The 72,089-nt window shown below is 35.0% G+C and overlaps 5 protein-coding genes across 6 annotated transcripts in view; 1 reads left to right on the forward strand and 4 right to left on the reverse strand.

Annotated features, from left to right (window-relative positions):
• The window catches only part of LOC124844086 (uncharacterized), a 4,664-nt gene extending 2,442 nt beyond the window's left edge, over window positions 1–2,222 (forward strand). The window contains exons 1-3 of one of the 2 annotated variants that reach the window (XM_047320944.2): window positions 322–480; window positions 669–1,317; window positions 1,808–2,222. In XM_047320944.2, the coding sequence (XP_047176900.1) occupies window positions 691–1,317; window positions 1,808–2,020 (840 nt within the window). In that variant the 5' untranslated portion in view covers window positions 322–480; window positions 669–690 and the 3' untranslated portion in view covers window positions 2,021–2,222. Of the gene's footprint in view, window positions 1–321; window positions 481–668; window positions 1,318–1,807 lie in introns of those variants that run through there. The other variant, XM_088106277.1, reaches the window with a different exon arrangement.
• A 13,955-nt stretch (window positions 2,223–16,177) lies between these two features.
• Window positions 16,178–23,554, reverse strand: RSW3 (Glycosyl hydrolases family 31 protein). Its single transcript, XM_047320943.2, has 6 exons — window positions 21,869–23,554; window positions 20,713–20,986; window positions 20,429–20,564; window positions 18,571–18,781; window positions 18,129–18,335; window positions 16,178–16,869 (listed from the first exon to the last, which is right to left on the reverse strand). The coding sequence occupies exons 1-6, from the start codon at window positions 23,423–23,425 to the stop codon at window positions 16,501–16,503; spliced, it is 2,754 nt and encodes a 917-aa protein (XP_047176899.1). The 5' UTR covers window positions 23,426–23,554; the 3' UTR covers window positions 16,178–16,500.
• Window positions 23,555–28,570: 5,016 nt separating this feature from the next.
• Window positions 28,571–39,754, reverse strand: LOC124844084 (BTB/POZ domain protein TNFAIP protein). Its single transcript, XM_088106278.1, has 10 exons — window positions 39,315–39,754; window positions 38,746–38,843; window positions 38,586–38,628; window positions 38,009–38,091; window positions 37,866–37,930; window positions 36,490–36,545; window positions 29,684–29,743; window positions 29,448–29,480; window positions 29,094–29,159; window positions 28,571–29,005 (listed from the first exon to the last, which is right to left on the reverse strand). The coding sequence occupies exons 1-10, from the start codon at window positions 39,690–39,692 to the stop codon at window positions 28,961–28,963; spliced, it is 927 nt and encodes a 308-aa protein (XP_087962404.1). The 5' UTR covers window positions 39,693–39,754; the 3' UTR covers window positions 28,571–28,960.
• Window positions 39,755–46,406: 6,652 nt separating this feature from the next.
• Window positions 46,407–48,828, reverse strand: LOC148203504 (protein FAR1-RELATED SEQUENCE 5-like). Its single transcript, XM_088107624.1, has 2 exons — window positions 46,642–48,828; window positions 46,407–46,556 (listed from the first exon to the last, which is right to left on the reverse strand). The coding sequence occupies exons 1-2, from the start codon at window positions 48,826–48,828 to the stop codon at window positions 46,407–46,409; spliced, it is 2,337 nt and encodes a 778-aa protein (XP_087963750.1).
• A 5,181-nt stretch (window positions 48,829–54,009) lies between these two features.
• On the reverse strand, window positions 54,010–55,000 carry LOC148203505 (uncharacterized). Its single transcript, XM_088106998.1, has 3 exons — window positions 54,944–55,000; window positions 54,734–54,859; window positions 54,010–54,651 (listed from the first exon to the last, which is right to left on the reverse strand). The coding sequence occupies exons 1-3, from the start codon at window positions 54,998–55,000 to the stop codon at window positions 54,010–54,012; spliced, it is 825 nt and encodes a 274-aa protein (XP_087963124.1).
• Window positions 55,001–72,089: the final 17,089 nt, after the last annotated feature.

A 72,089-nucleotide genomic window follows, 5' to 3' on the forward strand; every position in this document is an offset into this window, starting at 1 on the left:
AATTCTAAAGTAATACCAAAATAGTAAAAAATGTCAATAGCATAGCCAACATAGTAAATAAATGTTATACTTTTGGCTATTATAATTAGTATTATTACTTCTATTTAAATTATTCTAGGAAAAAAATAGATTCTTAAGAAGAAAACAGAAAGGATAAGAAGGAAGGAAGAAAAGGGAAAGAAGAATTGTGTTGGGCAATAGCTATAACTAGAATGTAACAGGTGGAGATCAATGGAGAGTGATAAGCTAACAGAGGAACAAGTGTCGTGCATGCTGCATTCGCGTGGCATGGTTCTTTATCTCTCTTTGCACCAAATTAGGATCATAAACTCATCCTTTCCTTCGTCTCTTTCATCGCCTACGCCAACGTTTCATCATTTTCCACCAAAACTTCTACTTCTTCCTCTTCCTCTCTTCTTACACCATTTTCTCTTTTCTTACTCTCCTCTTCAACTCTTTCTCTCCTTCACCACCCTTCTTGTAAGTGTCTATCTAATATATTTCTCTTTTTCTCTCTTATCTAAACACATATATATCTGTTAGTTTCACTTCTGTACTAAATCTTTGCATTGAAGACTAATTCAAATCTACAGCAAAAACAAGAATATACGAGGTTAACTGTTCTTCTTATGGTTATGTAACGTCTTTGTTTAAATTTGTTTCTATAGGAAGTGAATAAAGAAGAAGAAAATGTCTGGTGTGTCTCCAGCAATGTCTCGTCCACCAGCAGCAACGGGAGAAGAAAGGGTGTCTTCAGCAGGCATGAAGTCTAAACGGCGAGCAGAAGAGGGTTCACATGGTGGCATGATGGGTTCACTACGCATGATAGAGCTTCAGCTTGTGGCCTTCATTTTGGTGTTCTCGGCAAGTGGGCTTATCCCACTCCTTGACCTAGTTTTCCCTGTACTTGCCTCTGCTTACATCTTGGCACTCTCATATTTTGCCTTTCCATCAAAGTCGTCATCATCATCGTCATCAGATTCATCTGGGTCGGGGACTGAGCTCTTCAAAGGGAGCAGAATGTTCCGAATGTATGTGGTTCTTGGAACCACTGTGGGGTTGTTCTTGCCATTGGCTTATGTGCTTGGAGGGTTTGCAAGAGGGGATGAGCATGCTGTGCGTTCAGCCACCCCTCACTTGTTCTTGTTGTCCTTTCAGATATTGAGTGAGAACATCATTGGAGGGTTGTCTTTGTTTTCACCACCTGTGAGGGCCATGGTTCCCTTGCTCTACACAGTCAAGAGGATCTTTGTGGATATTGATTGGATTCATGATGTCTGGCTCAACAAGACTTTGCCTGTCAATGCCAGGTTTCAGGTATTTTTCTTGCACCAAAATTATGAACTCATCCTATGACTTGGGTAGATATTAAAAGATGAAGGAAATGACTAAAATCTTAATGGAATAAAATATGATTTTACTCAGAACTTATGACTTTAAAGATCTTTACCATAAGTCATTGATCTTCCTATACATCTGGTGATTAATTATTAGACTTTAAACTTTTATTTGTTATCAGACTCACCTCAATTATCTCTATCCAAACTGAAGAGTTGTGTATGAGAGCAGGCATTCCTTTTCAAGTTATTCACTTTTCACAATTTAAACAGATAATTACTTCAAATTAGGGTGTGCATAATAACCATACAGAACCAGTTACTAAAAATAATACTAAAGAATTTTGAGTGGTGATTTGGTTTCTATGATTCATTTTTTAATAATGTTATATCATTGCTACTAGAACTTATGTCTGGTGTGCATGTATATGTGTGAAAAGAATGACTTTCAAGTGTTGCAATGCGTGTAGGACATGGCGTGGGATTTGTTCGGGAAGTTTCTGGCAGTGGCGAATCTGGTTTATTTCTCCATCAATCTATTCATGTTCTTGGTTCCTTGCTTCCTTCCAAGAGCTTTTGAGAGGTATTTCCAAGAGAAGGGAGAGATCTTCGCTAAGTCAGCAGAGGACAAGCTATCTGTGGTTCACAACAAATCCCAATTTCCAGAAAAGAAGACAGATTAAGAGCCAATTTCACTTCACTTGCAATTTTCAATACTTGACTACTTTCTTTTTCTCTTAAAAAAACGTTTATGACTGTATGATGATATGATATGATATGTGAGCCTGGGACTTCAAGTCTGGCTCCTTCTTTAGATTAAGAAACTGTGGTTTTTTTATAGATTTTATGTATCATACATGTTAATCCTAATCTGGAGATTTTCTAGACTCTTGTTCAATAATATCACTAGCCATCTTAAAATCTCAACACTTTGGATGATGTCTATCGTTATCTGACATACATTGGCGTTCTAGAAAGACCCTTTTAACACCTGTTTTTGTTGGCGGAATTGCAATAAATTATAACCACAATAGTAAGGTCTAGCAGATAAATCCATATGTTTACTTGAACTTCCACCTAAAATTTTTGAAAGAGGATACTGGAAAAATAAAACAATTTTTTTATAAAATTAAAATTAGTCTATACATGAATTAATTTATGAAAAAGCTTTTTTAAATTTATTTTTAATTTTTACATAAATTAATTTTAATTTATAAAGAATTTAATTTGTTTTTTTTTCTATTTTTTCTAAATGTTGTATAGAAATTAATCTGGAAGAGAAAATTCAACTTAATCATCGGATTTGGTCTGAGTTTTATGAATAATGTACACAGAAAATGGCAAATAGAAAGAAAATTATTGCATCCGCATTTTTGTTATGTTAAATATTAGAAAACGATATGATATATAAAAAAATGAAAAAAATAAAAAAAATATAATCAAATGTATATATTGTGAAAATATCTGCTAATCATTACTTTAATCAAATGTATATATGTGAAAATGTCTACAAATCATTATTCTAAAATTCGGAATTTGTTCCTTATTCTCAATGTTTCTTCAATTTCACTTAAGTTCAAATGAAAACTTATATTCTTTAGCTCACTCTTAAAATCTTATCCTCATTGTCATCTAGAATCAATAACATAAGTGAATATCGCTGCATTGAATTCTCTGAAAGGGTTGTCACAAACATTATTATGCAAAGATTGATAGTTACAAAGTCTAGGAATGTGTTTGGACCATTAGTATTTCCAGAACAATGAATATAAGAGATTAGGATAAAATCTTGAGAGAGTCCTTTTGGACACTCTATGGTGTTTCTACCGTAATATTTTGTTGTTGCAGCAATGTGTGTATTATCATAAAATGACATTGGTCGATTCTACTGTTAATTTATCACTATGAATGATTTAATCTTAACCCAAGTAATTTTGTTGGTTTAAATTGTATGTTTGTATACTACTCTGTAACTGGTTTATAATTGTGATGTTGGTGTGTATCTTCACAATGAGGAGGAGAAGAATATCAAGAAGATGTTGTGGGAAAAAATTCATGAAATCCACTTACATACGAAGAAGTGTCACGTCATTTTTATTTTAATTTAAGCATTTCTTATTTAAAATATTATTTCAGTGATATATAAATAAACTATTAGATATTAGATTTTAGCTTATTTGAAATTTGATTAACATAAACTATTATTTTAGCTTATGAAGTCAAGGAATTAACAAAAAAACTTATTCCCCTCCTTCAGTTTTCAAGCTCCCCAAAAATTGTAAATGTTTTTCCGTCCATGGGAAGGCTTAAGGTATGTGAATTAGATGCACTGATAAGCGTAAATCACTCACTTTGGCTGCTTCACTTAGATACTGAACTTCTCAACATATCAATGCTATTTGTTCTGATTGTGTTTGCAATTAGATAAATAAATAATTGATTAAATTAATAGATTTGTGGTTTATTAGTGCAGTTGAAAATGGTGCTTGTTTTCATGTAATAATTATTTTGCATAATATGAAGAATGGAAGACCAAAAGAAGTACTTAGTGATGTCGAAAACCTTACAACAGTTTCCTGTATTATTGAGGGACGATTTAGTATAACTTTTTTAGTGTAAAATCACCACTGTAATGAAACAATTGTGTTAATACATTATGAAAATCTTATTGTTTGTTGCATTAACTAAAATTATCCCCCTTATTACCATGAATATAGAACCCGAAAACGTTTTTTACGCCTAATGTAGCTTATCATTATATTTTTTTCATGGTTTATTATTATATTTTTCACATAAGAGAAAGGTTCATGGAATGACCCTAACGCATAAGACTTTATGGATATTTTGTCTTGTGAGCTTTTTTAATAATGAATTTTATTGGTCTTGTGGGCTTTTTTGACTCCAACCCACGTGGGTTAGAGCCGAGACCTATGAAACGGGTTAATTTGACAAGTCTAGAATTTGGTAAGAAGAATTTTATTAACTTGTTTTTCTGAAAAAAAAAAAATTATAGGAATCGTGCCTCAAAATGGCAAAATACATTGGAAGCTTATAAATTCATAGCAACCTCCTTAGCTAGGTTAGCTAAGTTGGGTCAAAGCTAAAAAATAAGCTATGGTGATGGAAAAAAAGGAAAAGATGGTGCACAATTTGGTGAATTTTAAGAAAGAAGGCTCATTGTGCTTGGATGATGATGGGGTGGTGTTTGATGGTGCTCTAAGAGATGTTAGGCCAATTCTAGAGGAAGGTTGATAGAAGAGACCGCATGAAGTGTTTTAGCCTTTGGTGACCTAAGATGAGTAGTATGACTCAAAAATAACAACTTAACATTACTAATATTCAAAGATGAGTTTATACAGGGATACCTCTATTTGTAGGCTTAAGGTGTCTCCAAACTGTAGAAGCAAAACCCTAAAAATGCTACATTGACCTAAGGTGTCTCCAATAAGAGGACGACATGCGGTCACTGCTCATGGAGAATCCTTTCCATTCTTAGAGTGAGATGTGTTCATTAATTATGAGAAAACCTCTCCAACGTGAGCATGACACATGGCCAGTATCACATGGGAGGTCCACAGACCCTTATTCATCAAGTTAGGTTAAAACTTTGACCATATTGTCAACCTAAGCTCATGGGCATCCACTTTGGGTCAACATTAGGCCTTGACCTTTGTTGACCCAATTGGTCTAAAAACCCTATACTACTTGGTCCAAAATACAAGGCCCAAACCAAATCATATACTACTTAGCCCATAATACAAAGCCCAAATAAATCCTAAACTACTTGGCCCAAAATACAAAACTCAAAATTATTCCTACTCTAGAAACTCCATGATGGCCCAAGATGAAGAGAGGGAGTATATGTTAAGACAAGATTGTCTAGAGAGATTAGACTGTCTAGCAACTCTTGTTTTAAAGTCTAACAAACAACACTCAATGAAATATTGATTATAGAATGTATTGTCTAAACATTTGTATGTACTAAAGAATGATACTGAATGAAATAAGTGTTTATCAGACATAACAGTCTATAGTCTATCCAAAGTATTGAACAAGATAAACATTTATAAAGAATAAAATACTTAAAGTAAATTATGTTTAAACACAAATAGCGTGTGATATAATAGAAACATATTCCAAGTAAACATTGAGTTAAATGTTGATGCCTAAGATTTAATATACAAATGTGTTGAACCACTAAGCGTCTAACAAAACAAATCATCTAGCATATCAGTATAACGCGCTAAATGTTATCAAATGATATATTAAATATTTGATATCTCAAACGTGTCTAAATGCATAGACATAAAAAGCATCAAAGGTTGTAGAACTCCTAATAGAGTATCTAAATATTACAGCGCCAAAACAAAAGATATAACGTCTGAACAAAATAAAGCGTCTAAAAGTTAGTTTTGCTAAAGCATAACTAAACGATGTATTATAACTTAGATAGCTTTATGAAACAAGCATATATGAAGATCATATCATCTAAGTGTAACACATCGAACGCATTGGCTTCAAATGATTCTTTTATTAAATGATACTAACATGTTCTAAAGTGTTTTAAACACGCAACGTGTGCAATGATCATCAAAATTTAAAACATTTAATGTTGTACGAAAAAGTGATTCTTTACTTGCTTGCTTTTCTCTCTTTGCTTGTTTAGGTAATGTTAATATCATGCTTTATTTAGAAGCTGTGCACAATGAACAAAAAGATGTTGAGAGATAGGAAGACATTCCTATAATATTTTCTCAAAGCTTTTAGCTTTGAAAGACTATAAGCTACCTATGAAAGAAAGCATTAATAAAGCACTATCACTATACAACGTAGACCAAAGTCTGACTAGCTACCTAATAGGCTATGAAGACTATTTGGAAGTCAACTTTGTGTCCAATGGTCATCTCTCAATGAAGGCTATATAAAGAAGATTCGCAGCAGAGAATAAATGTTAGAAAAAGAACATATACAAGAAAGATCATTGAATACTTACTATGTTGCTCTCAAAGTTCATATCGTCTAAAGTGCTTCATTCTAAGAAAAAGAAATTTACAAGTTCTCATATTTCATTGTATTGAATTTATTCTTTCTCTGAGAGTTATTTGAATTTGTACTTGTAATCAAAGTGAATTAAAGCACTTGTATTATTTAACTTTATTTAGTTAAATGTTCTATACAGTTGTTTGGGGTTGATACCAAGAGTGGTTAAACTCAGAGTAGTCAGGATTGACTAGGGGAACTGGGAGTGGTTGATAATACTTGATGTATACAAGGAGTGTTTTGTACTCGCTTGTAATCTTTAAAGAAGATTAGTGGAACCCCTTAAAAGGTCTTAAGGAAGAGTGGAAGTAGCTTATGTTGAGTGAATTGGTATAAAAATACTTGTGTGATACTACTTCCCTTGTTTAAAACGTTTTCCTAAAGTGTATTATTAAAAACACACATGTCTAACAACTAATGCAAACCATCTAACCCTTACAATAACAACTATTGCAAAATAATTTAAAACACTATTCAACCCCCTCCCCCCCCCCCCCCCCCCCCCCCCTTTCTAGTGTTTTCCTGCATTTCAATTTAGGCCAATGTTCTATAGATGACTTTAACTCTTCTTGAAAGTGTTTGATCATGGCTAGGGGGTATGCCATCATCCTTTCCCTCTTGAAAAGGATTTTCCCTCAAATCTTCAAGTTGGTTTATGGCAACATCCTCTTCTTCTTGGAGATGTTTGTTTCTTCTTCCCCTAGGGTCAAATACCCTTCTACTTATAACGCAAGATAGTACAGGTGTTAGTAGAATAAGTATATGAAGAATGTAGCTCCCAAGAATTATACACCTTTGATCAAATGAATAATCAAGGTCTTGGTTTTGGGGAGTATTTTCTTTAAACCTTTTATTTGCCTCGTGTTGAATGTATGTGCTTTTAGGACGACTTCTCATTCCAACACAAGGTTTTATTTGGTGTTGTCTTTCCATGCTTCTTGAGGAAGATAGTAAGAAGACCTATGTTATTTTTTCAGACAACCTTTTGGCCCTTACATAATGACTCTTTTGTTAGGTCACTCTTTAGACTTATGTTGATTACCTTGCCACTTAGAACATTGATTGTTAGAAGTGTCTTTGTTTTTCTTTTTATCTTTTTTTTTTCTATTTTCTTATTTGTTCTTGGTCCTTAAGACGGTGTGAAAGGATGAACTAAAAACTTTCTTTTATTATGAGTGATGGTTATTTCATTGGTATGGCCATTATGTATGGATTCTTTGTCAAATAGTCAAGGCCTTCCCAACAAAATATGACAAGCATCCATTGGTACTATGTCACGTAGCACATTATCCTCGTAATTACCTATGGATAGCTTAACCATCACTTGTGGATTAAGTACCATTTCCTCTTCATCATTAACCCATTAAAGTTGGTAAGATTCAATATGGGGTAAGATAGTTAATGCTAATTTCTCAACCAACCTAATGCTACAACAATTGTAACATGATCCACTATTCATAATAAGAGAACGTGTATTTTCTAAAACTTTGCATCTTGTGTGAAATATGTTCTCTTTTTGTTTTAGTTCTTGAGAACTAGTATGTCGCATAGCACATTATCCTCATAATTACCTATGGATAGCTTAACAATCACTTGTGTGGATTAAGTATCATTTCCTCTTCATCCTTAACCCATTGAAGTTGGTAAGGTTGAGGATAGGGTAAGATAGTTAATGGTAATTTCTCAACCAACCTAGTGTTAAAACAATTGCAACACGATCCACTATCCATAATAAGAAAACGTGTATTTTCTAAAGTTTTGCATCTTATGTGAAAGATGTTCTTTTTCTATGTTAGTTCTTGAGAACTAGGTTGATTGTGGAGAGTTCTTCTTATCATAAGAAGTCTCCTTCACAAGGATGGGCATTTTTTATAATGGTTGAATTTACCATTATTTGATACTTAATTTTGATACTAAAAACACCCTTTTTGACTTAGAAACTAGCTTGGAATCATAGTTTTGATGAATAAGAGAGTTGAAGGTGAATTTAATGGTTTTGTGCTAGAGTTCCTTGTTTTCAATAGGAATTGAGATGATTTGGAAGAAGAGTTGAAGTAGTAAGGAGTTGGAACTCAGGAAGAAATGAAAAACCATCAGAAAGAAGGATCGCAGCAGCGTTGAGTGCCACTTTAGGGGCCCTCAACGCCAGAGTACACTGTCTCACGCTTGGCTGCCCTTTTCTGGAGCCCTCAGCGCATGATACCCCTGGCTCGCGCCTGGGCACCCTTTTCAGGGGTGCTGAGCGCAACTTCCTCGAGTCGCACCACGCCTGCTTGCCTTCTGAGCTGACCCTGAGCGTCAGTTCTGACCCGTACACCGCTTGGGCGACCTAAGTGGGGCGCTGGCGCTAGTCTCGTGGGCTTAGACCAGTTTTCTGTTATTTTTATATTCTATTTAAGGACTTAGAGGTCCTAGGCTTTGTATCTTTGGACGGAATAGGCACAGAAACACACTCTTTAATCCCTCGGAGGCGGATTTGGATGCGGAAGCTCCTATCTTCAATTTCTAGGGTTTTATCTTTCATTCTTTTTCCATTATTCATCTAGTTTCACCATGTCAATGGTGAACTAAACTCTATTTATTGTTGGGGAATGATGTAACCTTTGTAAACTCTCATGTATTGAATTGATTCTTGATTATATATGCTTCTTTAATTAATTGTTAGGATAATTCTTCTTCGCATAATGCTTGCTTTGTTTAACTCATTCTTTAGCATGATGTTATGATTTGCATGAGTACCGGAAGGTATCTTACAATTCATGATCTGGAGAATTATTCCCAGAAGCAGTATTGCTCAAGAATGGGGGTATGAGTTCTGGTTGTCTTAAGCTTCTAGTTCTTCAAAATTAATTATTAGGAATGATAGGAATCATATGAACTAATAATTAAGGATAGACTTTCTTCACCGAGAAATCGGGTTTTAAGTAGTTTAGATAGTGACATTGACATTAATGAAGAAGTAGAATTCGTATATACATGAGAGTAAACTAGGTGAAATCTAACCCCGACAACATATTTATTCCATAATATCAAATTCGTTCATCTTTGCACTTTTGTCCAATTGATCAAATTGCATGCATACTTTTCAGTATTTGCATTCTAAACCCAAAAGAGTTTGTTTTCAAGTCTTATTTAATCAAGAAATCACATAACTGTTTAGGCCGTGAGTCTCTAGGGAAACGATACTTGGTCTTACCATGTTTATTACTTGATATGATTTGGTACATTTGTCAGAGTCTTAACAATTTTCTCCCTTAGGTGCCTTCCTATCCTCATTCTCATTATTACGTTCTTCATCTTAGCTACTGTAGACGTCAATATCCCTTAATATTAGTGTTGTCAAAATGGGTTAGAACCCATAGGCCAACCCAACCCACCATAGCTAAGGGTCGGGTTGGGTCGGGTTGGGTTTGAAAAAATGTAATTTTTTATACTGGCCAATTTTCAACTCGACCCACTTAGAACTCAGCTCACATGGGTTGTACCCATGGTGAGCTAGGTTGGCTCACCAACTCACCTAGTTTAATTTAATTATTTATTACTTTGTGATTCAATATTATTAGTTAACACTTTTTTATTGTATTGTGAATGGGATAAAGAAGATGTTTCAAGAGAGGAAAATATTATAAATTTATCTATGCAAGACTCTAGTCTTATAAATGGATAAGTGAAACAAAAATTATCAATATTGTCAACACCCAATTTTATCCGGGTAAATAAAATTCATCACAAATAAATTTTTTTTGGAATAGTGACACTGTACATTTGAATAGTAACGTTGAATAGTAAAAACTAACCATTTATAGTCATTGTAAAAACTAGCCGTTTGTAGCCATTATTAGTCGTTGTAGAAACTAGCCGTTATTAGCCGTTGTAGAAAGTAGTCGTTTATAGCCGTTATAAGAAAGTAGTCGTTTATAGCCGTTGGAGAATATAGCCGTTAAATTTGTCTTTTAAAAACCAATAAATGGAATGTTAGGTTTCATTTTGGAGGGGGACTTAGGAAGATTTCTCTTCCCTTACACCACAACACATCTCTTCTCCATATCATTAAACTTCCATTTTCACTTGCATATCACGGGTCTATCTTCGCTTTCTCCATCCAGGTTCTTATTCATTCCCTTTTTCTTTAGTTTGACTTATTTTGTTTAAGTTTGTTTTTGTTTAAGTTTCACGTTTCCATAATTATTTAACTATTTTTTTATTCTACTTTTTCATTCATAATCCCTTTTGTTTTTTGTAAAAACCTTAAAGATATATTGATTATCATGTCAAGTCTCGGATTTGCTTGATAATTGAATTTTTCATAATAACAATTTTGATTGTCATGTTAAGTCTCGGACTTGCTTGATAATTACGTTTTTCATAATCATTTTGATTATCATGTCAAGTCTCGGATTTGTTTGATAATTAAATAAAAAATTAAAGAAAATAGTTTCTTGTAAATAAGTGTAAACATTTTATGATTCTTTTGTCCTCTTAATTTTTCTCAATTATATCAATTATGTTAAAAATCATAAAAAATACAAATCTCTTCAAAAATCGCAAAAATAATTTTCTCTTCCACTTGTTTTCTATCTAGCTCATTGTTCATGTTATGTCACCTTCTTTTTTTTATAATTCAAAAATATCCAAAAAAAGGATAAAATCATCAAAAGAAAAAAATTAAATCTTTTCAAATAGGCAAAAACTACGTGATCCTTGATTCTCCATCAAAAGTGGAGATATGTAGCATCAAGGTCAATCCTTCTCAGGATCACCTCCAAAAAATGTAAAATTATCCATAATCATCCCAAACAAATTTCCGAATATTTTCACAAACCATTATTCAAATACATTTTCCAAAAGAACTACGTACCCCTGATTTCTGACATGAGAATACGTAAGAGTAAGGTCAATCATTGTCGGACTTCCTAAAAATAAAAAATATTATTTTGTTTCTTGTGTTGTCTTGTATTGTATTTTTTTTTTTTGGAAAAATAACCATTTTAAAACCCACATCATCTTTGCATATTTAATTAAAGGTACTGCCTTTGGGCAGGCGTTGTAGGGTGCTCATACATTCCCTACATGTAACTGACTCCCGAACTCAAAACTCTGATTTTTGTAGACTGTGCTTTATTTTATGGTTTTTCCGTAGTTTTCCAGAATAAACTATGGTGGCGACTCCAAACTTTGATTTTCAAACTTCTTATTATTTTTTTAAAAGAGTCTCGCCAATCTTCCCCATCGCGATCCCGGTCGCGACAAATATTAGAAACTTAATTATTCACATTTAGAGCTTCTTTTTGAATTACATTTGAGTTGTATGTTACTTTTTTTATTTTGAATTGTCTTTGAAGTTTAACATCATTTTAGAGTGAAATTTATTTAGATTTGAATTACAAAATAATTGCAGTTTTTTTATTTAAAAAAAACTTGTAATTAAGTGAGCTAGTGAGTCAACCTGTTTAACCCACCAACCCATGGTGGGTCAGATCGGGTTTGAATTTTTTCGGCTCGCTAATAAGTGAGTTGGGTTGGGTTGACTCACTAAGTGGTCAACCCGTTGTGGGTTAGGTCGGGTGGCCCGTTTTGACATTACTACTTAAGATCATGGTCTTTTTGTTGGGGCATTGTAATAAAATGTGACCTCTACCAAGACATTTGAAACACATAATTTCACTAGTTCGACTGTGAGATAATGTTCCCATCCTTGGTCTCTCATTTTCTTTCTCTTATCTTCTTTCTTTCCCTAGATTCCATCTTCGTATTCTTCTTCTTCTTCTTGTTCTTCATATTCCTTTTCTTCTTCTACTACTTCTTATTTGTCTTCTTGTTTTTCTGATTCTTTTTCTTCTTCTAATTCTTCTTGTTCTTTTGTTTCTTATTCTCTTGTAGTCTTTCTTAACACTAGATTTAGAATGGAGAACTTTCAAACCTTTTCTCAAGAGTTATTGCTCTACCTTTATGAAAATTTGTACCAAGTCATTTAAGTCTTGGTGGGACAACAATTCCACTATATCTCTAATCTCAAGATTGAGACCACTAAGAAACCTAGAGATGATAGTCTCTTCCTCCTCTCTAATTCCCGTCTTCATAATGTAGAGCTCCATTTTTGGCCTATATTCCTCTACACTCATATCTTTTTGTTAGAGCCTTTGGAGTTTATCCATTAGCTCCCTATGATAGTATGAGGAAATGTGTTTACTTTTCATGACCCTTTTCAAGTCATTCAAATAGGTGACTTGAGGGAAATTAGAGAGTCTTCTCTTTCTCCCTAGGGAAGTCCACCAATACATGGTTTTCCCTTGGAAGCTTAAGGTAGTTAAGGAGACCTTTCTCTCTTCACTTACTTGATGGCATTTAAAAAGTTGTCTACTTTCATTTCCCAATCTAACTAAGCTTCTACATCTTTCTTCCCATGGAAGTGGGGGAGGTCTACCCTAACTTCTCTTGGTTGGCTCTCTCTTTCACGCTCATTTATTAGCACTCTATGTGGAGGAGGTTCATAGTAATGATTAACAAGCCTATTATCCTCCTCATAGGAGTTTTTGAACTTCTCTTTGAATATGACCCCTACTCTTACTTTTCCTCATTTCTTCTTGGACTTTTTCTTATTTATCATTGAAAACTCTAAGCTCTTCTTCCAAAGTAGAAAGATATTGTTCTCTTTCAACTCTCTGTTTTTCTTTCAAAAGTGTTTCTTGGTTTTGTCAAATTTTTAGTGATTTTAATTCTTCGATCAAATGTTTTAAAGTTGGTTAGGGTTTTTCAATAAAATCACTACCAATTTGGTAAAAGGTGTTTTAGACATTCTTAAAGTTTTCAAAAAGATGTTATGCACAAACAATTACTTAGTAATTCAAAAGAAATTCCTTAAGAGACTTAAGGGAACAAAAGAGACTTAAGTCCACTTCCAAGAAAGAGAGATTAATCACAATGGATTGCTTAATAACCAAGTGTTTCTTAGCCAAAGTTTACCTCAAGTTCTCTTATACCAAATTTCTCAAAGGGAATCAAACTTGAAATACAAGTAGACACACACTAAACTACAAACAATTAAGGAGAGCAATTAAACTAAATTATGCGGCCTAATGGTAAAGTTAGAAGGAACTTTAGATCCTCTAGACTTACTAACTAAAATTGAAATTTAATAGGGTTTAAAGGTTCTTGTTAGGAGATGGGATTGAGCACCAAAGACTCCCCCAATACATCTAACAAGATTGTGAATACATAAGAAAAACGAAAGCAATTACAACTCAAAAATACAAACAATTTATAGGCCTTCCTCCCAAATGTTTTATCTATTTTCTTCTTGTCTCCTTCCAAGACCTTAAACTCCCACTAGGTCTTCACTACCTAGGATGTTACCTCAAGATGTTGGCTCACCACAAAAAGATAACCTATACCATGAAGATAACACCAAAATCAAGTACAGTCCAGGAAAAAGGAAGAAAAGGTCTCAAAACAAACAACACTTCCAAAAGGTATTTATATATGACAAAACTAAGAAAATCAAAAAAGAAAAGCAAGATATTAAATGGTGAGAAAATTAGGTTAAGCACATAAAGAGATGACCTAAAGAAAGGCACTAGAATAAATGCACAAAACCAAAAATAACTAGAGTAAAAATTGGTGTTTCTTGTCTTTGACAACCTTGAGGGGCATTAAGGTCACTCTTTTAACATTATTGGTCAATACTTTGAGCTTCTGGAAAGTGCATTAAAATGCATAAAACAGAAAGAAAAATTGTAGCTAACAAAAATTACCAAACAAACTAGTGGTAGTGGTCAAATGCACATAATTTTCATCACTTTTTATAGGCTCTTTTGGTACCTTTTTGTAGCATTTTCTTTAAATCTTTTAGAACTTGTTTTTCTACTTTTTTTAATTGCAAAAAAAGACCATTACATACCAAAAACAAAGTTTATATTTTGATGTGAAAGCTCAATTGAACAAGAAACACAAAATAGAAATAAACCTACTAGAATCAAAAGATGGAATATGAAACTCAAGCAAGCATAATGAAAACCTAACTCTCTGAACTTGCTAATGAACTAATGACACGTATGAACTCAAATATGCAAAATAAAAACATTCAAAGAGACATTATGGTGAAGTTTTTAACATGAACATATATTGTTTCAAATTTAAACTAAGAAGTAGAAACATAAAAAGGACTAGACATGACTTGAACATAAAAATAACTCAAACATATGATATGATCAAATGAAAAATATAAAGAGAAGACTCAACAAAAGCTAAGAACATACAAACATGTTATCCAACACATTTAGGAGAATTTAGAAGGCACAAAATAGTATCCTAAACTACCAAAACAAAACCTGGAAAACGTTGATCACAACATTCTAAAACTCTAACCTTTGTTGATTGTTTGCTCATAACTTTCTCCACAAAACTCCAAATGAGATGATTCTTTTTTTTAAGAAATATACTCAAATGGCTTTAATTTGAATATAGACATATATTTTTTTTACCTCTGAGTTAGATGCAGTTTAATTTTGAAAATCATCAATATTTATTACCAAAACTGGTTTGTGTGTAAGGGAACTTGATTTTGACAATTTCAATATAACTACAACAAGACAAGGTTAGGAAAATACAAGGCAAACAACAATAAACTAAGCTTTGATTACCAAATGATAGCAACCTCCTTAACTAGGTTTGGTCAAAACTAGAAAAGAAACTATGACGATAAGGAAAAGGGAAAGATGGTGCAGAATTTGGTGGGTTTTGGGGAAGAAGGCTTACAACCTTGGTGCTTGGATTGTGATGAGGTGGTGTTTGATGGTGTTCTAAGAAAGGTTAGGCCAACTTTAGAGGAAGTGGCTAAAGAAAACCACATGTGATGCTCTAACCTTTGGTAACCTAAGACGAGTAAGATAGCATAAAAATGACAATGTAACATTACTCAAATTCAAAGCTGAATTTACATGGGGAAAGACACCTCTATTTATAGACTTTAAGTGTCTCCAAATTATAGAAGCAGAACCATAAAAACGCTACCTTGACTTAACTTAGAAACAAAGGCAAAAATCTTTTCCAATATGAGAAGGACATGTGGTCATTACCTATGAAGAATCATCTTCGTTCCTAGAGTGAGATGTGACGACTAACTATGAGAAAACATCTCCCATGTGAGCATGAGACAAGGCCACTCTCACATGGGAGGTCTCACACACCCTTGTCCACTAAACTATGTTAAAACTTTGACCACATGGTCAACATAACCTAAGCTCATGGGCATCCACTTTGGATCAACATTAAAACTTGACCTTTGTTAACCCAAAGGGTCTAAAAGTCCTACTTGACCCATAATACAGAATCCAAATAAATTATAAACTACTTGACTCAAAATACAATGTATAAAATTATTCCTACTTTGAAAACTCCGTGATAACTCGAGAAAATCTAAATCTATCTTCCATAGATAACTTCAACCGTTCTTGAAAGTGTTTGATTATGACTAAAGTATATATCATTATAAACAAAAGACCAACAACTCATGTGTGTTCCTTTCGTATTTTACGATAGAGCATGGAATACTAGTTACTTAGCGGAGTGTGACGTGTGCATTTTTTGTTATAAGGAATGAGGTCCTCAGGAGTGGGTGATGTTTTTGGAGGATCATCCTGTCTGATACAACATATCAGGAAAGGAGTGAATGATGTTTCTGGAGGATCATACTTTCTGATACAACATATCAGGAAACCCTACACAGTCTCCGAGATTAATTCCTTTTATTTATTAAAATAGACGGTTAACTATTAAAAAATGGTTACTTGGATGTTGCAGCCTGTATTAACAAGTTATTGCATTAATCACAAACTTTTTCCAAAACAACCGGACCATTCCAGATGACAAATTTATCGTTATCAAAATAACTCCTGAAGACAATGGAATGGCAACTTCCAAAGATTAATCTTTCGAGTTATCAAGTCCTGCATTAAATAAGCCGCTCAAACTGAGTGGGTGCACATACATTGGTCAACTAGTGGTTTTCTGTCTCCTTGCCCCAACAACTATGCTCTTGAACTTCATATCAACTCAGCTACAGACAAAATCTCGTTTTGCACTATCCGTAGCATGGAACATTAAATGCTTCCCTCAACCAGAATTGTTAAATAACTGTTATAGTCCAGTCTTCTGCAACACGGACATTAGGTTTGCGTACAGTCACAACAGCTGGTGCGCGTGGCCTTAGAAACCAGAGGGGGCCAAGTTCAATATCGATCTTTTGGTTTGATGGCTCAATGAGTGCACTTTTTGAGCCAGAAGCTTGTCCCAGCAGGATAATCCTCTCAATGAAAGCATCTGATGAATAATACCTATTGCTACCGGAAGCAGGTGCCAGGTCTATAGAAATGAGTTTCCCATTCGAGAAAATAAAACGTCTATGGATATAGGCCCCTTGCAGAAATTTAAAGCTGCTGCCATCATCAATGTAGAGTTCACCTTCAGCTTCTTGGGAACTATTCAGAGCTATAACCTGTCCATAAAAAATTCATAAAAATTACCAAGTAAACAAGTTGTCTACTTTCGATTATTGTCCATAATTTTCCGGACAGCACAGCTTTACCGACTTGCTGTCTCAACCTCATGTACGCCATTTTTTGGTTGAAATGCAAACAAATAAGCAATCAAGTTACTCAAATAGTCAAATATCCACATGGTTTTTACACACATGTCAGCGGACAAATGAGATTCAGATCTTTTCTTGGATGTTATTTATACACAAGCAGACATGCAATTACTCTTGCAAGGCATAAAGTCATTCAGTTTTTTGGTGTTATACACATCCTCATAATAGAATAAATTAGACAAAAACACAAGTGCACACGTACGCATTCAACATTTTTGTTCAAATCATAGAGAAGTGAGAAAAATGAATATTAAAATGCATTAAATTTTCTTAAGATGTGCCTCAATGTTCAAAGATGGCCTGATTCCAAGTACCATGAGGGGCTGACTGGCAATGGAATGTCAAAGTGAGCCAACCCGGCTCATTTTTTGGTAAACTAGAAATTTTGAAATCTGACTCAACCACCATAAGTTGGTAGGTTAATTAGGTTGACTCATTTAAGTATATTTTGCTCTCCCAAATTGCTTTATATATTTTATTGTAATTCAATCGAAGTGAATTGACTCGACCCAATTATGTATTGTAGTATACTTGGGGTATTCACTCGTTTCACTAAACATTACTTACAATTAAGAAGTCATATTATAAAGATACTAAGTAAAAATCAAAGTATTAACTTATATAATTGGACAAACAAATAATTCAAATACTAATGAACGTTTTAGCTTTTAAAAAAACAAAAGTGTCAACCTGCATAATCAAAAGTAATAAATAATTTTAATGAAAAAATTATAAAGGGCTGTTGAAGATGAGTTACAAGTCAATTCACCTCCAACCCAACTTAAACTTGTTTAACCTGTAAGTAAAATGAGTTCAATCCAATTTAGCCCACATTAAAAAGAAAAAACTATTTTTTCCAACTCGAGCCAAACTAGAGCCTCTGGTGAGCCAAGTTGGCTCTTGAGTTCTAGTCCATTTTGACACCCTAACTAGCATAAACTTTATTGTGATATATGTATATGTATGACAGCAAAGGGTTTTGAATGGAAAGACAATAAACCACAACCGAGTAAATAACAGAAAAGGCAAGAATGATGTCCCATGAGATACTTCTGGCAATAAGAATATTCACAAAAGAACTTCAGTACATCAACAAGAATATATACCAGAGTGTAGGGATCATTTGCCATCTGAGTGGAACTTCGCCGAAACCGGTCTTTCCTTGCAACAATGGTCCCAGCTCTTTGAAAAGCTGGAATGCTCTCCTCGGTAACCTCCAACTTGTATGTCACCCCTCCCTTATACACAGTTCCAGTTCTTAGGTCATACCAGGATTCTTTTCCAGGCAAATAGACCGAAGCATGCTTAGCTCGCTGCCAGCAACAAGCCATTCTCAAACTTAAGTCAAAGATCACAAGAATAGAAGGAAATAACTTGCAAAGAAAAACATAAATATATATACATATACATACATACATATATATATATATATATATATATGTATGTATATATGTATATATGTTTGTATACATGTATGTATATATGTATGTATATATATGTATGTATGTATGTATATATATATGTATGTATGGAAATTGATTAAATCACCTCAGTATAGATCCCTTGCACTAAAAGGCTACTCCCAACCATGAAAGCTTCATCATTGGTAAAAGTAGCTTCATCAGATGGGAATTCCATCCACAGTGGACGAACCACAGGAACACCAGTAGTGTTAGCTTCTCTGAATAATGTGTAAAAGTATGGGAGAAGGGCATAACGAACATGTATAGCATCTTTAATCAATTCTGTATTTCGTTCTCTGCAATATCATAAAGATAATCAATTTACAATGTTGACAAACAGATACCTACACAATTCCAGCCACATATGATAGTCAAGGCACACAATAGATACATATAGTGCATATACATCGAATTCAATTTTTATAAATTCAAACATTAACGCCACTCATTAACCATGTGCATGTGGGGGAGAGATGTAGACACATGGAAGTTATTTGTTGATTTCAGTGATCATGTGCCCCTGTGATACGAATTAGCAATCACAATATTACAATATAGACATACAGTTCAGCTCCACTTCATTTACATCTAAGATTTGCATGGTATTAAATGGGCAACAATTAAACAACAGGGGTGGAAGATTACATTCAAGAATTTGAAGTGAAAAACAACAATAGGGGTGAATTTTGTTATGCTAGTGATGGTTTGCCTAGCATTAATACGCGACATGATGGTTTATGGGACATGGATATTCTTTATATCCATAAAGATATTGGCATTCTTGAGGAGGGTGGGTTTGATTTCTTGGCACCAACAGGTGACGGAAATGCATGGAGAGTTTTACTTGAGAGTTGGGCAACAGTAACATGGACTGGGAGTGGGGAAAAATCCATCCAAGAATTCAAGATATTGGTGTCACAAGCAAATAAAACACCAAAAGATCAATTGCATGGATATTTCTTTGAAGGCTGCAATCTAACATTAAATAGATTGCCACAACAGGATCCAAAGGACTTGATTAGAGATATGCAAATTGCTCTAGATGTGGGAGAAAGGTCAGCAATGAAGAATCACACCCTTTGTAGTGAAGAAAAAACCAAAACAAAAGTGAGATTTAAAATAGAAAAATATATTATGATGGAGGAGGAAGGGGATGTAACAATAAAGAGAGTTGAAGGTGTAAAAATATATTATGATTGAACTTAGATGTGATAATGATTGTAACATCAATGACATTGGAATTTTGGGATTCCAAATTACTGGGTTCAGATCCTGGTATACAAAAACCACTCTCATATCGACCACCACCCAAGCCTCCAAATCCAAAATTGCAGACAGTAACCAGTGGATTTCCTTCCGATGATAAGACAATATCACACTACCATGGGATCAAGATTCATTGTTCCAACCTTGAGGACAAGGTTGTTTTTGCAGCCACGTGTAATGATAGGATATGGAAGATTTATGGTAGAAGGAAAAATAAAAGGAAGTGGTGGAAAAGGTTATCAGAAAATATAAGAATAAAGGAAGAATTGAATAAAGGAAGGGATGGAAAAATAAGTGGAGGCAGTGCTGTCAGTTGGGAGTTGGTCTATATAATTAGACCAATCAGTTCCTTGAGGGGAGGATGATAATTTTGTAGATTGAGCTTTAGCTCTTTGTGAAGGGGAAACCCTTGGAGGAGAGAGTGCTCTCCTATTTTGTGTTCTTTTCAGTCTTTTCAATAAAAAATATTACTCTTCTTTCTCTTTTCAATTCTGGGTTCCTAACAACATCCTTCTCTTGAGAGGATGTTTCACTGGTTTTTAGAGGCATCAGCTCTTGAAACAAAGAAATGAACAGTAAAAGAATTACTTTTTAATTGTTAGGCTGAAAGGAGTACCCAAAAAACCTGTAATATCTTAAATTTGGGACAAAGAAATCTTGAAGTAAATCAATAGTACCCAAACAACCACGGTTCTCGTCTTTTTGTGTCATGATGGGCATGGGCCCTAAAGAAAGGATAGTAAGCTCCTAGCTGATACCAACGAACCAACAACTCAGGTTCAGGATTCCCAAAAAATCCACCAACATCAGCACCTGTGTATGTACAAGAGATAAGAATAAGATATATGAACAAAAGGGGGAAATTTTTCTAACTCATACAAATAAATATATTGACTGGCTATGAATATGCAAAGAAAAGAATAATGAAATAAAAATACATTGTGAGAAGGACAATACCCACCAGAGAATGACATCCCAGTAAGACCAAGGGTCAAAATCATAGGAATAGAAACTCTTAAGTGATCCCATTCCGCAGTGTTATCCCCAGTCCAAACTGCTCCATACCTTTGACTTCCAGCAAATAATGCTCTTGATAAAACAAATGGCCTGTCGTTCCCATCACCACGCTTCACTAGACCATCAGCTGTTGCCATGTGGAAGTAATATCCATAGGCATTATGCACCTCTCGATGTTCCACGCCTCCGAAGTGTAAAGCATCTCTAGGCATTGTTACCTATATACAATGTGTAATCATATCTTCAGTTTCACTATCTCTAGGTGAGAAAACTTTTTAAAAAGAAAAAATCCTTGAGGGGCTTATTAGCACAACGAACATTTGATCACTTGGAACCCATAAATCCTGACTCTACTTCACATGTCAAAAAAACCTTAAATGCATATAAATAGACATCATGAGAAACGACTACTCATAAGTACAGACATAGGATAAAAGCAACGAGAGAAACGATTACTATACAATTGCAGCACACTCTCAGGATCTCCAACATGTTTGGACAGTTCTTCCCTATTTTTTTTCAGAACTATTAACAATATTTGTTTGGTTTCACTCGGACTCAGCAAATTTTGGAATCTCCCTTATATCATGAGATTAAGTGATAGAATCTTATCTTAGTTGGGATTTTTATTTGTATTCATCATACTCTCCTTGTCCTCTTTCTCCCGAAGTAAACTTTTATACAACAGCCAACCTATCATTTAGCACCACAACACACTAATGGACATTAACCATGATGGCGTGACTGATAAGTTGGCTGATCATGATATTTTATTGTGTTAAAGATACTATATATACGTTTTTTTCTTGTGTTAAAGATAATACTTATTTTATAATAACTAATCCTAAATTGTGAGGCCTGATTATTAGAAGTCAATATTGTGCTAAATTATTACAAACCTTGTATCATTTTAGAAGCTCATGAGATCATAATGCTGCTCATTCAAAATTATAATCTAAACCGATGGTGAAAGGGAATACCTTCAAGCACTCAATTTTTATTCAACCTCAAAAAACATTGAAAATGCATACTCTAACTTCCTTATCTTAACTCTAAACAAGTGAAAAAAGAGAAATGAATGTTGGAATGAATTAGCGTACCTCTGGACCATTGAAAACAGAAGGTTCATTCATGTCGTTCCATATGTAGAGCGACGGCGTAGAACCAACATAATTCTGGTATGAGAACTTATCCGCCCACCAGGACCTAATTTCCGGGTTCAAAGTATCAGGATACGACGAGGAGCCCGGCCAGCACCAACCATCAAAATCTTTGCCACTGGAATCCTTAACATAATATCCCTTCTTCAACGCCTCTTTATGCAAATAAAAATCATCGTCCCGCTTAATGTGAGGATCAACAATGGTAACCATGTGCCTCCCTTTATCAGCCAACTTCTTCTGCATCTCCTCAGGGTGCGGGAAAAGAGTCCTATCCCAAGTGAAATACCTCTTCCCATTAGTGTGCTCAATATCAAGCCACAAAACATCATAAGGAATGTCCAACTCATCAAACTTAGAATCCACCTGCTCAACATCCTCCTCATCACGGTAATTCCACCGGCACTGATGATAGGCAATTGAAAACATCTGGGGCATCGCCGGAGTTCCGGTGACCGCCGTGTACTGTTGCAAAACATCCTTAGGGCTTGGACCAATGAAAAAGAAGGTGTCCACAACACCAGCTTCACTCATCCAAAACGTGTCAATTCTGTGAGAAGGAAGCGCGATATGAGACTCAGCAGACTCAGCTTCCCAGCCAGGGGCAAGAACGTCGATTTGCATCTCCGCAGCGTTGAGCCAGAAAAACCCTGAACTACCCCTGGTTTTGCCGTGAGAAACCATGAAGGGGATTGAACCGTAGAGGCCGAAAGGGGAATCGTGGATGTACTCGAAGACATCGAGGTTGAAGAGACGGTAGGGTTCCGATTCTTCGACGTTTGGGCCTCTGGTGGGCCTTAGGGCGAGAGTGGTGGCGCGTTCAGGGATACCATATACGAAATCGGCGCCGTAGAAAGATACATCGAAGGAGATTGATTGGGGACCGTAGGGTCTACGGTCGGTGTGGGAGCGGAAATTTTCTTCCCAATTGTCGTCTTCGGATTTTTCTTTCAGCTGCTCGAAGTCGAAGAGGCCGTGGGAGTTGAGGGAGATGACGCGTTCGCCGGAGTTATCGTCGCGGACGAAGAGTTCGAAGGGGTCGTGGCGGATGACAGCGGTGTGGCCGTCGGAGAGGTATACGGAGGAGGCGAGGCCGTTATCTTCCTCCGAAAGGCGCGGAAGCCAGAGCTTGGAGGAGGTGAATTCCGGAACGACGACGTCGGGGACCTCAAAGCGTTTCTTGGGAGGGGAGAGGGAGGGGTCTTCATCGATCTTGAGACGGAGGATGCCGTGTTGGTGGACGGAGAGAGTGAGGATCAAGGGTTTGGCTTGGGGTTCGGATTTGGGGGTGAGTTTGGCGGTGAGGTCACCGTCGGAGATGGTGACGTCGGTGGCGATGAGGGAGGAGGAGCCGGGGATACGGGATCGGGCTCGCTTGCAGAATGGGGTTTGGTGGCAGGTTCGGAATTCCTCTTTCTTCCATGAGAGAACGAAGGTTAGGTGGGAGCAGAGAAAGAGAAAGAGGAGAAAAAGGAAACGCAGCGTTTTGATCCTCATCTTCGATGCAGAAATGGTTATGGTTGTGGCAGTTTTCTTTAGCAGAGGCTCGGCATGTCCCTCACGCTTCTTCAGTATGATCACTTGAGTTCTTCAGCTATTACTTACTGCATTCCTACAATTTCTCTCAATTTTCAAAATAACTATTTTACTATTTGTAAAACTGTCTTCTCATTACATATTTTGTAATAAATTTTTCAAACTTTTTGGAATAAGACTTTCATAATAAAACTTATAAAATATATTTTCTTAAACATCAAAAATACATTTTGGAATAAGTTATTTGGAATAAAAATAATAGACTTTTCAAAAAATATATATATTCTTTTTAGAATAAAATTTTGTTAACATTTCGACATGAAAAACGTTTCAAAAATTTGAAAAACATGATTTTTTTCCTCTTTTCTTTTCCCTTTGTGCAATTCTTCTTTTATTTCTTTACAACATTCTCTCTCTCTTCCTTCCACCTCCCTCTCTCCATTCTCCCTTCCCTATCTGCAAGCTACGACTTTCTCTCTCTGGCAACAGTGTCCGTCCAGGGTTGAATGTCTATGTTTGGGACTTGGATTAGATGCTTGTACTACTCAACTCGCTGAAATCATCATATGCAAAAGCTTTTGATGGTTTGAAGGATGTGCAAATGGGAGTTGAAATCGAGATGATGTGAGAAATTTACAATAAGCCACAAACATTACAATAAACCATTTCTTGATGGAATAAGAGGAGTTGATGCATTTCGGGTTGAAGTATCTATGTTGCAAATTGAACATTACAATAAGCCATTTCTTGATGGAAGAAAAAAGGTTGATGCATTTCACCTTCATCTTTCCAAAATATATTTTTTAAAATACAATTTCAAATGCACATTTCTTCTGAAGATATTTATAAATCCAAAATTATTTTTCAAAATATACACGTATTTTTTAAAATACATTATGGATTATATAATTAGAAAATATTTTTTAAAATATATTTTTGAATGCATCTAAATGTATATTCAAAATATGTTTCCAAATTTAAAAATATCTTTTAAAATGTAATTTTCTTAAATTCATTTAAGATTGTCCAATCTAAAAAAAATATTTTGGTTTGAAAATATACATGATTTTTTTAATACATTATGGAATTATAGAAGGTAGATAAAACACAATGCGGTGATTTTTAATATATAATATATATATATATATATATATATATATATATATATATATATATATATATATATATTATTACTCAAAGATAATAGAAGAAAAAGACATCAAGATTTAGATCAATTAATACCACAATATGCTTAAAGATATTAAAATAAAAAACTATGGTCTTACCTTATGAGTTCATATCAAAATTTCTGAATGAAAAATTTTTATAATCTTGGATTAAGCACAAATAAAAGTTGAAACATATGCATAAATGTTACTCCAAACCTTATCACACACGTCATCAGCATTAGAGATACCAATTGAAAGGAGTGTGTTCTTGTGAGGGCAAGACATTCTCGACTAAGTCAAATATGGTAAAAGACAAATTAATTCCAAAAAAAGGTTTGAGAAAAACTTGACCACAAGAAAAAAAAATTTAAAAATTCTCGTCCCAGTGGATTTAATCCAAACTTAAAAAAAAAAGGAAATTACTTTTTTGTGGAAAATAAAACCATCATGAACCTTAGTTTAGACATAGAGTTAGAAATGATAATTCTCTTTAAGAAAAATATAGTTGAAGGAGAAGATACAATTCTAGTGGTATTAGGCAAATTTATGTAAACAAAAGTGCATTTACCTCCTACACTAATGTAAGGGGATGAAGAATAACACATTTATCTTGTTGATTCAAAGACAACTCTTCTCCTAAGAAAAGAAAAAGTTCTTCTAAAGCTCACACATGGGAAGACTCAGCCTTAAGCGATGTGCTACATGTGCCAACAATCAATGTTAATCTAATCTTCATAGCATTATTGAAAAAAGTTGGGGCTAAAAGTGTCATTTGAATTTGATAAGATTGTTATGAATAAAATAATGTGATTATAAGGAAGGGATATTATGATCAATTATTTTTGTACTTAACATTTCTAAAATTAATAATGAATTTGGATCTAGATCTTCTACTTATATTGTTGATTCATATAGTGTATGCATGCTAGATTAGAACATGTAAGTTTCTCGTAGGTTATGAAATTATAACGACTAGGATTAATTAATATACATGATAAATGTAAGACTCGAAAAAAAAATGCAATGTATATATAAGAATTGTATTTGGATTATGTTGTAATTAATAAAAGAGATGTGTTTCCACAAAATACCATGTGGTTTGCTTGGTAAGAGCTTCTTATTGTGGGTTATGAAAGAAGTGTTTTCACAAAATATCATGTGGTTTGCTTGGTAAGAGCTTCTTGTTGTCGGTTACGGGTCACGTGTTCAAATGTTAAGTGGTGCATATAATGTTTTATTTGCTTTATGAATGCTTAACCTTGGTCATTGCTCTCCTTCCAAAGTTATATAAGCACACCTAACTCTCATTTGTAACACACCTTTGATCATTAAATGATAATTGTGGGATTTGTAATCTTCTTTGAGATAACATCTATCTCTTAGTTCCAAATTTTCAGATCTTATCTTGATTTTGTTTTTGCAAACAAGTGGTGATCTCCCACTCATCTTGGAAGCTCCCAGTAACTGGCGTGAACTCACCATTTTCATAAGTCTTATATTTCTCTTCTCTTCCATTTTTAGTCTTTCAATTTTTTTTCCTTTCTATCAATTTTATTAGCTTCTTTGTACTTAGGCATGCTATCTCTTATCATGTGGTATCTAGAATGTAGGTGATTGTTTAGAAATGTATGCTTAGGTATCAAATTTTTTTTCTATATTTTTTCACTCAATCATTAGTATAATTTCTATTCCAACTTGTATTAGTAGATCATGTCCACTTTATTACCCCTAAATCTAATAGTTATAATTTGGTTCAACTCTATGTAAGAGTATTATTTACTGTTTTAAGTAACTTTTAAACAACAATTAAATCAACCTTCCCTTTGTATCTTTCCCTCCTTATGTGATTTATTTATAACAATTGTACAATTGTTTTAAGGATAACGTCTCTTAAAAGAATTAATGGAGTACTTTCATTTCTATTTCATTACATGTTTCAACATCTCTTAAAAATTGAAAGTTTAGAAAACGTTTTCTTCTTCCAACCATTTTAAGTGTTACTTAAGAACTAAATTGTAAAAAAATGGCATGTTTCAAAACCAACCATATCTCCAATAACAATTTCATTTCATGTTATCATTATTGAAGAGGTTATTTAATAATAGCATAAGAAAAGGCTTAATATCACTGTTGGTCCCTATTTTCGTCAACTTTGTTCGATGTTTCGAATGTTCAATGTAGTCCTTAATTTCGTAATTTATATTCAATTTAATCCTTTTTTCTGACGATGTTTAAATCGTTAACGACAAAATGTCCACAACACCAATCAGTGAATTACATGACAGTTATTGGCTAACATGGCTAGGACCAGAATTGACTAAGGATGGTCGCGCCAATAAGGGCTTGACATGTGACAACCCCTTTCTTCACCTAAAAATTAGGGTTTTAGATTTGCATATGCAGATTGGGGAAAAGCTTGCTCTAGTGTCGTCACGCAAGAATAGGGTTCTCCTTCACGACGGATATGGTGAACTTTGTGATAGTTGGTTTGCTTCTAGGTTTTTCTCCTGGAGGTGAATGAAGAAGGCGCTTTGGAGAAGCTTGCGGAGAGGTGCTAGTGAAAGATGATTGCGTGATTCAGCTTTGCGTTTCTGCGATTTGGGTTTTTCTCGCGAGAGGTTGGTGATAATGGTGGTGCATCTTCACCGTTGCGGCACGAATCGCGCTTCTGGTTTGAAGTAGATTTCTGGTTCTCTGGATTTTAATCTTCTATGTTTCAGGTTGATGGTGGCTGGTGCGAGGAACACGCAATTCGGTTTCGCGATGCTTGTGACGGAGCGTTTGGAATAGCGGTGCAACTAGTGCGTGATATTCGCGAAAGGTTTCTGGGTAGGGTGTCGAAATGTCTGATGATGGAGGTGCGAAGATGGTGGTTGGTCGTGAGTGTGGCAGTAGCAGCTAAGGTTAGGTGGTGGCTAGGATTTTTGTGTAGGGAGAAATTAGGATTTCTGAAGGTAGGAGATGATTATGACATGTCAAGAGTGATCATGTAATTTACTTATTAGTGCTGTGGACATTTTGTGGTTAATAATTTAAACATCGTTAGCCAAAAATACAAAATTGAACATAAAATTACGATATAAGAAACTACATTGAACATTCAACAAATGAGTTATACATTAAACAAAATTGGAAAAAATAGAGACCAATGATATTAAACCTAAACAAAATTATAATCTTATGTTATGCGTTTGTTTAACGTGCTTATTTTAAAAATAAGCATTTTCTACTGAATTTGATATACAAATCTTATTTGCTTCTAAAATTATTATTTTTAAAAATAATTATTATTTACAAAATTAAGTTTAAACAAACCTATATTTAGTCTACAAAGCTTGATCGTAAAAGAAATTTATATTTTGTTTAAAAATAGTTATATTGAATTAAAACAACTTTGGGAATTATATTCCAACAATATTTTTATATATATTTTTTTCTCCACTGAGGACATTTAAGAAAAAATATCGGCTTATCTCCTTCGATTTATCATTTTTGTCTTCACTTGTAGTTTACAATTTACTATACTTTTAAAAGAAATCATTTCAATTTAAAAGTAATGTTGTGTCAACGACAATTATTTATAATTCTAAAATATAATTAATATATTTAAAAATATTTATTTATTACAAATTTAATCACAATATATTTTGATATGTTTAAAATATATACACTATAACGTTTACCACATATATCTTTTTAACCAGAAATAATCATGGAATCAGACTTTCACCAAGCTTTAGCTTTATTTTGGACACTTACATTAAATGGATTTTTTTTTCCATGCTGCAATAGACCGCAATCCAAATGAAGACAAATAATCCATTTTTCCACCAAGAAAATATAAAGTCAACTGTAAAAAAAAGGGAAGTCAAGAATATTTCAATCATGTTTACGTGGTTTGAAAATAAAAGAAAATGCGCAACAGCTCCACTACTACTTGCACTTAACTTTATATGCATTACCATTTCATGACTATTAGAAGCACTAGATACTGTAAACTTATAAATTGTTGTTCAATCATACTTGTCATGATAAAAAAATTACATTTACAAATATCAAAATTAAACTCCAAATAATAAGGAGGAACCATACATACAAAATTGATCAAGCAGACAAAGGAGCCGTTCTATCCCCAGATATTTGTTGACATGCAAACAGACCAAGCTGGGACAATTCAGAGGACAAAATGTGTTTCATGTTGGATAACATTTTATATCCGGTTAAGTTACGAATAGCAGCTTCTTTCTTCAACACGCAAACGAACCCGCTAAAAGCAAAACATTGGTGGGAGTGTGGGACAGCTCTATTGCAGAAAGTAAATATGGGGTTATCTTTCACCCAACATTCCATCGAGGAGCGCAGCTTCTTCCTCCTGCGTGTAAGACAAGGCAAACCACGTAAATGAAGAGCCTAAACTTAACCATAAAAAGAATATCACTTGAAAGAATAAAACCACACACCACCAAGGCATTAAATTCAGTCTCTTCATCTATAGCGCTGGTGATAGCAGGATCCTCAAGCAGTTCCTGTTCACAGAAGTTAAGATTAGCAATTTCTCGTGATCTTGAAATCAGAAATTTTATTTCCCTTCCCCTAAACTTGGGCACTGATATCGATGAGCGTATTAGGCATCCCTTCATATAGGATACAACAGTGCAAAGCAAACAAGAACCGTTATACTAAACGGACAATCTGAAGTTATTAGTAAGTTTTAATTGTTTGCGAAAAACCATATTGCCAAATTAATTGCGACACATGGGATCTGAGAAAGGAAATAGACCAAATTCTGTAGCGAGCGTCAAGTGCCAACTTACATCGTCAGCAATTTGCAAAATTCCATTCTGATCCTGCAGTGAAAGGTTAAATTAATTATGTGTGGGAACTAAGAGTACTTTGATAGTAAGTTCACATTGGTATTTTGGAACAGTTTCCGCTCAAATCAACTATAGAATTAGTTTGATCATAGAAAGAACGTGACTGGAAAATGAAATGTGGCAATCGTTCAACAGAGGAAATAGTTGGTTTTAAGAAACTTGACAACGAAGCTTACCTTCACCGCAACAAAAAGAAGTGGATCAGATGGTGTATATATCATGTAATATCCTTCTTCCTGCAGCAAATTGATATAAATAAGCATGATTGGTGTATACATCACGTTAGCCTTTTTAAACCCATACTTTCTACATTAGGTCAGTGCCAGAGCCTAGAGGTTACTTTAGTAGAATATCAAGAAGCACCTTAACTATAGATGTATAATAAAAATAAAAGTCATAAACAATATGAATTAATAGCAGAAAGAAAAGCTAAGGTTACTAGACCGCACAACAATCCACTGGCTATAAGATGATTTATAATTTCTTGCTGCTGTCAAGTGCGAACTATATATATATATATATATATATATATATAGGTATGAATTTGAGGGTACCGTAGAAATAGTTGACAACAATATTATTGGGTGCGGCAGAGATACCAGGCAACAAGTTTACTCACCAACATTATCTTCAAGACAACAATCAATATATATATATTAGTGCTATTGGAAAGTATCCCCTATTTGGCGGCTATATGTTTGCTATTAAAAATTAGGAATTCATGTGAAAGTTTTCTGATTTATTTTCATCATTTTCCTGAAATTAGAGACGTTAATTCATGTTAAAATCATTCAGGCTAAGAATTTCCTAAGCAATTCAAAAATACTTTATTCCTCTTCAATTATTACAATATTAGAAAGAAAATCATTTAAAATAAGATTGAAACCGTATCTCCTATTTGAGATTTAAAATATTCTTCCCACCATATCATTTTATTTGTAACTTTTGAATAACTCTGCCTCAAATTATTTGCCACTTGCTAACATCAGGAAGGAAGTACTATTAATTACTTTTTCTCAATAATACCATCAAGAAATAAATACAACACTAGATGTATAGTTAGACTCCCTTCACTCCTATTACCTGATTCATTAGTGGTTAAGAAATAAGTTAGTTGATGACATCAATAAATTTTTCATAAATTTATATTTTTTCCAAAACCTCTCATATCAATAATGTTTCGGTTTGTGGGGTCGAGGTTAACAGTTCTCCAAACTCCGTTCATCCAACTCCTTACACAAGTCACCGTTTGTTCTTCTCTTCATTCAGTCGTACTAGGAGGTTACCTGCAGAAAGTACTCTGGTGCCAAAATCAGCCAAGATTCGATAGTCTAACAATAAATGCGTATTAAATGTAACCAACCTACCGCAATACCTCAAACTTGTATTTATAGATTTCAGAATGGGCTTCAGATTAGCGTCAACCTAATTACGGTCCTACTAATAATGATCATTCTTTGGTTTAAGATAATCATAATCAGTCTTAATTCTTGTTTAAGATTGACCGCTCGGTTCATGTTACCCAGCCGACCAGTTCGCTAGGTGTTCCTAACTGATGGGATTGTCCAGTTCTAAGCTAACTGGACAGTCATACAGTACACAAACCCCCCAAGCCCGAGCATATCTTGATATGCGAAGGGGTTTGCAGTTGGAGGGGTTTCGTACATTTTGGAGATGGTGGAGTTATTCTATGACCGATCGATTGCAAACGGTTAATTGCATGGGAAGTTACCCCAAGGACATGTGAGTTAAGGGAAGTTATAATCGATAGGAGTAGGACACATGGCTTGCTGGGATTCGTGCATCCCTTGAAACGAAAGGTCATGAGACGTGAACCGTCAGATCTTCCTTGTTTCAATGATTAGGATCCATCTGTTGTCTTCTCCTGCAACTCGTGCATCATCTTAGGCGGCCTATCGCACAGGCTATCCACGAACGGTCCTACCCTTAGGATCGTTGAAAGGTTGTTAAGGATGAACTCTTGGCTCATATCCCTCACTTGCCGAGCGGTTTTGTTGTAGCTGTTAGAATATTTACCCTATTTATCATGATTATATTATGTCTAGGGTTACCCTATTTATCATGATTATATTGTGTCTAAGAATATCTTATTTATCATGATTATATTGTGTCTAGGTTACCCTATTTATCATGATTATATTGTGTCTAGGTTACCTTATCATGATTATATATCATGTATTCTTGTATCAATTTATTTTTAAAAATAGAAGATTGTGAGAGGGATCAATTAAGCCCTCTAGAATTATTTTACAGTTTAATTCTAAAGTTGGTATCAGAGCAGGTTGTCTGAGTCTCTTCCTACTGTATCTTTGTTACCACCGGTGGCCCGTGGCTGCCGCCGGCGGCCATAAAAATTTCATCTTTTATGAAATACCTCAATGAGCAGTCTTGTTCTAGTTTCTGTTTAGTCTCCAAACCCTAGTTGTTATCCGCAACTTGCCGCTGTCTAGTGCTGTTTGCCGCTGTCTAGTGTTGTTTGCCACTGTCCGGTGTTGTTTGTCTGTATTCCGGTGTCGTTTGCCGCCGTCCAGCGCCGTTTGTCGTTGTCCAATTGGCACTGTTTTGCCACTGTGAGGAGCTGTCCACATAAGTTTGTCACCATCAACCTCTGTTCCCTGCCATTCCGACGCGGTCCGCCACTATCCGTCGACGGCTACCGCCACAGTTTAGTCTTGCGACCAATGAATCTGGATCAGCTCCTTGAGCGACGGTTAACCCCGCCTGTGTCGAGGGCTAGTTCTTATCCAAGTTTCGTCACGCACAACTTCTCTTCGATAAGCTTCTAGCATGTGATTGTCATGCACGTCGAAATTACACTACGACATTGTCATTCGTCTCGTCACAACTCCTGAGTGCGTGTTGGTACTTGTTTCTTAGTTTCGATGTCTGTAACTCAGACCTAGGGTTTTATTCTTTGGTATTTTTGGAACCCTAAGTCCTTTAGATCTCTGTTTCATCATTGTTTGACTCGCCGAATCATGTTGAGTCCATATACGTCCTTGGTTCCTGATTTCAAAGTCAACAAATCGCTGTTGACGCCACTTTGTCACTTTTTTCTTCAATCATTGTTGGTTACTTTCTCCTTGGGCTCGAGGCTAGTTTGTTTAGCCCGTACTTCTTGTGATACAGTGCTAAGTATCACCATTTGGGAGTAGTTTAGCACAGAACCTTTGGACCTCCAACCTGTCATTGGCCTTTAATGTCATCATAAGTCTCAATCTTTGTTCCTTGAATCTGTCATCCTTACGGTTTTCAACACAATCCAACCATGGTTCCTAATGGTGCTTTGATGAATAAAGGAAATCATTATGACCTTCCACCTTCACAGTTTCCGTCGTTCGCCGTGAGGGGAAGTATCTTTCAACCACTATAGGCCCCATCAGTTACTGATGGCAATTTAATCCCTGTAGTTTGTCACTTTTAGCCACTAGAGGCCCCATCCTTACTTGATGGCAATTTAGTCCCTGCAGTATGTTTTTGTCCATTGCAGGCTCCATCCTTACTTGATGGCAATTTAGTCCCTGCAGGCTCCATCAATCAGTGATGGCAATTTAGTCCCTCCAGGCCCCATCAGGCCCGAACAGAGTATGGATAGTGGAGAAGCAATTCACTGTGTTAGGTGACAGAGTATTGAACCACGCCAATGTCTCCCCCTTCAAGACAAAGAGAAGGCTCTACACCAAATTGGATCGCTCATTGAGTAGAATGCTATGGTGTTGACGAACGATCGTAGATGCTCGACGAGGTCAGTTGACCCATCATACTTCTCAAACAATGGAGGCGTTGACCCCTCGGGCATCGCTGCCTCCATGACAACAGTTGTAAAAGGTAGCAGGCCCTCCGCCTATATTGTTTACACTGTGAGAGCTCCCCTACTCGCCCCCTATACTTGCCTCCTGGACCGTCCTGGTCAGTTCATCAACCTATTTGTTCACATTCAACGGTCCAGCAACGACCGGCACAAAATTTTAAGCGGTCTGCTCCTAATGCACAACTACATTCTCAACCCTTAGTGTCGCTATCTCGGCCTCATGTCTTCTTTACATCTTCTACATTTGCCTCTGCATCTCCTTGATTAGCTCCAGGGTGTCTCATTCGCTTGTCTCTCCAGTCGGGCCCATATTCCTTGTGGTCACCATTGAGTTTTCTTCAACTTCCTCGGGCCCCACGGTGGGTGCCAAAATGTTTCGGTTTGTGAGGTCGAGGTTAACAGTTCTCCAAATTTCGTTCATCCAACTACTTACCACAGGTCATCATTCGTCCTTCTCTACATTCGGTCATACTGGGAGGTTAGTGTTGTAATTAGAGGAAATATCTTCTTAATTAAAGAAGATATCTATAGAATCTTCCTAATTAGAGAAAATTGATGTGTAATCTTCTAGATTATTTTGTTTCACTATTTTCCTATTTTAGAAGATTAGATTGTTACAAATAGAGCAAAGGAGAATGTAAGTCTAACTCAACCCCCACAAAACCGGCTTGTAGGGTGAGGTTTGCACCCACTTATATATTATAAATTGGCCTTATCTTTAGTCGATGTGGGACTTCCAACAGTTAGCAAAGATTCGACAGTCTAGCAATAAATGCGTATTAAATGTAACCAACCTACCGCAATACCTTAAACCTGTATTTATAGAATTTAGAATGGGCTTCGAATTAACGCTGACCTAATTACAACCCAACTACTACTGATCATGCTTTGGTTTAAGATAATTATTGTCAGTCTTAATTCTTGTTTAAGGTTGATCGCTCGGTTCATGTTAACCAACCAACCAGTTCGCTTGGTGTTCTTGACTAATGGGACTGTCTGGTCCTAAGCTGACCAAACGGTCATATAGTACAATTAATATTTTTCTCTTTTCTACTCTATACATTCCATTCTATGTGACAACTAAGGTTTTGACACAGTGATGACTTGGGCCTAAGCCCATAACTTATTCAAAGACCAATTACTAGAAGAATGACAAAGAAGGCTTCCGCAAAGCTATTTTTAGCATCTCAAATTGGTAGTTACTCATTCAACCTAAGTCCATGGAGATTGGAAAGCACCTTAAGCATCTAACCTACCAGCGCCCAACGCCCATGCTTGGCGCCCACGGCAACGTGTAATAGATTGAAGAAGCACGTGTTTTTGGTGAAGCAAGCAGCTGATTCACATGGCCAAAATAAATGGCACTTAATCCAATAATTTAGGCTGATGATCAGCTGTGTAATAGCTCGAACATGGGTGTTGAAATCTCTATAAAATCAACATCCATCACTTGTAATCCGTCACTTTGATGATAATGGTATTGAACCCCTTGTTGAGAATACTCCAGGTCTTCAATCTTCTTCAGAGTCACAGCCAGAGAGAGCTTCTAAGCCTTCTAAGCCTTCTCTAGATAGGATTCCTTTCTAGGCTTTAATCTGCACCAAATCACATCAGTCATTCACCATGCATTTCATCGAACACTTGAGGTGCATTCGCTCATTCCGTTGCCATTCACTCTTCTCATCTCTATGCAACTCCAATGAGCAAGGATCAACCTCCAATCATCCATGGAGGACATCATCACACAGGTACTAGGGAACTCAATTAATATTATGAATTTGATAGAAACGTCGCGTAACTTCCATATATACCCTTTACCCTAAAGCTACCTACTTGTTTAGGCTTAATAGGTTTTTTGCGCCCAATGTTTGAGGGGTTTATTCAATGTGGTTCCTCAATTTTATCTTCAATTTATTCCTCATTTTATTTAAAAAGAATCAATGTTGTCTTTTTCGTTAAATTAGTGTTGACACTGCTTGAAAGGTGATCGCGTGTTAATAACTTTGGGCTTCTCGAACCCTTCACTCTCTTTTGCTCACCACACCTCCATGGCCCCCTTTGGAGAGAGTAGAAAAAGTGCAGTTAGGAAAAACCGAGAGAGTGAAGGATTGGAAAAGTCCAAACTCACTGACACATGGTCACCTTACAAACGGTGTCAATGTCGATTTAACGAAAGAGACCACCTTGACTTATTTTAAATAAAATGGGGATTGAACTTTGGAAAAAATAATTGAGGGATCCCATTAAATCAATCCCTCAAATATTAGAACTAAAAAACCTATTAAGCCTTCTCGTTTACAAGGGGATTAATTTGATAGAAAACATTATGTAACTTAGCGATATACCTTTTATACTATAATTACTTACTCATTTACTCTTATTGCACAATAATCCTATTACGTTAGTTCTCGTTTACAAGGGGATTAAACTAACTTCACATAGATCAAGGAAATCAGTTATCTACATCAAATTTTACTAATATCTTATTAATTTTCGTAAAATATTCTTCTCATAAAACAAAGAGTACATATTATGATGGTGTAACCAAGGGTCAAACATTAATAAAAACATATTTTAGAGAAAGTAATACTAAGACAAAAAAAGTGTGATTTTTATCCTTTTTAATGACAATTGAGACAGTACTGTAGATATTGATTAAAGACAGTCCTGAAAAATAAAACTTAATGTCTCGTTGATTTAGTAAAACAACTACTAATGTGAAACACGATATTTCTCTCTAAAATGTCATATAGGGTTGAAGGAGGAAGCAATTATTTGTGTGTACCGACAATACGACAAGGTACAAACATACTTCAATGAGAGGCATATTTCTTTTCAACAAAGAAGCATTATGGTGTGGCCTTTTAACAAACTAACACATTTGTTTGTTCATCTTCATAACTATGTTATATTTCTTATTTTCAAGTGTAAGTTAGCAGGACTCTGATTAAAAAATGGAATATTTTAAGTAGACAAAATTCATTCAGAAAGTTAGTCATTATTGTATGTGTACTAGAGAATAATAAAAGTCTCAACATTTCAAATAGCTTAAACTTGTCAAAACGTCCTAATTCCAGAAAAAGAAAACAGGGAAGTTTTGCTTCTGTTAAAGATAAACATATTTATGCAATTAAAGGTATATAAAATTACCACACTGAAGTTTACAATTTCTACACCTTCAGTTGGCAAGCTGTCTCCCTTATCATCTGCAAAAATAGGAAACATCTTCCATTAATTTTAGACATGCAACTCAAATGTTTTGTTATCACTTCATCATTCTCGGATTATCATAAGCTGATCAAGTTGGGCAATAAATTGATAGCATCTGCCTAGATATTAACCTTTTATTTAATCTATTTGATAAGATCAAAGATCACAATTGGGGGAAATGGAAAATGGTAGTGGTGCATGTAAAGGATGTTTCTTCTCCATATCAAAATCAGAAACACAATAGTAGACGAAGTGAAAGAATGAGTGTACAAGACATGCCATAATTCTTACGGATAAAAAGGTGCGTAAGAAAGACATAGTTTCACCAAACAAAAATTCTTGACCCAACTTACACATGAAGACTGAATACGAGACATAAACAATTAATCTTCAAAAGCTTTAAATTGTCAGTATTACAATGTATTACGAATTTGGTGTTTATAAAACTAGTCAGACAACTGCGGAAGTAAATGGGTAGATAGAATTAACTAACTGACAATATCTAAAAGTAATGGTTGTAAGAAAATCAAAATGTCACAGAAACAGACAGGAAAACATATATGTGATTCATAAATGCTGAGCAACTCCATTTATTATTTATGCTTGTATGCTAGCAAATTCACTTTTATATAAAGGAAGATTAACTTCCCTGAAAACAGTTAACCAAAAATTATGATGGATTTATGAAAGGAATGGAACAAAGAGAAAGGTGGCTTTTAAACCAAAGAGAAATGTACAAACAGCAAGACCAAACATCAACATGGACTTATCACCATAAATTCCAAAGTTTTAACACTAGAGAACACATCCTTCTGAGGAATCTTATAAATCCAGAGAGAGACTACAGAGATCTTAGCAAGCACTAATGCACGATCAGTGCATGAAAATGTGGGTATATGGTACCACACCTATTTATGCTGTGTGCTCTCTAACAGCTGCAGTAACCGCTCCTATGTGTTATAGATGTCAGTACTTATTATGCACCTCCACAAGTGTGAATTCATCACTGTGATTATTGCACCTTATTCATCTGTTAGAAGACTCTAGAACACCATCAGTTAGGCTGGATCCCTTGGGTTTGTGGGCCTAATTTCATGACCTCAATGCATGGCATGATAGTTAATTTTCCTCAACCATTCTAATGCTTTTGGCCATACACTAAAGATAGTTTAAACTTCATGATGTAATAGTACCCTATAAGCTATATAGAATCTGTGAGATTAACAGCCATGTTGTGCTGGAATATTTTCTCGATTATCTAAATATAAGAAATTACTATTGTCATAAAAACAAAAAAAGAAAAAAGAATTTCTTGCCTGTATGAAAGTCAAATATGTCCTCTTCCGAATAACAAAATCCACCACGGGCTGTATAACAGTATCTAATATGGACAGACAAAAAATTTAGTGATCAACCACAAATCTATGACATTTTGAATCATAATAAAAGACAGACATACCCACTATTAACCAGATACAAATGTATCTTGGCAAGTGCATAAGTAGCAGCGGGCAGAATAGATTCAAGCTCCTCATCACTGACCTAAAGCTCAGATAAAGTAAGAATTGGAATGACGAATTCAAACATAAAGAAAACCTTTTCTCATCAAGCAGGGTCAGTTACATGGATGGACCAACTAAAGGGATGCCGTAGTGTTTTCTCAAAAAAAGTTCAAAACACAATTAAATAAACTACTAATTTCATAAAGATTTGATAAAGCTTTAGGTTAGATGTCAATTGCCTAATTTAGCCCTCCCCATTTATCTAGGTGAGAGACTATATATAATGTAATGATTGGCGATAACACAAAGGCAGGTTAGAATGCTTCATCAAGAAATAAAAACAAAATATATTTTCCCTCGATAATAAGTAATAAGGTTTTATTATTGAAGATGGGTGAATATTTTAAATTAGTTCAAGAGTTCGACAATGAGACCATATCAACATCAAAACTGATTGTTAACCTCATTTTGAAGTTACTGTGAACAGATCACGAATATATAAACGAAGTGGGACAATGCAGAATGGAAACTTACATCCGACCATCCATTAGGTGTATGCTTCACTATCTGGACAGGCCTGCAGTTAAAATTCCACAATATAGTCAATAAATAATTAAAAGACTGGTCAACAAAATCCCAGATTACCAGCATTGATTAAAGGGCATGGATTCACTATTTAGAAACCTTAACTTACATGTCAGCAGGGCAGAGCAACAAACAGTCGTCTCCTTGAGAACTCGTGAACTCTCTCCTTACAACGCACTCTAAGGAAAGGTTATTAGCCGGGTCAACCTGTCACCATGTCATTCACAATTTGTCACACTCCCAAAACCTAAGAACGTTTGATTGCATATTCTATTAATAAGTTATGTTATTCCATATTGTTTTGAGAAATGTGAATATTTAGAATGTATAATATATATCCCTAAGCACACATTTCTCATATTTTTGTTTGACATATAATTAGACCATAACGGTCGTTCTAGTTATAATAATTTTTTTTTAAAATTTTAACGATAATTAAATAGCATTTCAACTTAATATTAACATATTATTAAAATCTTACCATTTGATGAAATAACAAAGAATTAACCCTAACATTCCAATTTATAACAATGTCAACAGCCTTCCTATCAAATCTCAGAGACCAAAATTGCACAATGACAGGAAATAATTGTCCATAACCACAACAACAGATACTTTGAATGCAAAACCACATGTTCTATACAAATTACATTTTAATTGAATACAAAAGAAACTCACTAGAGTGGCAAGTCGGTCCGTGGAAGCGCTGAGAACTTTGCCTCGTTCGTCGACGACGAATCCCGCCGGTGGTTTGGGAAGTGACGTCGGAAGTGGCGGCAGTGGAGCAAGATTGTAAACGGAGTTGGAATCAGTAGTTATAGCTTTGCTCTTAGTATTCTTTTTCTTTTTGTTGTTGTTTTTTGAGTTTCTGTTGTTAGAAGAACGCTTCTTCGGTGGAACGGTGGAAGACTCCGAGGCTCTGCAGATAACAGGACGGAGCGTAGGGTTGGGAAGCGAAAACGAGGGAAAACCAACTTTGTTGAGCTTCGATGGAAGAAGAAAGGGCAATTCAAGCCTTAGGGAGGAAGGAAGAGCGTTGAAGGTTGTTGTCGCCATTTCTTCTGTAAATATCTGCAAGCCAAGGTGTTGGGAGGCAAAACAAGAGATAAAGGAAAACCGTAACAAAGAAAAAGATGAGTAAATTAATAATATATAATCATAATAAGCTATTTCTTATAAATAAAATAGATATATGATTTGTAGTTTAATTTTTTTTTATTTTAATTGGTAAATGATCTCAAGTTCATTTTTTTTCTGTATCCGTTCATCTATGCTTTTATTTTTCATGTTTAATATATTTTATACATTCGAAAAAAAAATTGATGAAAAAAACATTGTAATTGTAAAATATGAAATTAAAATAATGTTAAAATTAAGTTTCAATTCTTATAAAGTACTATTAATATACACCAAATTGCTTTGATCTATATACGAAAAAAAAAATACTTTTATCCTATTCATTTTGAAAGTATCAAAACTATTAGCCAATTTTTTTCTCGAGAGAAAAGTAATTTACTTTTAAATATCAATAAAAAAAGAAATATAAGTTAAAAAATTCTGTATAACTAAAATTATTTTATGAATCAATCAATTTGTAAATATTTTTATATTATTTTTTTCAAAAAAAAATCGTTTATAGATTATTTAGTTCTCTTATAAATACTTTTAAATAAAGGGTTAAATATGTTTTTAGTCCCTAAACTATTGGCCGTTTTTGGTTTTCGTCCCTCTTCCAAAGTAAGGTACAATTTGGTCCTCATCCTTTAGAAAAACGTTCGTTTTAGTCCTCAAAATTTTGTTTTTAGTCCTCGTTTTAGTCCTCCAAACGTTTGTTTTTTCGACTAAAACGAACGTTTTTTAAAGATTGAGGACTAAATTATACCTTACTTTGGAAGAGGGACGAAAACCAGAAACCGTCAATAGTTTAGGAACTAAAAACATATTTAACCCTTAAATAAAGGTATCCAAATAAGGTTTTTCTTTTAAAAATAAGTATTTAGTAGGAACTAATTTTTAGTATAACATTTTTCATATGTAACTTCCACATGAAAATATGAAAAATTCCAAACGAAAGTGATTCATGACTAGAATTTTTAATTTAATTAAAGGTTTAGAATAAGGACCGCGTTATTCTAACAACGCTATTTTGACACAATTTTGACAACGCCACGTGTCGAATTGTGATAGGTTGAAAATGAAAAATTTTATTTTTTTAAAACCGTGTAACTGGAAGGACGTGACTTATTATTAAGTGGGATTCCGAAAATACCCCTGTCCGTTTTGGTTGGAACGAACGTTTGGTGCGTCTTCTTCGTTTTCTTTCTGTGAAACCGTGTGCTGTTCGTGGTGTTGCCGGTGGCTCCCTCCATTTCGTAAAGGTTGTCTTTTTGGTTGATGTTATAGTGCGCAATGGAACGTTTCGGTGACCATTGTCCGACGACGAAGGTAAGTGCTTTGTCGTTCCCTTTCGTTACATGGTTATTTTGGTTTGGGTTTAGATTTCGGGTTGGTATACTTTTGTTTTGGTTTTTGGGTTTAGTAGTTGTGCTTATTTTACTTTGGTTGATGCAGTTGACCGTTCGTCACTCTTTTTCGACAAAGTATATATGTACTTTGAACGAACGCTTGACAGAGGAGCATCAGTCATTGATTGCAAAGACTCCGTTTTCGTGGTTTTTAGATTTGAATGTAAATCTTGAACTAGGTAGAAATATATTGAGTGAGTTATTGGGTAAGTGGGACGACTCGAGTAGTGGTTTTTTTGTTGGAAATAAACTTGTGAATATAAATGAAAATGATTTTTATTTAGGGTTGGGATTGAGTACAGATGGTGAAAATATTAACTTGAAGGAGGAAATGGGAAACATTGAATGTGTGAAATACCTAGGGAAAGGAACAAAGGATTTGAATTCGATATACAAATTTCTAATGCGAAAACACAAGAAAAAAATCCCTTGTTCTAATTTTTGTAGCCTTTACCTATTGGTAGGGATATGTGAGATTTTATTTCCAAAACGTAGCGGAAAAGTGTTTCCCGTAATGTTTAATATTGTTGACAACTTAAGTGGTTTGGGTAGTTATTGTTGGGGTAGTCTAGTTTATCGTTTTTTGTTACGTAGTTTGTGCAAAGCTTCAGATGGCTTGAAGAAAGGCAAAGGTACAACAAACGTTTACGTGGATGGTTGTGTTTACATGCTGCAGGTAATTATTCGTTGTTGATGTAATATGTATATAGTTTGTTTATTCTTCTGTGATTTAGAACAATCTAAGATGATTTAGTTTTGTTAGGTATGGTTTTTTGAGCATTTTGTTCCACCCGAAGGTCCAATTGATAAATTTCCAAGAATATTGCATTGGATGAATAGAAGTGTTGGAGACAAATTCGTAAAACGTTGTATGGAAACAGGTTTAGTATGTCGTTTGTTATCCCAAGTTTTGTTATGTTTTTATATATTGAGTTAAGTTGTGTAGTGTGAAATATATGGTTAAATTTCAGGTTGTTGTTGATGAAGATGTTGATGTGGCTGCTTCAACCAAGGATAAGAAGGTATACAGACCAACACTAACAAGGAAGGATGGCCAAGCAAGACCAAATAAGATACAAAAAAGAAATCGAAGAGAAAGTTTTATGCGTGCCTTAGAGGAACAAGAATATCTAATTGAAGAACTTAAAAGGAGGGTTGCAGGTTTGGAGGCACAATTGGCTGAAGAGAAGGCAAAACGACAAAATAAAGATCAGGGTGGAGAAAGTGTGCCTCGTACAGAACCATCCATGAACACTGGTTTTGTATCCCCAACTGACATTGACACAAATCAACAACCTTTGAAGACGTATGTTAGGGTTGGGTCGCGCAGGCGTTACAAGGGAAGAGCACTTAGGACTCCATACACCGGAACCGTAGTGCTTAGAATAAAAATGAGTGATATTTGTATTCAGTTTATTAATGTAAACAAAGTGTAAGGATTGATATGTGTATTTGATGAATGTAAATACATTAAGAAAACAAAGTGTATTGTATTGGATATAGTTCACTGAAATAAAAATTGATATTTTGGTTTGGTCACATATTTGTATTTTGAATACCATATATTGCTGTTTCAGTGGTCTTACAGTGTAGTAGGTGATGTTAGGTGACCCCAAGCAGTGGGGAAGAACCCATTCTGAGTGGGGAAACAAGTTGGGGAAGGGCTGAGTGATGCCGCTTCAAAATACACTGCTGTAATCGTTTACACCACCCTTGTAAACGATTACGCGAGAGAAATTCGAGTTTTGTACATAAAGTTCAACTCAGGTAGTCAGTCAGGATAACGTGGGTGACCAGTGAGCAAACCAGTATTTTTGAGTGACATCTGCACATGTGTCTGTGAAGGTGGAGGTGTTTGAGTGTGGGTAGATGGTGGGGGGTGATGTCAGGTGACCCCAAGATGTGGGGAAGAACCCAATCTGAGTGGGGGGAGCAATGTGTGCAAGGGCTGAGTGATGCTGCTTCAAAATACACTGCTGTAATCGTTTACACCCCCCTTGTAAACGATTACGCGAGAGAAAAACCATATTTGTACATAAAGTTCAACGCAGGTAGTCAGTCAAGATAACGTGGGTGACCAGTGAGCAAACCAATATTTTTCAGTGAAATCTGCTCATGTGTCTGTGAAGGTGGAGGTGTTTGAGTGTTGGTAGATGGTGGGGGGTGATGTTGGCTGACCCCAAGCAGTGTGGAAGAACCCAATCTGAGTAGGGGGAGCAATGTGTGCAAAGGCTGAGTGATGCTGCTTCAAAATACACTGCTGTAATCGTTTACACCCCCCTTGTAAACGATTACGCGAGAGAAAAACCATATTTGTACATAAAGTTCAACGCAGGTAGTCAGTCAGGATAACATGGGTGACCAGTGAGCAAACCAGTATTTTTCAGTGAAATCTACACATGTGTCTGTGAAGGTGGAGGTGTTTGAGTGTTGGTAGATGGTGGAGGGTGATGTTAGCTGACCCCAAGCAGTGTGGAAGAACCCAATCTAAGTGGGGGGAGCAATGTGTGCAAGGGCTGAGTGATGCTGCTCAAAATACACTGCTGTAATCGTTTACACCCCCCTTGTAAACGATTACGCGAGAGAAAAACCATATTTGTACATAAAGTTCAACGCAGGTAGTCAGTGAGGATAACGTGGGTGACCAGTGAGCAAACCAGTATTTTTCAGTGAAATCTGCTTATGTGTCTGTGAAGGTGGAGGTGTTTGAGTGTTGGTAGATGGTGGGGGGTGATGTTAGCTGACCCCAAGCAGTGTGGAAGAACTCAATCTGAGTGGGGGGAGCAATGTGTGCAAGGGCTGAGTGATGCTGCTCAAAATACACTGCTGTAATCGTTTACACCCCCCTTGTAAACGATTACGCGAGAGCAAAACCATATTTGTACATAAAGTTCAACGCAGGTAGTCAGTGAGGATAACGTGGGTGACCAGTGAGCAAATCAGTATTTTTCAGTGAAATCTGCACATGTGTCTGTGAAGGTGGAGGTGTTTGAGTGTTGGTAGATGGTGGGGGGTGATGTTAGCTGACCCCAAGCAGTGTGGAAGAACCCAATCTGAGTGGGGAAACAAGTTGGGGAAGGGCTGAGTGATGTTGCTTCAAAATACACTGCTGTAATCGTTTACACCACCCTTGTAAACGATTACGCGAGCGAAATTCGTGTTTTGTACAAAAACTGCAACTGAGGTAGTCAGTCAGGATAACGTGGGTGACCAGTCACAAAACCAGTATTTTTCAGTGACATATGCACATGTGTCTGTGAAGGTGGAGGTGTTTGAGTGTTGGTACATGGTGGGGGTGATGTCAGGTGACCCCAAGCAGTGGGGAAGAACCCATTCTGAGTGGGGAAACAAGTTGGGGAAGGGCTGAGTGATGCTGCTTCAAAATACACTGCTGTAATCGTTTACACCCTTCTTGTAAACGATTACGCGAGAGAAATTCGTGTTTTGTACAGAAACTTCAACTGAGGTAGTGAGTGAGGATAACATGGGTGACCAGTGAGGAAACCCGTATTTTTCAGTGACCATTTGAGGCAGAAGTGCACCTGTATATGGATGGGGAGGTATTATTTGGTAAGTGTTGTTGATGTTTTACTGACAATTTGTATATTTTATGATAAATTAAACATTACAAATTAAATGACGAAGATTGACAATAAGGAACTTCATTAAATTAAAGACTTCAAATTATGAAAATAGGTACTGTCATACATAGTTTTTTTCGAATGCAGAAAATAAAGCCTAAACATCCAATTCTAAGTGTTAGGATTGTTTTGAGAAGCACTTTTGAACTGTTGCAGTTGTTCTTCAATGTTCCCAACGCACGATTGCAATGCATCAAACCTTGTAGTGATGACCATGTCCATGTTTTGAAATCTGTTTTCAAAGGCATCGAATCGAGTTTCAAACGCATCAAATCTTGTACCAACGAAGGTCTGAAGTTGTTCTATGCGGTTGATGACATTATTTAGTGTTGTAGATGAACTGCCTTGTTCATCATCTGAGCCCTGTTGATGTTGACCTTGGTGTACAGGGGGATGGGGGGCGTTGGCTTTGGGAACCCATTCTCCATCATCATTTTGCACATAATCAAATGATGATACAACTTCACTACCCATTTTTTGCTTGAACTTAACTTCTGAAATGGGATCAGTGTCAGTAGGCACTTCAAAGTGTTCCATGAAGATGGTTATCAAATGTGGATATGGCAACTTCGCGTTCTCCCTTAACGCTCTTTTCATCTTATATCTAATAAGATGTCCCCAATTAATTTGAATGGAATTTAAAAATGCCCATAGGAGCATAATATCCTCTTCGGATGCCTGACCAATATTGGTTGCACGAGGAATTAAAACTCGAGTCAGAACATAATGAAGTATCCTTGGTTGAACCTTCATGTGGCCAGCTAGTATTCTGGATTGTATGACTGCATCATCTCTACACACTAGTTGCCTTGCAGTAACAGAATCGTATTGTTCTTTCCACTCATCTACAAGTTTTCCTTCATAACAAACACCATCAGGGGGGAGATCAGTCAGTTGTTGAAAAAGATTAGGGCTAACCCTAATTTTGACACCTTTAACCTCGCTTCGAATAACCCCAGTATCTGATATTAACATGTTGCTGTAGAACACTCTCACTAATTCTGGGTGGTAATGTCTTCTTAAAGACACAAATTTAGTGAGCTCAGCTTCGGCCAAGATGTCATAGAACTGAAAGTTTTTTCCTTCAAAGTAACCGTCCTCTAGATACTTACTTTCCAAGATTTCACGATTGACGAAATGGGAGTCATATTTGTGCTTTTGCTCATCTGACGAGAAGAGGTCATTGGTAGGCGTTGGAGGTGATGACGATGGTGACGGGGTAGGACTGCGGCGGCGTCGACGTCCACCAAAGGAAGAAGATGCCTTTTGTTTCTTGGTTGCACGATCAGCCATTGAATTGTGTTTAGGGTTTTGCAGTCACAGTATTGAGGATTTGTAACAGTATTGGAGGAAAGACGTGCTAGGGCGGTTATAATCACGATTGCAATTCACACACGTTCTGTATGTAGTGATGTAAATGGGTACTTATGTGTTATCACCAGGGTTATGTAATCGATTACGACTGCGTAGTAATCGATTACAGTACTGTATCTTGCTGTCTTTATATGGTTTCCAAACATTGAACACATGGATTTCATTCACCAGCATTATGAATTACAAAAACTTAATAAATTCACAAATAAACATTGAACAAGTTGTATTCATCAACTAATGTTATCGAAATTGTTATGTACAGCTGACAACAATGACATAAATCCTAAATGACCCATTTCGGTATCTTGTGATAGTTGGATAGAGTCCGCGTGAAATTGAACATGGTCATCACGTTCAGAAACATTACATGCTGTTGTCCCCTGCAAAAACAAAATTATTAATTAGAACTATATTCATACAACTTAAAGTATTTTATCAATATTTTGAACGAAATTAATGACTGACCATATGAAGGGTGGGTGGTGTTGAAGTCTTCCTGCCTGAAGCGGACTTTCTTCTTTGGGTTCTTTTCTCAACGGTGGACTTCAACCTGTTTGTGCGTGGACGTCCTTTTCGCTTAACAGCTGCAGGACTGTGAATAACCACATCAGATGTTCCAACTGGAGTATGTGGAATTGACGTGCATGCACCAGTATCGTATCTTAGTTCGCCTGCATCACTGATGATGTTATTTGTCATCGATGAACTGAAACCAAATTTTTGACCAAGACAATGAATTTCTTTTTCCAATTCAGAAGTAGCAACCTCAGACTCACACGCAACTTCTGCAATTTCATAAAAATGTTTGCACAACATCTTGTATCTTTGCATGCGTGGGTCATTACTGGAAGTACTATACGATGCTGTTATTAGTGTGTGTCTTCTTCGGATATTTTTGCTCCAACGCTGCAAAACGTATTCTGAGGGAACACTGTATACATCTTCTTGACCAAATACCAATAGGGAATGACGACATATAATGCCTCTAAACTGAAACAGTTGGCAAGAGCAAGTGGTTGACTGTGTGAGGGGATCAAATTGAACTTTGTAAAATTTATCAGGTAAAGGATTACCTTCCCACATTCGTTCCTCTTTTATAGTGTAAGTGTTCCACAAGTCGTCCTTTAAGGTGTCTTTGATGAAACAATTCATCCTTGAACGGAACTCTGTTTGGACCTCCTCAAACTTTGCATGTGTGTATTGAACTTGAAATTGTCTCTCAATCGGTGACTGAGAGCCACATGCAATAGTGGTGTTCATGGACGAGAAGTCCGCTTCTATTTCCTTTTGGGCCTTTACTCTAACAGCATTGTCGTATTGAACCACAAATTGTTGAAGTGTGGTTGTGGAATTAATAAATCCATCAAAAAAAGCATTTATTCCCTCACTTCTCTGAGTGGTAGACATGCCTGCCCAAAATTTATTTTTCAAATAACACGGAACCCATTTATGTCTGTCTTGGTACAAATTACATAGCCATTCATTTTCCTGGATTCCATGTTTTGTAAGTAGTTCCTCCCAACCCTTTTTAAATTCTGTTGGACAACCACAATCATATATAAGCGCATGTAGTTCGCTTTTGATAGCGGCATTATTTCTATAGCCGTGGAATTTTTCAGGGAACTTCTTCAGGATGTGCCATAAACACCACCTGTGCCTCGTATTAGGAAACACTTGTTCAATAGCGTTGGCCATTGCCCTGCATTGGTCAGTTATAATGCCTTCAGGACTCTTATTACGCATGCATCTAAGCCAACATTGGAACAACCATACAAATGAGTCAGTGTCTTCCGAAGACAACAATCCACAACCAAGTAAAATGGAGTGTCCATGATGGTTAACTCCCACAAAAGGTGCAAATGGCATGTCGTACTTATTTGTTAAGTAAGTTGTGTCAAACGAAACAACATCACCAAATTCTTCACATGCAGCACGACTTCTTGCATCAGCCCAAAACACACTACATATTTTACTCCCTTCATCGAGTGCAATGTCATAGAAGAACTCGTTATTTGTATCTTTCATTGAAGAAAAGTATCGTAGGAGTGCCTGACCATCACCATCCTTACATAAAGATCTTCTGTGTTGGACAATGTAGTTTCTCGCGTCCCGCTCGACGAAGTCCATGTTTTCATAGCCCCTGGCATCGTTGACAATGCTAAGGAAACTCTTATTTAACCTAACTCCAGCATCATGGTTCACCTCCAACGTGTGTTTTGCTTGCATGCTTAACTTTCTATTCGCTGCAAAAAGGTTGGAGTTATTCGGGCAAATATCATGGTTGTGGTCCAGAACAACGGTTCTTATAAACCACTTGTCGTCCTTCTTTGCAATGGTTATCCCAGCAGGACATTGGTTAGTTTGACTTGGAAGTGTTTTGACCACAGGTTTGACGGAAGACACATATTTCCCTTCCCTTGAACAAACTAATCTCAAGTAGTAAACGTTGTTGTCTTTATCTTTTTTAGAAGTTCTAGTCCGCACGGCAAACCCACATCTAATGGCGTAGTTTGTGTAAAAGGTTCTAGCTTCAATCATTGATTCAAAACACATTTGCACTGTTGGAACCATATCCAATAAACTTTCATTACGGTCATCAACATTGTCAGTACAATCATTGACTTCATCCACATTCATTGTGTGCTTCGACATTACACCCAGCTTTAAAGATGAAGCACATCGTTTTCAGTCATAAAACTTACGAAATTTACCACTGTGTAGTGAAAAATAAAATGTACATAAACCCATTTGGAAAAACTTAAGTAATATGTACCGTGTTGGAATGGTGGTGCCCTTTAATGAAGGTCAAATGTTCCTAACCAACATCCTCTTCAACATTTACGTCCACCATAAATGAACTTCTGTGGTTCTCACCAAACTTCCCAAGCTGCCTCTATCCGTTGTCTTTAATGAAGAAGAAAGTAAGTTTTGTGGAGCTCCTTGGTTAATGGAGGGAAAAGTTAACTTTGGACGTTGATGTACGTGTTTGGTACGCCAAAGTTGATGGTTGGGCAGCTGAAGCACTAATTTGGTAACCCACGCAAACCATGCATTCAATGTTTGTCAGCATAAAGTTTCTCTCTCTCTTAACCCACAATCAATGCTTTTCACTTTGAAAGATTTCCTATCAAATCAAACATATCTCCACATTTAATGGTACTTCATTTCATCAAGTTACTTTGAAGTAACATCTCATCATTCACCTTGCCTTCTTAACGTGGTCTTTCTATTTGCACTGAAAATTTCAGCTTAATCATGGATGCATGGAAAGACCTTGTTTATGACGATGATGTCCTTGAATCGTTTTTGAAAAAATGTGATGCGTCGGCATTGCTTATACCTGGTCCTGCAGGTAACATCCAAGCAGCTTTCCTGAATAGAACGGGAACAGAACAACCCAAATCCACACAAGAATTTGCTGCTGATGTTGCTCAGGCTACTTATGAACGAGATTTCAACTCCAATGCTTGGAAATGGGCACAGATGTTTATTGAACATCACGGTACGGTACAGTCAATGAAATACACGGTTTAAACATAATTATTACTTTCACTAGTTCTAATATGTTTTCATATATTTTTTGTTATTGGAGGTCTGGTCACGGATGGCAAATTCGAAAACGTCAACTCCCTCCAAGACGCAAAATCACTAGAGGTCCTTCCATTTGTTGCTTGCATATTGAAAGATTGCAAGCCAAATGGGTTGGGAGATATGCAGTTGACTGTTAAGGTATTATTGCCTTTCCTATATTGTACAACAGTACATGTTATGGTAGATTCATAACTTATTATATGTTTGAAGGACCCAACTGCCACGATGAAGGCTTCCTTGCACAAGAAAGTTCTTGAAGATCCTCAATTTGCAGACAATATCGGAGTTGGTTCTGTTATGCTACTCAATCTTGTAACCCTTCCATTTTGTACTTAAATTGCATAATTATCTTGTTTGTCTTTCAATGTTCCTATCACTAATTTGGTGTGTACATTTAGGTCCACCCTTTCGCTACATGTCCGCAAAACTACTACCTCAATATTACGCATCGCTCTATAGTGAAGGTTTTTCCAGGTAATGTTTGTCCTCCAACAATTGACCTCGTTAAGGACACCCCAAAACCTGTCATTCGACTCCCTATGTGGGCAGAGAAGAAACTCAATGTGGATGACATCCTCTGCAAATTTGTACCTCCAGCTGACCAACCATCAACGTCCAAACAACCAGACAACCAGTAGTGGGCTTTGGATAACTGTCATATTAATATTTGAAGATGATTATAACTATGTAATGGATAACTGTAATATTCAAAACCTGCAATGTATTGTTGTTGTGAATCATGTGTACCTTAACAACTATTAATCTTGTTTTATGATGTGGTTGATTGTGTTATACAAATGTTTTGAAGTTAATTCTGTTATAAAATGCTCACTGGTCACCCACGTTATCCTGACTAACTACCTGCGTTGAACTTTATGTACAAATATGGATTTTCTCCCGCGTAATCGTTTACAAGGGGGTGTAAACGATTACAGCAGTGTATTTTGAAGCAGCATCACTCAGCCCTTCCCCAACTTGTTTCCCCACTCAGAATGGGTTCTTCCCCACTGCTTTGGGTCACCTAACATCACCCCCCACCATCTACCAACACTCAAACACCTCCACCTTCACAGACACATGTGCAGATGTCACTCAAAAATACTGGTTTGCTCACTGGTCACCCACGTTATCCTGACTGACTACCTGCGTTGAACTTTATGTACAAATATGAAATTTCTCTCGCGTAATCGTTTACCAGGGGGGTGTAAACGATTACAGCAGTGTATTTTGAAGCAGCATCAATCAGCCCTTGCACACATTGCTCCCCCCACTCAGATTGGGTTCTTCCCCACATCTTGGGGTCACCTAACATCACCCCCCACCATCTACCCACACTCAAACACCTCCACCTTCACAGACACATGTGCAGATGTCACTCAAAAATACTGGTTTGCTCACTGGTCACCCACGTTATCCTTACTGACTACCTGAGTTGAACTTTATGTACATATATGGATTTTCTCTCGCGTAACCGTTTACAACGGGGGTGTAAACGATTACAGCAGTGTATTTTGAAGCAGCATCACTCAGCCCTTCTCCAACGTGTTTCCCCACTCAGAATGGGTTCTTCCCCACTGCTTGGGGTCACCTAACATCACCCCCACCATCTACCAACACTCAAACACCTCCACCTTCACAGACACATGTGCAGATGTCACTCAAGAATACTGGTTTGCTCACTGGTCACCCACGTTATCCTGACTGACTACCTCAGTTGACGTTTCTGTATAAAACACGAATTTCTCTCGCGTAATCGTTTGCAAGGGGGGTGTAAACGATTACAGCAGTGTATTTTGAGCAGCATCACTCAGCCCTTGCACACATTGCTCCCCCCACTCAGATTGGGTTCTTCCACACTGCTTGGGGTCAGCTAACATCACCCCCCACCATGTACCAACACTGAAACACCTCCACCTTCACAGACACATGTGCAGATTTCACTGAGAATTACTGGTTTGCTCACTGGTCACCCACGTTATCCTGACTGACTACCTCAGTTGAAGTTTCTGTACAAAACTCGAATTTCTCTCGCGTAATCGTTTACAAGGGGGTGTAAACGATTACAGCAGTGTATTTTGAAGCAGCATCACTCAGCGCTTCCCCAACTTGTTTCCCCACTCAGATTGGGTTCTTCCACACTGCTTGGGGTCACCTAACATCACCCCCCACCATCTACCAACACTCAAACACCTCCACCTTCACAGACACATGTGCAGATTTCACTCAAAAATACTGGTTTGCTATCCTGACTGACTACCTGAGTTGAACTTTATGTACAAAACTCGAATTTCTCTCGCGTAATCGTTTACAAGGGTGGTGTAAACGATTACAGCAGTGTATTTTGAAGCAGCATCACTCAGCCCTTCCCCAACTTGTTTCCCCACTCAGAATGGGTTCTTCCCCACTACTTGGGGTCACCTAACATCACCCCCACCATCTACCAACACTCAAACACCTCCACCTTCACAGACACATGTGCAGATGTCACATAAAAATACTGGTTTTGTCACTGGTCACTCACGTTATCCTGACTGACTACCTGAGTTGAACTTTATGTACAAATATGAATTTTCTCTCGCGTAATCGTTTACAAGGGGGGTGTAAACGATTACAGGAGCCTCTTTTGTGTACAAAACACACAGTATTGTCCCGTAACTCTTTACTAACCCACTGTAAACGATTATAATTTCCTTTTTTCACCACCCGAACTCAGAACTTCGTCAACTCCCTTGCAATAACCACCCTTAATTTCACTTATTAAACCTTCGCTTACTATTCAAATACTTATTACAAAGGTGCGTGATTTTTTCAATAAAACATTTATTCATTAAAACAAACACAACGTCAAAACAATTGAATTCAAATTCCAACCAATAATCTTATTACATAAACAATGTCTACATTATCAACTTCCATTATATAAACATGTTGTGTTACAAGAACAAATTTTTCCATGGGTAACCAATCCTAAAAAATGCCATATAGCTCTAGGGCTTCCATTTGTCTTATGTTCTCGTTGTCCAGGATCCAGTCACATACATACTTCTTTCTGATCCCAAGCAGGTCCTCCTGAAACCAACAATTTCCCCATTACAAACCAACACATGTGATAATCTTAACAAACACAATTGCTACTTACGGTTGTATATTGGGGCATGCTTTTTCCGTTCTATTTGTCATCTCCATCCCAAATTTCCATTGCTTTCAACATTATCACTCCACAATCATGCCTTAAATAATATAGCCACCACATTAAATTAATGATCAACATTTATTGAACACAACACAATATAATACAGTAGTACAATTGAAAAAACATACAGGTTTGGTTGGGATGAGATATTTGCTTGTTTAACAGTTAAAGGAGCAATACTACCTTTCGGTCTATTCATCAACAGGCAAAAAAACCGTGCCATATTTTCAGCCTAGAAGTAAACAATTACAAAAAAAGCTTCAACAATACAGTGTAATCTAACAATCACAGGGTCATCAACAATGAAAACTGTAGAATCTTACAACAGCTGTGTCTATCCTTTTCCGGTCTCTGATCCCCTTACCCAATGAGTCAATCACAAATATCTCTAATGAACTCAATTTCACTGAATAACACCACCAGTGATCATCGTGGACAAATGGCATAAACAACTACAAACAGTCAAAAAAATATAAATAAGACATTTCCGATCCAAAACTACATAAATATTGCACATTAAAGGTTACTCACAAAGTCAGCTGTGCCAAAGTCTCCAAGTCCAAAATGATCGCAACGCAGATAACTGTTATAGTTATGAAGCGTGAATACATGACGATTTTGGGGACGTTTCCTATAATCTGTAAGAATATGGTGCTGTGGACAATTTCAAAATCATCAATCAAAAATCAATCAAAAAAACTTTATTCATCTTCATCAAAAATACAATATCAAATTTTAGTTACCGAGTATAGTGGACTAAAATGAATCCTCTTAACAACACCGCACAACCTTTTCTCAAAGTACATAAACATGGTACAAGCAAATAACACCACCTACACAATAAAAAAATTCCACTTTACTAACATAAACTACAACATCAAACACAAAGAAATGTAAGAATACTAACCATGTTATCAACGTATTTCATCGGGGCCAAAGTGTAAAATGAAGTCGTGCTCAAGGTTTGCCCAATTATCTCGCTTACAACCCTAAACATATAAATATTAGTCAATCACATTGAAAACATATTGGCCAACCACAACTACAGTTCACACCAAATACCTGTATATAGTGATCTCTCTGACGCTTACTGCTCTATACAATTGGTCTACATCAACAGTGGTCCTTGGATCCCCAGCAAAACTGCGCAATGGGGGGATAACCAATGGGACGACCTCAGGTTGGACTTCATCACCATCATCGTCGATTTCAATACAAACAATTTTTTCATCACTTCTTGAAACTATCTCATCTTCATATGAGGTTTTATCCTCCCCTCTTGCTTCCGTATCTGCACCTAGAGGGTCATCAACTGCATTACCATCACCACCAACTTCAGGCTCTTGGTCACCCCCAACTTCAGGTGCTTCATCAACTCCGCCACCAACTTCTTCATCACTACCACATGCATCTTTTTCGGTAAAGATTGGAGTTTCACAAATCTCAATTAACTCCCTAGTAAGAACTCCAATCTTGGCATTCAATGCTCTGAGTTCTTCATTGTTTTTCCTCAATCTCTCCTCGGCACCTACTTCCCATGTGCCGTCATCAGAGCTTTCGTCATCATCTTCCTCAACCTTGGATCCTTCAGCGCTGCATCCTTCACTCATCCCTCCCTCATCCATGTCGAAAGCTGCACGGATTTTCGGCCGATGACGATCCTCCTTACTTACATACCACTCCAGATTTAACTGCACCATTATCACACAACATATTTTCACAAATAAGACAATCAATTTTTACATAAATAATCACAAAAGTCAAAGCACTTACATCTCCGGTCTTAAATATATGTTCAATTTTTTCAGTGCTTGCTTTATATGGGAACCATCGCATTATGCACGGGAAAAACCTGTGTGAAGCATGACCATGCAAAGAAAGTCTTTCAACCGCCCAAGCCTACAATATCATAATATTATTTCATCAAACCTAATTGACAATGTTCTTCACTACATAAAAATAATCAACTATAAATCATGTTACCTGCAACACTGCCACATTGCCACTAAGAGTGAGTGACTGCGCGATATCTCCTGTCATAATTTTCTTCTTACATTTATTTAAATTCTGTACAATATGATTATGTACACCGGTGCACCAATCGTATAGACACAAACTGTCTAAGTCATCTAACACTGCAAAAGGCATGTTACAAACACGCCTTGATTTCCTAGGAAAATAAAAAACAACCAAACAAACTAATATATATAACCTACATACTACATCAACATCAATGTCATTATCATGCACAATTACATTAAACATGTCCGTCAAATCCTTCAAACTGATACTTTTTGATTTGAACATTTCACCAACCATTCCAACAACTACTTCATCAAACGGAATCTCTAAACCACCTCTTTCTAAACCTAGGCTCATTAACACATCAATAACTGAAAAGGGCACCAATTGTTGACTCACTCTAAAACTATTATCATGCCCGGCCCACCTACAAACCATAACCTTCAGTAATTTCAAATTCACCTCCACAGGGTTATTAATATTCAAACACCACATAAATGGAGTCATCCTAATGCGCTCCACATGACACTTTTGTAGTAAACGATTCATTTCAATAATGATCGATGAGTCCATCGAGATAAGAAGTCGCCACTACAAAAAAATGATTATAACTTGATTAAAAACTACAATTCATACGATAATAAATAATCTATAATAAATTAATTATAATTTTTCTTACACTTCGGTTTTTCCCTTCCATTGAAACTGCCCTAACAAAATAACAATCCACACTCATTATATCATTAAGGTTAATGAAACAGCAAAAACGATATGTAAAACAGAATGTCAGGGCTTGGCCAATTTAACTTACCACAGTAACGACAATGGTCCACGGCCTGCACACAAAACTAACCACACACAGCAGTAACCACACACAAAACTGCACCCGCCTTCCAACCACAAAGCGAGAGAATAACAAAAGGTCAAGCTGGAGGACGGAGCCGAGTACGGAGACACAAAAAACAACGAACTTTTAAGATGGAGGAGAGAGCGAGGACAGAGACACAGACGAGAACGAACGTTTGAGATGGAGGAGAGAGGAGAAGAAGGAATGGTGCGAACGTTACGCCAAAATTAAACCGCCAAACGCAAAATGAAAAATTTACAAATCTTCTTCCAAAAATACCCCTCCGCCTCATGTTCTCTTCCTCATTTTCTTTCACTTTATTCGGCCAATAGGAAGACGACACCTGGCGTTGTTAGATTGTTGTCAAAATTCCGTTGTCAACATAACATTTTCCTTAGAATAATATGCTTTCAAGGTTAAGCGATAACTTTATAGTGAATGGTTAATTTTATTTATTTGATGAACCTAAGAAGTCGTTAATAATATATATATATATATATATATATATATATATATATATATATATATATATATATATATATATATATATATATTCTTAAGTTTGGACGTTGTGTTTTATTAGTGAAAAATGTATGATGTAGTTATTATATTTCATTATTTTTTTAATGAAGAAATTAAGATAATGAAAAGGTAATTCTTAGAGAAAAAAGAAATCAACATATGATTTCTATTCAGTGTTAAAAGTATCATGTTTTATATGAAATATGGTGTTTTAAATAAATAACGAATCATATAAAATACAAATATTTCATTTGTCAAATGATACAATAATGTCCACTTTTATTTTTATGTTTGATATAACATAGATATGCTCACTTTGCAGTCAAAAACAACTTGAACTCTAGCCAAAAACTACTTTAAGAAAGCAATAAAATATGAAACACAAAGTTACCTAGCTCACTTTGCACTTTGTAGTCAAGGCAACTTTGTGACTTCAGAAAGAAATAGAAAACAGAACTCAAAATCCGGAAACGATATGCAACTAAGAAAAATGTATTTTTAACAATTGTTTTTGACAACTTTTTTACAATCGCTTATGTGGTAGCTCATTATTGGTCCATTTCAAATATGCGGACCAATAAAATAGTGACACATAGTCTATTGTCAAAAAATTGTTAAAAAAAGTTGTTAATGTATCACGATCCTTTTTGTAAAGCTAGAATTCTAGCCTTGTATATGCTTAGCTATCTAAGAAACCAACAAAAATTACAAATTATTTTAGGTCACTTTGATTATCTAAAACTAGTCAACCTATGTACAAATTATTTTAACAACTTAAACTACCTTAGGATATAATATAGGCAACAAGCCAACAATTTAACCCATAAGCAACTAAAAATTAGAATTAAACTAAATGTATAGCTAAAAAAACACTTTATGAACACAAGTTTTGTAAAATCAAGGAAATTTACTCGAGAAACAAAATTTGTCCTAAAAACAAGTAATTGGACACTAAACGCAATCCAAAGATATGCAATCAGCTTAGAAAAACTAGACCAAATTGAGATTCTTCATAGTTCTAATAAGCATGAAAAATAAGTAATTATCACACTTATCAATAGTCTTATTTTTTCTCGTAACTACTTCATTAGATTGAAGTGAATATTATGAAAATACTTTATTAATAATACCTTCTTTAACACAATAATCATTAAATAAAACATATTTATTACTGCTATATCTAATCATTTTAATTTTCCTATTTAATTCATTTTTTACTTATGTTTTATAAGTTAAAAAGATATCAAACAATTCATTCTTATGTTTAAGTAAGTATACTTTGGTGAATACAAAATAATCATCTATAAAAGTTACAAAATAATTTTTATTACCTCTAGATATGGTTTATTTTAAGTTAGCAAGATCAATGTGAATTAAACCTAAAGGTTCAATTTGACATTCTAAATAATGACATATTCTCTTTGTTGTTTTATTGTATACACATATATCATATTTCTACTTTGTTTTTCATGCATGTTAATTAACCTTAATTGTTGGAATTTAATAACATACAAATAATTTACATATCCTAATCTAGCATGTCACACATCATAAAAATCAACAATATAAGCAAAAGAACTAAATGGAAATTCATTACCAACTTTAAAAATGTTAGCTACAAAGAGACATTGATCGCAATATCGCTTTACAAAGGCATTATTCTATTATAAGAATCTTATCAGACTCAAATCACACTTTAACCTCCAATATTTCCTAATAGTGTTATAGAGACTAAATAAATGTAATGGATAATACATGCAACACATCATTTAATATTAGAGTCTTTTTAGACATGATCTTTACAATAAATTTTCCTTTTCATAGAATAGGGGTTGTTTTAGAATCATTGACATATGTTTGTTTTTATCCATCCCCCACATTAGTTTAGAGGATAAATGAAATTTTGTCTGCACAAATGTGCCTAGTAGCTCTAAAGTTTACCATTTATTTGCTCACATCAAAACAACCACAACAATTTGGATGAGAAAACAAGGGAAATAATTTTGACATTCAATTTTGGGAAGAATTTGACGTCACACTCAAGATATATGAGAAAGAGAGTGATAAATTATGGGATTGACCACTATAGGTGAGGGAAGAGGACTCAAGCCTTGGTCCTATCAAAAGGAGAATCACTCAACAAAGATCACAAAATCTATCAACAAGAAGCTTGGATGCCAAAACCTATCATTGGGGAGCAAATAAGATTAAAATCAATCCATTTAAGTCACCCATGGTTGCCTAACGACCTGTTCATGAGGCCCAACGAGAGACATGAAGTACCTGAAAAACACTAGAAGGGGGAGTTGAATAGTGTCAATAGAGAAACTTTTTGCAACCTTCCTGATATAGCATCTTCATCGAGTACAAGATTTTTCAAGTAATTGTTAAATGCTCGACCTTGCAAATGATTATAAACAATAATTTCTTTCTACATATTATTCAGAATATTCACTATAATGTTTGTAAGAACTAACTTTTTAAAGAACAATTGTTTAGTATGGGAAGCTCTTGTGTTTAAAATTAAAAAGCAACTGCAGGTTTTATAAGAGAAGCATTTAGAAAATAATAAACAATAAATGTATAAATATTCTTATATTGGTTCACTCCAACTAAGCTATGTCCAATCTCCTATATTCTTAAAGGGTTCCACTATAATCTTCAACAAGATTACAACTGAGTATTCTTACTATTCCTCGAATCCCTAGACACTCTTGGTATCTCCCGATACGCTGTCTAGTTGAGTTTCACTCACTCCTAATATTCCCAGTCAGCAAATAACTCCTACTACCTTAGACGGGTGTAGTTTCACCACTCCTACTACTAGATAATCTTGGTATCCTTTGATACATTGCCCAGATTTCCTTAACTCATCTTAGTTTCACAACAAGTGTTTTAATTCTCTTTAGAACTGAAATCAACTGATTTTTTACAAGTCGTTTAGACTATTACTCTCGTAGAGATATGTGTTCAATACAATACAGTCTATAAACTTGCTAGGTGTTTATTTCATTTCTCTTTTCTCTCTACTTACAAGAGTAAGCAAATATTACAATGAAGCTTGATAATATTGCTTGACTTTTCTTTTTCTCTTCTCAGATATTGTCTTTTTACCTGAGCTTCTATGTGCTTCTCTTTTAAACGCTTTTTGTAGGATGATATTTTCGCTATAAGCTATCCTCTTGATTCTTCCTTTAAATGATCATTTATTTAATGACCTTTTCAAAAGGTCTCCGTTAGACTGAGCTCTTAGCCTTGAATCTTGTGTCTTCTCTATCTTGCGTGTGAAGCAGTCGCTGGTTAAAGTCAATTTGTCAAAGTAGACTTGCTTTTTTAGTACTTTGCTCGGAGTAGGTTGTACTATCTTTCATACACATATTCTTATGAAGAGAACATTTCATGAATGTCTTCTTTGTCTCTAACGTCCACTTTTTATATATTTTAAATAAAGCATGTGGATGTGTGTAGTAGGTTATCTGCATAGAATATAGTAGATTGTGCATGCAGTAGATATGTCTTATCTCTTATCACTTTTGTTGTTTTTAAATGTTGGGCATTTAATGACATATAATGCTTGTTCATAACAACAAAGTGTTTTTTACATTTTCTACCGTTGAGGTAGCGTTTAACATTTAAGCTTTTTCTTTAAGATATCATACATTGAGTAAGAACTTCATAGTTGGACAAAGTAAGGATTTTAGCTCATGGTATCGTCTAGTCTGTTGTAAACGTTTTTTGGGATATTTCCTTTTTAAAGCTAGAGCATTTAACACTTTTCATCTTCTATATGTTTTAGGATCTTTTTTTAAGGCTTTTAGAGGGTTTAATCAAAGACATTGTCTCGATATCTTTTCACTTCTTGAGCATTCAACTAATTACCATTGGGTACAATATAACTTACGCGTTTAGCATAACTCTCTTAGACGTTTTGACTTGTAAGTCGTTTAGCATTGTGTCTGGAAGCTTTAACCTAGTTTTTTTCGTTTCATATAACCCTAACTGTTTTCCTAAGGCTTTTCTCTCTTGATGGATGATTGGGAATTTTGTTCCTACCACTTTTGTTTCTGCCTAGCCTATAATTCTAGTTTAAGCATTTTATGATTCTTGTCTCGTTTATTAAACTTAAAAACATAAGACCATTTAGACATGTAAGTCTTATAGATGATTTTGTCTTAACAAGGCACACGTCCAACGACTTCTTTCCTTCAGGTTTTCAATTAAGCGCTTAGCGGCAGCTGCTTTTCGTCCAGCGAGAAAGTCCTGCTTCAGCAACTTCACGTGAAGCTCATTTTCCCTATGAATTAGGCATTGAACACATGCGTATTTACGTGGAATTTGATCCACAACTTGAGCCTTATGATCAAGACATATCCAGCACTATGAAGAGGATTGAATCAGCCTACAAATTCACCCGTTCCCCCTCTTTGTAAAACACTTTTGAGATTAATGAAGAGAACCTCTCTTGTGATCACTCTAAAGCATTTTCCCTTCTTGAAAATCATCGTGAGAAAGTCTGAGAGTTTCCTCTAGTCTCTCTCCCTAGTTAAGCATCCAGTCCTAGCTCAAGCTACACCAAACCACACCATACGCACCATATTCTGTGAGTACCTTCATATTTCCATTCATTCTATTGTCCATAGTCTCCAATATGTTCTTCATCATCCATACATTGGCTTAAGTATTCTGCTGTGTTCAATCTTTAATCTGTGGAGAGTCACGAGTTTGTTGTTATTGCTTAAGAGTACACCTGTTGTTGCAATTTCCAGTAGAACAACCTAGGGCATATTCCATCAATAGGTTACCCTAATAAGATCAAATTTGACTTCTTATAACTCAAAACTCACAAAGAGAAAATTCATTTTTTTTCATATATCAAAATTCATATATCTCTCATTCCATTACAAGTACATAATTTTTATAGGAAAATTTATGCAAGGCTCTTTAAATTCCACATAAATTCCTACTGGCACTTATTTCCCACTATAGTTAACTCTTTGATAAAGGACTATCCCTTGATCCTATAGAAAAAGAACTTGAGGAAGAGTCATTATAATTCAAAGGACATATGACAAGGTTAAGGAGAAAACAATTGGAAGAATAAATCTCCTTGAGCAAAAAGTTGCATCCTATAGCCTATTTTAGTGAAAAGTTGAAGGGGTAATGGGAAATATTCCACTTGTGACAAGGAGCTATATGCCTTAGTGAGAGCCTTGCACACCTGACAACATTATTTTCTTCCATTAAAAACATTTTTAGAGCCCAAACAAGCTCAATAAGAGACATGCCAAATGAGTAAAATTTATTGAACAATTTCCTTAAGTTATTAAGCATAAATAAGGCAAGGCAAATATCATAGGTGATGCCTTTGAATATATAGGAAAATACTAGAGCAGAGGATGAATAATGTTTTTGAAAACATTTTGCAAAGCAATGTCTAATGATTTATAAAAGATATAAAGATATAATTTGTATGAGATGTTTAGAAGTTGGATTTTATGGAGTGCTTAGATGGAAAACGTTTCAAAGAGCAAAAATAGTAAACCAAAGATTTTATACTAGTTCGTTCAACCTAAGGTACATACAGTTCTCGCTTAAAAATTCTTGAGGGATTCCATTGATATTTAAAAAGATTACATGAGTTTTACCTCTTCATGTTTACAACGAGTATTCTCATCACTCCTAGTTCACCTAGTTAACACGACTAGTCCGAGTTTAACTACTCCTGGTTTATAAGTATTCTAACCACTCCTGGTTTATAAGTATTCTAACCACTTCTGGTTCAACCCTAGACAACATGTCTAGACTATTTAACTTAACTGAGCTAAACACCAAGAGTATTAATTCTCTTCAGAATTTACAACACAAATAATGTTATGAGCAAAGGTATAGATGATAACTCTTAAAGAGAGGATATAAACAATACAAAGAATCTGTGATTTGTTAAGGTTTTTCTCTTCTAAACAAATATTCAACTTTAGACGATATATGATCACAATAAACTTGTTTTGAGCGTTGACGAATTTACTATTTTATCCTTCTTTACTTCTCTTCAAGCTTTTTTCTATATATAGGTTTTCTTGAAAGATGATCAAGTTGACTTCAAGAGAGTAGGTAACCTTCAGGTAGGAAGTCAGACTTTAGTCTACTTTGTATAGGTTTAGAGCTTTATCATAGCCTTTAGCGAAATCAAGCTTGTACAATGTGACAGAGTAGAAGGCTTCAAGGAAAACATTCCCACAATATCTTTTTCTTGGGTACAGTGATTCTGATCATATCTTCGTGCTTTAGTGATCTGTAAAAATATCAAGAACAAGGTATGTAAGCATCGAAATACTTCATCGTACATGCATTAAATATTTTGAACGTTGATAAGTGTTAAGCCATATTGCTTGTTCAAAACATTTTATGATTTGCCATATCATTAATAAATACATCGTTTGGTAAAGCATACAACATGTGTGATCATCAAATGGTGTAAAAAGTCATAACTGTAGCGTTTAGTGGTCATGACGTTTTTGCTTGAGTTAATATTATATTGAGTAAAACTTTCTTTTAGCTTGAGTGTTATAAAAGAGATAGACTTTTACGTTCATGAAACGTTAGCTTGTTAATCATATCGTCTATTAAAAAGATATACGTTTTCTTTTCTTAGACATTGTTCATAAACTTAGTTCATCAAATAGTGCAGTCTAGAAAATGTTATTCATAATCTTGATTTCGTCTAAAACAGATGTTACAAAATATTTTTCTCTTAGACACTATTTTTTTAAAATAACTTTTCATACATAGCGATATTTTGTTTAATGCTTTTTGTTAAACTTCAAAATCCGAGTTGCTTAAACGGTCTATTCTCTAAACAATATTGTCTTAACAACCTTTTCTATGAGACATGCCTTATTGTACATGATTGAAACTAAAGTGCTTGATTTTGAAATGTTTAAGTTGTATGATGATGATCATGATTTTGGAAAAATTTAAAAAGATTGTGAAAAACGAGTTTTTAATGACTTTTATAGGCAATATGATTTTGTTTTTAAAGGGAACTAATTTTTGTGTGCCTAAAGGTTTAATGAGAGAATTATTTGTCAAAGAAGTTCATGAGAGGGGCTTAATAGGACATTTTGGGATTCAAAAGGCATTGGATATATTACATGATAATTTCTTTTGACCTAACATGAAATATGATGTGCTTTCCTTTTGTAATAGACGCACTACTTATAAACATGTTAAATCTAAATCCATGTATAATGGAATATTATTCTTGACTCTCCTTGGACCGATATTTCTATGGATTTTGTTTTAGGAATTCCACCATCTAAAGGAGAAAAATATTTTATTTTGTTATGGTAGACATGTTATCAAATATGGCTCACTACAATAAAAACGCTTATTACCGAAGCGCATTTACCGACGGTCTTTAAGCCTTCGGTAATGGGATGATTATCAAAGGATTTACCGGCGGCCTACTTTACTGTCTTTACAGACGGCCTTTGGCCTTCGGTAATGCCCACAGTGCATTAAATTCGACATTGGGGTATTCCTTCCCCAAATTTCCCAAAATCAATTTCAGTACTCCTTCTCCTCCCTTCCCTGTTCTCTTGACGTAAACCTTGTGTGGGCGTGAGGTTGGTGTTCCCTAGCCGGTTTGAACAGCGTGGTGGTTCGGATGGTGGCAGCGGTTCGTTGGTGGGTGGGTGTCTTCCCTTCCCTCTTCAAAGATTCGTGCATATTGGCTTCAATCAGCGCGAGGTTGGTTGTCCTAAGCCGGTTTCAAGAGGTTGTTGTTGGGGACGGTGACGGTGGTTCCTTGGTGGCTGGTTTACGGGTTGGGTAGCTAGGGTTCTTCTTCTTCGTTCTGTGTGTTGCGGCAGGGGTGGTGGTTTCTGGAGCTTAACGTTAGGAGGGCTTTGCCGTGAAGTTAGGTTGGCTGCTCCGTAGTGCTTCGTTGACACATTTTTGTAGTCAGGTTTGGTTTGGTATTTTGACACATTTTTCTTGAAGCACTGATAATAATATTCATGATTTATAAAATTTCCACAAAATGGTAGGTGTTAATGATGCTCAAATGTTAGGAATGATTTATAAAATGTATGGTGTTTGTGACAATTGTGGCATAAATAGAGATGTTAATGATGTTGAAATATTTTGAATGTTGACTCTGTTGTAATGGTGGATAATATATTGTTATTTGAAGATGATAATGTATTATTATGTTGCTTTAAGTGAATGAATCAGTGTGTAAGGTATGTGTAATGTATATGGGATGATTGAAGGTGTACTTTATGGTCTGTATGTGCTTATAAAGTGATTAAACCATGATGTTCACTGGGCATATGAAAAGGATTGAATATAAATGTTAGAAATGTTAACTATATGAACCTAGAAAGCAAGGTCAACCTTGGTGGAAACAGGACAACCACTAAGTAATCCTAGAATAAGCAATTAAAAAGTATCCTAACAAGTTTAGAATAAAACCTAGCTAATTAAGAACTCACACTACAAAACGTACCTAAAACTCAAAATATGACAACCTAGAACCTAAAACTAGTACCTAGAATACACTAAAAGTACTAAAAATGAAAAATGTATTAAAGTACTAACCAAAACAGTAAACTAACTATCTAGACAAGTTTTAAAACAAAAAAGAAAGATAAAAATGAGGTGACAATTCCAAAATACCTAGAAAATCAAAATTTAACCATTGAGCACCTAAAATTACACTAGAATAGGTGATAAATTCGAAATTAACCTAAATTAGCCTAAGAATGTGTAATCTCCATATCCTAACAAGTTTAAACTAGTAAAATGAAGCTAAGAAACATGTCAAATTGGATCAAGTACCTAAAACTCAAAATTGCACTACTTAAAACCTAAAAAAGTGTACTAAATAGGTGAGAAATTGGGAATTCACCTAAAGTAACTGAAGAATGTGTATTCTACACATCCTAACAAGTTTAAAGTTTGTAAATGAAGGTAAGAAACATGTCAAATTAGATCAAGTAGCTAAATCTCAAAGTTTGGCTACTTGAAACCCAAAAAAGTGTACTAAATAGGTTGGAAATTGAGAATTCACCTAAAGTAACCTAAGAATGTGTATTCCACACATCCTACCAACTTTAAAGTAGTGAAATGAAGTTAATAAACATGTCAAATTGGATCAAGTACCTAAAACTCAAAATTGGATTAGTTAAAACCTATAGAAGTGTACTAAATAAGTGAGAAATTGGGAATTCACCTAATGTAAACTAACAATAAATAATGTTAATATTCTAACAAGTCTAAAGTAGTTAAATGAACCTAGGAAACTACTCAAATGGTAAGAACTACCTAAAACTCAAAGTTTGAGTATTTAGAACACAAAAAGTCTACTAAAAGGATGAGAAAGTGGTAATTCACCTAAAGTAGACTAACAATAACTAATCTTAATATATCCTAACAAGTCTAAAGTAGTGAAATGACACTACAAAACTACTCAAAAGCAAACAAATTTGTAAAACTAAAGGTTTTAGTAGTTAAAACCTAAAAAAGTGTACTAAAAATGTGAGAAATTGACAATTCACCTAAAGTAGACTAATTTTAACTAATGTTAATATCCTAATAAGTCCAAAGTAGTCAAATGAAGGTAAGAAACTACTCAAAAGCAAACAACTACCTAAAACTCATAGTTTGAGTAGTTTGAACCAAAAAAGTTCACTTAAAGGGTGACAAATTGCCAATTCACCTAAAGTAGAGTAATTTTAAGTAATGTTAACATCCTAACAAATCTAAAGTAGTGAAATGAAGCTAGGAAAGTAGTGAAAAGCATAGAATTACCTAGAACTCAAAGTTTGAGTTGTTAAAACCCAAAAAAGTGTACCTAAAGGGTGAGAATTTGCCAATTGACTTAAAGTAGACTAATTTTAAGTTATGTTAACATCCTAACAAGTCTAAAGTAATGAAATGAACCTAGGAATCTTGTCAAAATCAAAGAATTACCTCAAACTCAAAGTTTGAGTATTTAGAACCTAAAAAGTGCACTTAAAGGATGAGAAATAGCAAGAAGATCTAATGTACACTACTTTTAAGTAATGTTAACATCCTAACATGTCTAAAGTAGTGAAATGAACCTAGAAACTTGTCAGAAGCAAAGAGTTAGGTAAAACTCAAAGTTTGAGTATTTAGAACCTAAAAAAGTGTACCTAAAAGGTGAGAAATTGCCAGTTGACCTAAAGTAGACTAATTTTAACTAATGGTAACATCCTAACAAGTTTAAAGTAGTGAAATGAACCTAGGAAACTTGTCAAAATCAAAGAATTACCTCAAACTCAAAGTTTGAGTCTTTAGAACCTAAAAAGTGTACTTAAAGGGTGAGAAATTGTAATTAGACCTAATGTACAATATTTTTAAGTAATGTTAACATCCTAACAAGTATAAAATAGTGGAATGAAGCTAGGAAACTTGTCAAAAGCAAAGAATTACCTCAAACTCAAAGTTTAAGTATGTAGAACCTAAAAGAGTCTACTAAAAGGGTGAGAAAGTGGCAACTCGCCTAAAGTAGAGTAACAATAACTAATGTTAATATCCTAATAAGTCTAAAGTGGTCAAATGAAGGTAAGAAACTACTCAAAAGCAAACAACTACCTAAAACTCAAAGTTTGAGTAGTTTGAACCAAAAAAGTTCACTTAAAGGGTGACAAAAGTTCACTTAAGTCTGTCCAGTTTAGAATTTCCTGCTGGACATCTTTTAATTCATTCCTAGAGTCTTGTTCAACTTTTAATCATTGTCCTAGAGTCATATTAATTGTTTCCATATCAGTTTGATTCATCTATTGAATTTTGGTTGGTGAATTGGCTTAAATTTTGGTGTTAAGAGCAACTCAAACAGTGAAATTCTGATTTGCAAGTATTTAGCCTCTGATGGCAGCTTACACAAGTCTTACTTGGTAAAACAAAGTTGCTCAAATCATAAAATTAAGTGCCCAAACTCGTTTGAGCAAAATTGTCATTCAAACCACTAATTTTTCAACACTTTTCTTATATGAGTTGCAAAATTTTTTGAATATGTGTTGTTGTGATTATTGCACTGAATTTCATCTTAAATTGGTAGCAAAATCTTGGTTCAATTGATTGAAAAGATGTGCACAATTCAAAATTAACAAACAACCTGCATTGTAAAAAACGAGTGAACTAGTGCCAAGCCAAATTTTCAAAATCTGATGCACATTTTACAGCAGCTCTCTTAGGAATTTCATCAAACACTTTTGCCTATTTTAAAATTGAGTTCGAATTAGCTATATCTGCAACTTATAATTGTTTCTTGCTTTTTAAATCCACTTTAGAGTCTCTCCTAAGTTCATTTTGAGTGCCACCTTTCGTTGCAAGCCTATTAATTGCTTGATTTAATTTGTTGGAAAATCCTGCACCTAAACTGTTTGATGAAAGTCCAGTGGTGCATTCTGGTTTAGCATTTTCTGGCAGCAGCAGAGCTGATTTTCTAGCTTCTTAATTGGCTTTTGTCCTTCGGTAATTACCGAAGGCTTTTGCCCTTCGGTAGTTACCGAAAGACAAAGGCCGTCGATAATTGTTAGCGACAAACGATTTACCACCGATAAAATGGTCGTCCCTAATCCGTCGATAATAGGCATTATCGACGGCTTTTTAGCTGTTTCCGACGAACTAGAATCTTCGGTAATTCCCTTCTTTTTGGTAGTCACTTCATTCCTTGTCATAAGAGTGGTGAGGTCAACCATGTGGCCAGAATGTTCTTTATATCTCTCAATGTCTTTTTCTTGGATGTAGAGATTCTTATCAAGTCTTTATACTTTTATGATTTGCACAAATATCGAGAATAATGTATACAAACATCGAAAACACTTTATCATACATGCATTGAATATTTTGAATGTTGATAAGCGTTAGGTCGTATTGTGTGTTCAAAACATTTTATCATTTGTCATTTCATTAATAAATGCACCGTTTGGTAAAACATTCAACATATGTGATCATCAGATGTGTAAATCATTAGATGTTTTTCAAAAGTTGTTTGAGATATGAAACATTTAAAGTCTTTTGTTAGATGGTACATTTCATAAGACGCTTGCTTGAATTAACACTATTTTGAATAAAACATATTTTAAGCTTTATTTGTAACATTGAGATAGATGCTTATGTTCATAAAACGCTAGCTTGTAAGACACTGTTTGTTTAGGCGTTTAGATGTTGTTTGTAAAACGTTGTTTGTTACCCATATTGTCTATTAGATGATTCATTAAGAAAGACATTTCCTTTTATTAGATGTTGTTCATAAAGCTTTGTCCATTATACGGTATAGTCTATAAAACGTTGTTATAAGCTTGTTTTCATCTATAAAAGATGTTCCAAAATATTTTTCTCTTATACGTTATTTCTTTAAAACAACATTTCATACAGAGTGATGTTTCGTTTAACAATTGTTTTTGTTAAACTTTAAAACTTAAGTGACTAAAAGGTTTAATCTTTAAATCCTATCGAACTAAAAGAGTATTTTAACCATGATAAGAAAGTGTTTATAAATTTAGTAAATAAAGGATATAGAAATACTCTTTAATGGTAAAAAAAGATATTTATAACCATTGTTAAGAAGATATTTCATAAATTAATTTTATTTTAAAAATTTTGAAATAGGTTTTCTAACTTTTATAAGATTTTATATATTTGATCTGAATTTCACTTGATCCATACCTATGCCAATAAATATTGCCTTAATAAATTAATCAAAAAATCTATTATTTAATATATTTATAAAGATTTTATCATACTCCAACAAATAAGTCAAATAATTAATATTAATAATTAAATATAACTTATCTGTTATATTTTGACTTGAATAATACCTTTAATATATGACATGGAAAAATTAATTTTTAATAAAATATAAAAAAATTAAATAAGTATTAACAAGTATATATATATATATATATATATATATATATATATATATATATATATATATATATATATATATATATATATATATAACACGTAACAAACTTACATGATTAATAATCAATAATCCCTAATAGATATATTCTTTTGGTTAATTTAAAAGTAAATATATTCATAAACTTTACAGTATTTAAAATTTAATTAATACTAGTGTATTCTTATATAATTTAACTTGGTTTTTATTTATTTTATTTAAACTTATGAAAAAAACTAAAATGTATCAACTATAAAAGAAAAAAGTTAAATTTGTAATGTTATTATTAGCTTAAAGAATTTATATACAGTATAACACATGGAGATATGTATCCCAAAGAACTTTTTTAAGAAAAGAAATGTTATAACGGATACATCTTCTAAATTTACTACATTAGTTTTTAATTATTATCATTAACGCTATAATTAATAATTATTGATTTTATTATATTTATGTTAAAATTTAAAATAATTAATATCAATAATTAAATCAATATAATTCATAGAACAATTTTTTTAAAGAAAAAAGTCTTTTATGTTTACAATAGCTTTTTAAACACAAAACAAACATTTTAAAATTTCTAAAGTTTCTCAAGAAGTAAGCAAATTAAAGTGAAAACTTGAAAAAATTATTTCATTATTTAAAAAAAAACTTATTTTATTATTTTATGAAATAAAATTCCTTTTTCTTACATTTAATAATATTTTAATTTTTAGTAGACAATTAAAAAGAAAAAAAAGTAATACAATAACATTAAGATTATTTTATTATCTAATTATTTTGTAATCTTTTCGTGTGGATCAAATAAATTATGAATTAAGTTGTATTTTATTTACATGGATGTAACATCCCAATTTTTCACAATGTTTGACTGCTATAAGATATATAACATTTTTAATATTACAAATAAAGCATATAAATTGCTATTACAATTATTCAGAAAATAATATATAATAGCAAGATCTATATTTTACACTTTTTTTACACTACATGAAGATATATTACACTGAGTCAAAAACGTAATATAGATTTTTTAAAATAGAAAGGAAACGACAAAACATCCTACTCTAAGCTTCAGCTCTACCACCCACTAGCCCTACTCACCAGATATTCCCCCTTAAGCTCATACCATTAAGGTGATCATTGCAAAAGAGAGAACAAGCACACACAGAGAAACAGACAACCCAAATGCAAGGGTAAGCTAGTGATAAAACAGTTCAACATAGTAAAAACTGAAATTCTATAATATATTATATTGCGCACATAATAAAACATTCATCCTAATCATATCACAGACTTAGACTTGACTCATCTAGATATAGTATGAATGTCGAACTATGATAGTTTATGCATTTGTAATGGTAATACAACTGGCCCACCCCAAGTCATCACATGCCTCACCCCTCTCTACTTGAAAATGGATGATCATTAAAGTGTCAGGATAAACTCCAATACTTAGCTTCATACATTCATACACACAATACTTGGTAACCATCAATAAGAAGTTCCTCCTTGAAACTCTTTTCCAAAACTTTTCATTTATAGAGATAACATATATAAACATCACATACAAACACATGAAACTATTAAATCTCCATCAATGGATCAGAAACAACCCATCAAGTGATCACATACATACTCATCATCATATTCATTAACCATAATCATACACATAAACATGTTCACAAACCATAAATACACATATACACATCTCAATTAATCACCTCATAACAATCATTATTATCCTCAGATACTTAAAGTATTTCAAGTATAAAATCATATATAATATTCTAGAAATGACAACCACACAATAATATAATTATCTTCATATTAGCTCGACACTCCCACTAGACAAGAAAAACAACTTGGAAACCCTCACCAACAACTCCATAAGGGTCGAAAACCCCCAAAACAACCTAAAGAACATCCAAAACTGATGCCTAGAACCCCAATTTTGAGATTCACAACAACTTAGTTCTTGTCTGACAACTTGTACCACTAAACAACTCCTTACTAAATGACTTCTTCCCAGATGACTCCTTCCCAGATGACCTACCAGACAACTCATTTCCAGACGACTCATTCCTAGATGACTCCTTTCTAAACAACTCCTTCCTAGATGACTCCTTCCCAAACAACCTACTAGACAACTCCTTTTCAAACGACTACTTTCCAGACGACTCCTTCCCAAACGACTCCTTCCCAAACGAACGACCAAACAACTCCTTTTTAGACAACTGCTTTCCAAACGACTTCTTCCCAGACGACTCCTTCTGAGATGATTTCCTTCCGAGACGATTTCCTTCCTAGACGATTTCCTTCATAGACGATCTCCTTCCTAGACGATCTACCATATTTTAGTACAACAAGACACCAATTAAATCCTAAATGGCCCCAAGACAGTTCCAAAAACTACAGACTTTCCCCGAAACCATGATCTTAGAATTTTACCTGTCATGACCCCTATTTTATTCCAAAAACTCACTCCTCTTTTAATTTATTTCAAACCCCCAAGTTTTGTAAAAATACACTAGCTCATATTCACTAAATCTACATTCACAATTTATCACTAAATAACTTTTCACATCAGCAAACCAACTATACCCCACCCTTTTGAAGCACCCAACATACCAAATTTCACGGTTTAGTTAAAGTTCACAAATCACTCATCACATCATCACACAAACATCAAATAAATTAGCTTCCCTTACATGGTTGATGCTCTAATAGTTCCAAGAACTCAAAATTTCTCCTACAGCTTCAAAATCTCTATTTGCTCTTACAATTCATGACAATTTGAC

The sequence above is a fragment of the Vigna umbellata genome, chromosome 2 (assembly GCF_029865625.1).
Source record: "Vigna umbellata cultivar VRB3 chromosome 2, Vumbellata_1.0, whole genome shotgun sequence".
Lineage (NCBI taxonomy): Eukaryota > Viridiplantae > Streptophyta > Magnoliopsida > Fabales > Fabaceae > Vigna > Vigna umbellata.

Coding starts and splice junctions, on each gene's coding strand:
- RSW3 (XM_047320943.2), bottom strand. CDS start 23,425: ATGAGGATCAAAACGCTGCGTTTCCTTTTTCTCCTCTTTCTCTTTCTC. Junction 20,565..20,712: donor TACTGGGATGTCATTCTCTG/GTGGGTATTGTC, acceptor GTACATACACAG/GTGCTGATGTTGGTGGATTT. Junction 16,870..18,128: donor CAAATGATCCCTACACTCTG/GTATATATTCTT, acceptor TTTTATGGACAG/GTTATAGCTCTGAATAGTTC.
- LOC124844084 (XM_088106278.1), bottom strand. CDS start 39,692: ATGGCGACAACAACCTTCAACGCTCTTCCTTCCTCCCTAAGGCTTGAA. Junction 36,546..37,865: donor CATATTTGACTTTCATACAG/GCAAGAAATTCT, acceptor CTATTTTTGCAG/ATGATAAGGGAGACAGCTTG. Junction 29,481..29,683: donor TTCTTTTTGTTGCGGTGAAG/GTAAGCTTCGTT, acceptor CTTTCACTGCAG/GATCAGAATGGAATTTTGCA.
- LOC148203504 (XM_088107624.1), bottom strand. CDS start 48,828: ATGTCGAAGCACACAATGAATGTGGATGAAGTCAATGATTGTACTGAC. Junction 46,557..46,641: donor CACCACCCACCCTTCATATG/GTCAGTCATTAA, acceptor TTGTTTTTGCAG/GGGACAACAGCATGTAATGT.
- LOC148203505 (XM_088106998.1), bottom strand. CDS start 55,000: ATGACAGGAGATATCGCGCAGTCACTCACTCTTAGTGGCAATGTGGCA. Junction 54,860..54,943: donor GCAATGTGGCAGTGTTGCAG/GTAACATGATTT, acceptor ATGATATTGTAG/GCTTGGGCGGTTGAAAGACT. Junction 54,652..54,733: donor ATATATTTAAGACCGGAGAT/GTAAGTGCTTTG, acceptor ATAATGGTGCAG/TTAAATCTGGAGTGGTATGT.